This window comes from Chenopodium album, chromosome 4, assembly GCF_948465745.1.
Source record: "Chenopodium album chromosome 4, dcCheAlbu1.1, whole genome shotgun sequence".
In the NCBI taxonomy this organism is placed as follows: domain Eukaryota; kingdom Viridiplantae; phylum Streptophyta; class Magnoliopsida; order Caryophyllales; family Amaranthaceae; genus Chenopodium; species Chenopodium album.
In genome coordinates this window covers 60,414,867-60,486,955 of record NC_137837.1, presented here as the reverse complement: position 1 = coordinate 60,486,955, position 72,089 = coordinate 60,414,867, and the positions used below count along the sequence as shown (strand labels likewise).

At 33.4% G+C, this 72,089-nt stretch overlaps 3 protein-coding genes, 1 long non-coding RNA gene and 1 pseudogene across 6 annotated transcripts; 2 read left to right on the top strand and 3 right to left on the bottom strand.

Annotated features, from left to right (window-relative positions):
- Positions 1-31,386: 31,386 nt before the first annotated feature.
- Positions 31,387-35,789, bottom strand: LOC145627977 (protein FAR-RED IMPAIRED RESPONSE 1-like). The gene is made up of 7 exons (XM_081680316.1): positions 35,627-35,789; positions 34,014-34,171; positions 33,459-33,721; positions 33,274-33,365; positions 33,040-33,161; positions 32,810-32,956; positions 31,387-31,653 (listed from the first exon to the last, which is right to left on the bottom strand). The coding sequence occupies exons 1-7, from the start codon at positions 35,787-35,789 to the stop codon at positions 31,387-31,389; spliced, it is 1,212 nt and encodes a 403-aa protein (XP_081536442.1).
- A 1,163-nt stretch (positions 35,790-36,952) lies between these two features.
- Positions 36,953-46,752, bottom strand: LOC145627976 (cytochrome P450 CYP72A219-like; annotated as a pseudogene).
- A 5,514-nt stretch (positions 46,753-52,266) lies between these two features.
- LOC145627044 (uncharacterized) lies at positions 52,267-55,110 on the bottom strand. Of its 2 annotated transcripts, none has more exons than XR_014111290.1 (3): positions 54,961-55,110; positions 53,613-53,759; positions 52,267-53,255 (listed from the first exon to the last, which is right to left on the bottom strand). It is a non-coding gene; the product is annotated as an uncharacterized LOC145627044 (long non-coding RNA). The 2 variants fall into 2 exon arrangements; XR_014111289.1 differs by having other exon boundaries at positions 53,583-53,759; positions 54,961-55,109.
- Positions 55,111-57,934: 2,824 nt separating this feature from the next.
- LOC145627975 (uncharacterized) lies at positions 57,935-60,317 on the top strand. The gene is made up of 5 exons (XM_081680315.1): positions 57,935-58,229; positions 58,373-58,922; positions 59,012-59,279; positions 59,550-60,013; positions 60,104-60,317. Exons 1-5 carry the CDS (start codon positions 57,935-57,937, stop codon positions 60,315-60,317), a joined length of 1,791 nt encoding a protein of 596 aa, XP_081536441.1.
- A 403-nt stretch (positions 60,318-60,720) lies between these two features.
- On the top strand, positions 60,721-63,636 carry LOC145627043 (uncharacterized). 2 transcript variants are annotated; one of them, XM_081679447.1, is made up of 3 exons: positions 60,721-60,890; positions 60,980-61,106; positions 62,979-63,551. In XM_081679447.1, exons 1-3 carry the CDS (start codon positions 60,804-60,806, stop codon positions 63,287-63,289), a joined length of 525 nt encoding a protein of 174 aa, XP_081535573.1. In that variant the 5' UTR covers positions 60,721-60,803; the 3' UTR covers positions 63,290-63,551. The 2 variants fall into 2 exon arrangements, with proteins under 2 accessions (XP_081535573.1, XP_081535574.1); XM_081679448.1 differs by lacking the exon at positions 62,979-63,551 and adding an exon at positions 63,602-63,636 and having other exon boundaries at positions 60,727-60,890.
- Positions 63,637-72,089: the final 8,453 nt, after the last annotated feature.

Sequence of the window (72,089 nt, the reverse complement as noted above, 5' to 3'; positions counted from 1 at the left end):
CTAACATGAATATTTAGAAAAGACAATAAAAGGCATCACAGGAATCACAATTGTCATATTTGATATTATAACCTTTGCCCTAAACATGATACTAAGAAGATCAAAATACCCTAACATGACACTAGGAATCATAATAACAATCTAGACATGACTTCTATATCATAATATCAATAAACAAATTAAAGCACTTACTTGGATGCCTCGTACCTCTTTCTAATAACAAAATACACGCGTTAGTAATTTCCAGGAAAATATAAAACAATTAAATTAAATAATTGAAATAGAGATTTGGGACCAAACCCTCAAAAATTAAAACCTTTCACGTCTAGGGCGAAGGCAACTTCGAACAATGTTAGGTGTGTCTAGATCTTGTGAATGCGGAATTTTGTATAAGAAAAGCTAGTTTAGAATAAGAGAGAGAAAGTAAATAATCAAGAATTTCTTGATGAAAGTTGGTAGAGAAAAATTGAGAATTGATTATTCAAAATAGAGGTTTTTAGGAGTCTATTTATAGAGAAAATCAACCGGATATGATAAAAAACGAATCAGAGTTTCAAAAAGAATAAAACACGACTGTAGCGCCAAACGCGCGCCTATCGCCAGACGACAGATCTGTCGCCAGACGCCAGTCGCCAGGTGACAGAGCTGTTGTATGGCGCTGCAATTAATTTTTCACGCGTTCTTTTATTTTGATAAATTAAATTTAAGCGTACGAGAGGGTAAAACTGTATTTTCCTTAAAAACACTTCTTTTATTCCAATTAAAACTCTTAAAAGTCAATTAAAGTCAATTTATCAATGCTAATTAAATTAGGATTCAAAAGAACCTTCTAGAAGAATCTAGAAGACTATAATCAATCCTAGTCGCATTGCGAATGATAAATTAATAATAGGCCCTCCTCTAGATCATTAGGCCGCAAATAAATATCAAACCGGGCCCAGTTTAGTAATTTTGCCATAACTTCCTCATTATTCATCGGAATTGGGCTTATAATATATCGTTGGAAAGCTCTCTTTGAACCCAATCCAACTACACCATTATAGGACCCTTTACATGGACCAAAACAAACTGGATTGGCTGTTTTCTTAAAATAGGTTTTCAGAAACAGAGAGAAAGAAAAGAAATAAAACTAGCCGCAACACTAGACATTCCACACTTTCACTTCATTCGATTATGATTCGACGTGAAAGGTGAAAGTGCAGCTGGTACTCAAGAAGGGGGGGGGGTTGAATTGAGTACAGGGCAGTGTTAGGAATTATTGGATTTTCTTCTATTTATGTAGGGGGACCAGGTGATTAACTGGTCCTGCAGCGGAAACAGAAAATACAATAAATAATCAACACAAAGATTTAACGAGGTTCAGCTCAACTCTGAGCCTACGTCCTCCACTACCCTAATTACTTTTATTAATCAACTCTGAAAAACAAAAGCAATTACAAATGATCACACTCGTGATCCCCACACCTAACTCTAGGTGTCACTTCGCACTTGAACTCACAAGCACTTGCACTCACACTCGTAAATGCTACCCAATCACTAACCTCTTAGTGATTCAATACAAACCCTTTGTTTCCCTCTAAATGCTTCCACTCAAAGCTTACAAGAGATAATTACAAAACAATTCTTACTGTGTGCATAAATAGTTTGTAAGAAATGAACTAACTATTTCCCTTAGAGTGTATTTCGAGCTTTCAAAGATAGAGAATTTTTTTCAGAAAAGCTCACTCGAAATTCTGATCGAGTTTATGCTTTTATAAGGTTGGGAGATAAAATCTTTCGTGATCTTTTCAGATCATAACTTAGGTAAATAGAATATCTTTTATTTTGTAAATAAGAGACATTCTAAGATATTATTCTACTTTCCATAAATGGGTAGAATAATATATTCTAAGTTATATGCGAAATAATTCATCTCCAACTTTGCATAAACTGAATCAATTAGTTTAGTAAATATTCTCTAAGGATAGGAAATATATATTCTAGAAAATATTTACTGAACTAATGTCCAGGTTCATGAAACAAGCTACGAAGCAGCTGTTTCCTGACCTGTTAATGTCCTAGGGATCAGGTCAACTTTTCCTGATCTCTACAACACTAAATACTCTAAGTAAGGGATACAAATAGCTCACGTACAAACATCCATGCACACTTAACATTATAAAGACTACAAAGATCAACTATCCTAATCTAAGAGACTTCATAATCTTCAAGTCTTGACGGCCTTCCTTGATAGAACATTCTGATACAGATTTCTTGAATGCTTTGATTCAAAAGGACTTCATATTGCCTCAAGTACTTGGGATAGCTATTCCTGTTCAAAATGTCAGTTGATATAATATAAAACCAACAAGAACCAGCTAGTCAGCTGTTTGTCATCACTCAAAACCTTAAGTGACTCAACAAATTCCCCCTTTTTGATGATGACAAACACTTTGAAGTTTCCTGCACCTGCACGTTAGAGAGAAACAGCAAAGTAAAGAAAGTTCTAATCTACACTTAAGAAGACAAGACTTTCTATTAGACTTTCTACACAAGGGATATCTTGTGTAAAAGACTTATGACACTGATGACTGACCAGGATAGCCATCTTTATTTAAAAGAAACAACTTGTTTTTGGTTTTTTTGTAAAAAGACACTGAAACAGTTAGTTAATCTAACTGTTCCCTCTATTTTAACTTGTTTTTGTGATTATCTGACTCAAAGAAATAAAAGACTCAATCTAATTGTCTAACAAGGCCTTTTCAGAAACTTCAACCTGCTTTTCCCCCTTTTGGCATCATTAAAAAGCATTCAAAAAATAGAATTGCACACCAAAATATCGCAAGTAAGCCAAAAATCAGTAGTTTCAACCACTGATCAATCTCAATGCTGCAGGTTAGCACAAACAGGTTATTCAATCACATAAAACTGAAAAAGCTTAAAACTGTTCAGGATTACACACCAGAAAGTTAGAAACATAATAGAAACCACACTGCATTAAAAACAGTCTAGCAGTGTGGGGGAACAGCAAATATTATGGCAGTTAATGGAAGGGGAGGGGGAGACTGAAGTGATCATTCATCATCATCTTCATCCTCTTCTTCACCCTCTGGGTTGATCTCCTCCTCGAAGTCAGACCCTTCCTCATCTGTCTTTTCTTCTTCCTTCTTCTCCTTTTCTTCTGTTTCCTCTTTCTCTTCTTCTTCTTCCTCATTAGATTCATTTTCTTCTTCCTTAGAGCCTTCTCCTTCTTCAGCATCAGGACCCTTCTCACTGGAGGATTCCTCATCATCCGTCTCAATGATCCTACAGTGTGCAGGGTCAAACTTCATCCCAGACTCTGGGGGCAACAGGTGATCAATCACCCTGCAAATAGTGAGGAATTTCCTGTTGTTCATAAGCTTATCAAGCTTCCTTTCTTCTTCAGCCTGCACTAGACTGGCAGCCAACTTTATTATCCTCTCATCCTGCCTTTCCAACTTGGCAAGAAGCATTGCCACATCCTCAGGAGTGATTTCCTCCTGGTTCCCTTCATCCCTTGGGCTACTTTCTTGACCTACAAAAGTCAGCCTCTTTCCAGAGTAGTCAATCTTCTTCTGAGTGAGTATTTTCTTGGAGAACAACTGAAGACTCACCACCTCACCAGAAAAAGAAAACTTGGGATTCTGTTCCTTGATGATTTTGCAGATAAAGGAACCATAGGGCAGGGAGTTGTGGGATGAAGCATGGCAGTACAGCATGTGCTCCATCATTAGAGCTGGCAGATTTACCTTAACTTTTTTCATGATCAGATAGATCAGGACCATGTCCATGATCCTAACAGTACCTCTGCCTTGACCCTTGGGCAGAAAGACCTTCAAACACATGGAGTGCAGAACCAACATAATTGCCTCCCTAAAGTCACTAGGGGAACCAGCTTCTTCCTTCTTTCCAAACAAAAACTGAGTAACTACCTCAGGTGTTACTCCTCCCATTAGGGGCCACCCATCACTGCTATATCTACCAAAACCATCTCTAGGTATACCCAGCAACTCAGATAAAAAAGACTCAGAAACATGTACAACACTACCAGAAACAGTTGATACCACAGACATATCAATGTTTTGCTTCAGATTAACAAAGAACTTACGAACAGGACCAACAAAAGCATCATTTAAATCATTAAACAGAGACATCCATCCTTGGAACTCAAGAAGTTCCTTAACTTGACTTAAAGCAGGAATATCAAAATATTCATTCTCAACACCACAACCAGATAACACAGTCCTAGAACTTAAAGAAGTTGCACCAGTACTGGGGGTAACAGGTTGTTTACCTTTAGCAGCCTTGGAGATACGGGAAACAGATGATGTTGCTTTCCTTTTCTCTCCTCTCTTAGTCTCAGATGGTGTAGTCTCCTTCTCATCTGAGCCCTTAATGACCTTTGAAGCAGCCCTAGTCTGCCTTTTCCTTATAGAACCAGTAGTGGTACCAGCAACCACCTTGGTCACCACTACATCTAGATCCTCCTCCATCTTCTTGTCCTCCTTCTCCTCATCCAATCCTTCATCAGCCACTTCCTCTAACTGTTTTTCAAGTTTCTTGGCTATCTTTTTATCAGGTTCCCCCTCAGATGGTGATTTGGGGTTTGAAGAAACGGTTTCAGTTATTTGAGTGAGGGTTTCGATGGATTTTTCTTTTGGGGCCTTTTTGGATTTGGATTTTTTGTGGAGATGGGGTTAAAGTTTTAGTCTTTGATTGTGAAACAGGTTTTTCCTTCAAGACATTCTCTTTTGAAGGAGTTTGTCTCAAGGGAACAGCCTTGATGGGTTCAGTTTCAGAGGGGTTGATTTCTGGTGTTGCTTGGGAAGGTGTCTGCTCAGAGACGTTCATAAGAACATCCTTGATTGTTTCTTGAGATTTTGAAGAGGGGGAACTAGCCAAACTTCCTTTGGAACCTCCTTTCCTTCCTCCTTTCCTTCCAGTTCCAGCCTTTCTCACCATTGTTGCTAGTCTAAGCTTCGAAGAATTGATCTTGTGTAGAGAGAGAAGTTGAGAATTTTTGATGAATGATGAATAATCACGGAGCAAGGAAAGGGAAGCAAATATATAGCAAGAGAAATTATAGAGACAATTTAAAATCAGAGAATCAGAAGATATTTGGAAGTTATTTTGATTTGGAAATAACTTCCATAAATGAACAACTGGCCATAATTGCAACTGTCAGATCAAATTGCCGTCAGAGGAAAATAACTGCCATATTTGAAAGATTTTAAAATCAAATAGGAATAAAAAAAAATATTTTCTCACGGTTTAATTTGAAATTAATTTCAAAATTAATCCGTTCGTATTTGCTGCTGTTTCCTCTACTGGTAGGGTTACTGAAACAGTTGCTTATCTGTTCAATATGACCTTCAATCCTGAAAGTGATTAGCTACAATATTGCTCACATAGAGATAAGCAATTAACATTGAGATAATAGACAGATTGCAAAGGTATGATGCACGCACACATTTAAAGAATACTTAATTAGCCAATCATTTGGGGAAAACAGCTGAGAGAGGTCTCTTAGTTTGACCTAGTCAGACCTAACATGACTCTAAACTTGCAGAAAGACTCTTTACCCAATGGCTTAGTGAAGATATCTGCAATTTGTTCTTCACTGTTGCAAAAACTCAGCTCTACAAGACCTTTCTCAACATTATCTCTTAGGAAATGATGTCTTATCTCAATATGCTTTGTCCTGGAATGCTGCACAGGATTCTTAGAAATGTTAATAGCACTTGTATTATCACATAAAATAGGTACATTTTCATAGAAAATACCAAAATCTTTCAACTGGTTCCTTATCCACAACAGCTGGGAGCAGCAAGCTGCAGCAGCTATGTATTCAGATTCTGCTGTAGATAAAGCAACAGAATTTTGTTTCTTTGATCCCCATGAAATCAAGCAGGGACCTAAGAAATGTGCCATACCAGATGTGCTCTTTCTGTCTACTAGGAATCCAGCATAATCTGCATCTGTGTATCCTAATAGTTCAATTGAACCACCTTTGGGGTACCACAAGTACAGATCATCTGTTCCTACTAAGTATCTAAGTATTCTCTTGACAGCCTTTAGGTGAGATTCTTTGGGATTGCTTTGAAAACGTGCACACAATCCCACAGAAAACACTATATCTGGCCTACTAGCTGTCAAGTAGAGAAGAGAACCAATCATACCTCTAAACAGTGTAGCTTCCACACTCTCTCCTTTATCATCACTGTCTAGCTTCGCATTTGTAGGTATTGGAGTTGCATATGATTTGCTGTCTTGCAATCCATACTTCTTGATTAGTTCCTTTATATACTTCTGTTGATGTATCATGATCCCATCAACTGTTTGCTTGATCTGCAATCCTAGGAAGAATCCTAGTTCTCCCATCATGCTCATCTCAAATTCACTTTGCATCAGATCTGCAAACTCACTACACAAAATTTGATTAGTAGCACCAAATATTATATCATCTACATATATCTGTACTACAATCAAATCAAAATTCCTGGTTTTGATAAAGAGGGTCTTATCAACCGTTCCCCTTCTATAGTCATGTTCCATCAGAAAGTTGGACAGCCTTTCATACCAAGCTCTAGGAGCTTGTTTAAGACCATAGAGTGCCTTGTCCAGCTTATATACATGATTTGGGAATTGACTATCAGCAAAGCCAGGGGGCTGCTCAACATATACTTCTTCTTTCAAATAACCATTAAGAAATGCTGTCTTAACATCCATTTGAAAGAGCTTAATGTTCTTATGAGCAGCAAAGGCAATCAAGATCCTTATTGCCTCAAGTCTAGCTACTGGGGCAAAGGTTTCATCATAATCAATGCCTTCTTGCTGATTATAACCTTGCACGACCAGTCTAGCTTTGTTTCTGACTATAGTACCCAGATCATCCAATTTGTTTCTGAAGACCCACCTGGTACCTATGACTGACCTGTTCTCAGGTCTTGGCTCAAGATGCCACACTTTATTTCTTTCAAATTGATTTAATTCATCTTGCATAGCCAAAACCCAATCAGGATCTTTTAAAGCCATCTTGTAGTCAGTTGGTTCTATATTAGATAAAAATGAGAAAAATGCACAAAAGTTTTCATAAACAGCTCTCCTAGTCTGAATACCTCTACTGATATCACTCAGAATTTGTTCAGTAGGATGAGAAGATTTATATTTAAAAATGCTAGACCTAGGTGCATTCTCATTTAATCCATCAGAACCATCATGCATCCCTGGTTCATTTGTGCCATCGAATTGGTTTTGCACAGATGGACCAGTATGCTGAGATGTTCCCCCTACCTCCCTTACCTGGGTGGAAAACTTGTCCTGAAAGTTTTCTGTTCCCCCTGAGGTGTTGCTTTCTCCATTTACTTGGGGGCCTTCATCTCCATCCTCATGAGTATCTACTTGTTGAGGATCTCCTTCATTGTGACCAAGTCCTTCACCAGCAGCATCTGGTGAACCAGTAGGTGAACCTGGTTCTTCTAAGGAAACAGCAGTTGATTCTCCTGTAAAATACAAAAGTCCTATCTCATCTAAGTCATCAACCTGCACATTCTCACAACACATATTAAATTCATCAAAGACTACATGAACACTTTCTTCAACACACAAAGTTTTCTTATTGAATACTTTATATGCCTTACTGTGAGAAGAATAACCAAGGAAAACAGCTTCATCACTTCTTGGATCAAATTTATCCAAGCTGTTCTTACCATTATTATGCACATAACACTTACAACCAAAGGTTCTGAAGTATGCTATGTTTGGTTTCCTTCCTCTAAGTAGTTCATATGGAGTCTTCTTCATTTGAGGCCTTAACATCAACCTATTTAACATGTGACAAGCTGTATTTACAGCTTCTGCCCAAAAAGACTTGGGGAGACAACTCTCAATGAGCATTGTTCTTGCCATTTCTTCCAAAGTCCTGTTCTTCCTCTCAACTACTCCATTTTGTTGAGGAGTTCTTGGGGCAAAGAAATTGTGAGAAACTCCATGTTCCCTGCAGAACTCTATGAAGCTAGAGTTATCAAACTCTGATCCATGATCAGATCTTATGGCAGCCAGTTGATGATTGATCTTGTTCTGAACCTGCTTTACTAACACAATGAACTCATCAAAAGTTTCATCTTTAGAAGACAGAAATAGAGCCCATGTGTATCTGGAATAATCATCAACAATGACACACACATATCTAGAACCGTTTCTACTTTGGACTCTCATGGGTCCACATAAATCAATATGAATAAGTTCTAGAGGTCTGCTGGTACTGATAGTTTTCTTTGGCTTAAAAAAGGATTTGACCTGTTTCCCTTTAGCACATTCTTCACAAACTCTATCTGCTTCAAACTTGATGTTAGGCAGGCCTATCACCAATTCTTGAGACCTGAGTTTGTTAAGAAGTCTAAAGCTGACATGTCCCATCCTTTTATGCCAAAGCCACTGGTCCCTATCAGAAACAGCACTCAAACAGATGGACTTGTTCTCAGGGATTTGGTTTAAATAAGTAATGTAAACGTTTTCATGTCTGAATCCCTGGCAGACAAGTTCATTTGTTTGCAAATTCACTATGTGACAAAGGTTGTCTTTGAACTCAACTTTATTACCTTTATCACATAATTGTGAAATACTCAAGAGATTATGTTGTAAACCATCAACATAATATACATCACTAATAGCATGGGAAAGTGACTTACCAACCTTACCAATTCCAAGAATGGTACCTTTGCTGTTATCACCAAAAGTCACCTTTCCCCCTTCATGAGCTGTAAGTGAGAGAAACTGTTTCCTATCCCCTGACATGTGTCTTGAGCAGCCACTGTCCAAATACCAGTAGGTATTGTCTCTCACTTCAGCCTGCACAGGAAATTCAAACATTAGCTTTAGGAACCCAAATCTTTTTGGGTCCCTTTCCAACAACAGATTCAAGCAAGTCTTTTCTAACCCAAATCTGCTTAACATTTTTCTTATTTTTATCCAATCTACTTTTCCTGTCTTTACACTCATATTTCTTATGGCCATTCTTGCCACAATGATAGCATACATGCATGTCTTTTGCTAAGACATACTTACCTTTTTTATATTCCTGTAACCATGTAGTATCTCTGGAAGACCAGTTCCTCCTGTTCCCCTTCCCAGTATAACCAAGTCCCCTTCTACCACTGTTTCTAGCAGTTAAAGTTAACTGGTTCAATGAGTTCTGGGATTGGAGGACTTTATCCATTCTCTTCTTAAATTCTATGAACTCTCTGTCCTTTAAGTTCATTTTCTCATGCAGGGATAAATTCTGGTCAACAACTATCTCAAAGTCAAGCTTAGCTCTTTCAAGCTCAGCTTGCAATTTTGAAATATTTGAATCATGCAAAACTACAGAATCACATGAATTAGTCTTTCTAAGCTGGGCTAACTCAACCTGCAGGCTACAAATTTTAGCTTCACATTCATCATGCATATTACTAGAAACAGTTTCAGAACCAGTACTTTTGCTGTTCTTAACTAGGACATATGCTTTATATAGTTCCTCTACATCATCAACTAACAAGTTGAATCCTTCTAACAGTTTAGACCTATTTAGAGCACTTGCCCTAGATTTTATACTATCAAAGTCATACAAGTCATCACCACTATAATCAAGCACATTAATGACACAACTTGTAAACTGTTTCTCACATTCATCATCACTGTCATCACACAAACCCATATCAGATTTTATTCTCTGAATTTCAAGTTTGCTTTGATCTAAAGCAATCTCTAGTTCAGCTACTTCCTGCTTCAAGTTAGCACAGACACTTTCCAACAGATCACAACTTGAATTAGCAATATCGTATTCTTTAGACTTTTCTTTAAACTTTCTCTTAAAATCATGATAAGCAATTCCAAGTTCTAAACATTGATCTAAAGCACTACTAGCACATTCCATCAAGTTTTCTCTATCATAAAAGAGCATATCCTTTTTGATCTGATCAATGTTTACCTGATGTTGATCCAAGGGGTGCTTCTTTGCCATGAGGCAGTGGACATCTGAGCTGGTTCCTCTGCTGTTCCTGGTACCTTCTTCTGAACTTTGATTCAGTATTGCTGTCATACATACATCTGACTGACTTGAATCATCTCCCTCTTCATCACTGTCTGTATCTCCCCAGACAGCAGCAACCATGGCCTTTTTGTAGGCCATCTTGTCTGCTTCCTTGGACTGGTTGTCCTTCCATTGAGGACAATTCTTCACAAGGTGTCCCTTCTCACCACACTTAAAGCATCCTGTTGCAGAGAAGTTGTTAGATTTTTTATTTGATGCATTATTAAACTTACCCTTGATGAATTTTCCCTTCTGGTTTCTGAAACTTCTTTCAAACCTTCTAGCCATCATTCCTATCTCATCATCCTCATCTTCGACTGTTCCCTTTAGTGCAATTCCTTTTGCTGGTACCTTCTCTGACTTAGATCCAACCAGCATTTCATGGGTCATGAGGGAACCTATCAACTGTTCAACTGATAGAATTGAAAGATCCTTTGCTTCATAAATGGCTGTAACCTTGGGAGTCCATTCACCTGTCAAACTTCTCAAAATCTTTCTAACAAGATCTTCATCAGTAAAGCTTTTACCAAGAGATTTTAAATCATTTACAATAGTCATGAATCTACCAAAACAAGTATTAATATCTTCATCCTTAAACATATTAAAAGATTCATATTTTGACATAAGTAAATCAATTTTAGACCTCTTTACCTCACTGGTACCCTCAAAGGCAAGTTCAAGGGTATCCCAGATCTCCTTGGCAGTGGTGCATGCTGAGATCCTGTTTGTCTCATTCTCAGCAATAGCCTGTTGCAGTATTGACATAGCCTTAGCATTTTTCTCCAGCTTTTTGTAATCAGTGGAGATGTATTCATCTTCAGTCTTTGGGACTAGCTTCCCTTCTGGATCAGACTTCTCAATGGTCAAGGGACCATTCTTAACAACCAACCAGCATTCATAATCAATGCCAATGATGATGTTCTTGATTCTGTTCTTCCACCATGCATAGTTCTTCCCATTGAACTTTGGTGTCTTGTTGTCATATCCCATAGCATTCATTTCCTGAGTACTCATGATCTACTTCTCTAGGTGTTACTCTTACAAGAAGCCGAGGCTCTGATACCAATTGAAAGTGCAGCTAGTACTCAAGAAGGGGGGGGTTGAATTGAGTACAGGGCAGTGTTAGGAATTATTGGATTTTCTTCTATTTATGTAGGGGGACCAGGTGATTAACTGGTCCTGCAGCGGAAACAGAAAATACAATAAATAATCAACACAAAGATTTAACGAGGTTCAGCTCAACTCTGAGCCTACGTCCTCCACTACCCTAATTACTTTTATTAATCAACTCTGAAAAACAAAAGCAATTACAAATGATCACACTCGTGATCCCCACACCTAACTCTAGGTGTCACTTCGCACTTGAACTCACAAGCACTTGCACTCACACTCGTAAATGCTACCCAATCACTAACCTCTTAGTGATTCAATACAAACCCTTTGTTTCCCTCTAAATGCTTCCACTCAAAGCTTACAAGAGATAATTACAAAACAATTCTTACTGTGTGCATAAATAGTTTGTAAGAAATGAACTAACTATTTCCCTTAGAGTGTATTTCGAGCTTTCAAAGATAGAGAATTTTTTTCAGAAAAGCTCACTCGAAATTCTGATCGAGTTTATGCTTTTATAAGGTTGGGAGATAAAATCTTTCGTGATCTTTTCAGATCATAACTTAGGTAAATAGAATATCTTTTATTTTGTAAATAAGAGACATTCTAAGATATTATTCTACTTTCCATAAATGGGTAGAATAATATATTCTAAGTTATATGCGAAATAATTCATCTCCAACTTTGCATAAACTGAATCAATTAGTTTAGTAAATATTCTCTAAGGATAGGAAATATATATTCTAGAAAATATTTACTGAACTAATGTCCAGGTTCATGAAACAAGCTACGAAGCAGCTGTTTCCTGACCTGTTAATGTCCTAGGGATCAGGTCAACTTTTCCTGATCTCTACAACACTAAATACTCTAAGTAAGGGATACAAATAGCTCACGTACAAACATCCATGCACACTTAACATTATAAAGACTACAAAGATCAACTATCCTAATCTAAGAGACTTCATAATCTTCAAGTCTTGACGGCCTTCCTTGATAGAACATTCTGATACAGATTTCTTGAATGCTTTGATTCAAAAGGACTTCATATTGCCTCAAGTACTTGGGATAGCTATTCCTGTTCAAAATGTCAGTTGATATAATATAAAACCAACAAGAACCAGCTAGTCAGCTGTTTGTCATCACTCAAAACCTTAAGTGACTCAACAAAAGGTACTCATCACTGGGTTTGGTTTTTGGGAGACACAAATGGGTGTCTACAGGGTGCGACCGTAATAAAAATGCATTCATACATGATCATATCAAGGGATCTCCAATGTTCATCCCTATCCATTTAGAGCTAGAATTGAAGCCTTGATCCCTACATTATTAGCTCACCTAGCCTAAGAGTCACCATCATTTGACTCTTCTCACTATACTTCCACACACTTAGCCTTGATGCCTTACCTTAGTGTCACTTTAAGACATATCACTGATACATGACCAAATAATCCTTCTCTTAGGAACCCTTTGGCATGAAATCTTAACACAACGTTGAAACACGCTTTACCATATCAAAATCACTCATAAATAAACATCATTGTATAACAAAGTATGAAGTGCTTAGCCTCCGCGCCTATACTTTCATCATTAAGTCATCAACTAGGATAGTCTAGGATGCTATAATCCTTTCACCATAAGATACAACGATCAATGCATACACTTGACTAAGCTCATTCTACATGCACTGCAAACACTTCACTTCTTCCTTTTTGCATCTTTCTTTTTCAGGAGAAAGTCGGTACCCTCCATAAGAATGACCGAAATTTTTTTCTTTTTCTACATTTTCGAGTCGCACGAGCACAATCACAATACAACGCACACACGAATCATGTACACATTGAGTCATGTCGTGTCATCACATCGAGTTAAGTATACAAACGCGAGTCATGCACATTGAGTTATTTCGTGTCCAAAAACATTGAGTCAACCAATCACAAGAGTCAAGCACACCAAACCTTAGGTAAACCCTAAAAACATGAGCAAAGTCCTATAGTCCAAAATATAGATGCAGTTACACTAAGTCTCCAACTTTACAAAAAAAAAAAAATTAAGGCAAAAGGACGTAAACAACTTCGCAAATTTACTTGGGTCAAACGGTCATATTGATTGATTGGGTTCCTTGGTACTCAAGTTAGCCCCTGTAAGCAAATTGACATTATTAGTATTCGGCTCGATTACAATCACAATCAGTTATCGACTTGACGACGATCATATCACTTAGCTTAAGCGCCTAAACATTGGCTCATTACAAGCACCAAGTCATTAGTTCAAAAGCAAGTACATCACCTATAAGACAATTTTTCGAGACTAGATTGTCATCTCATACTGACAATATTTCCAAGAGTGGATTATCGCACAGCTTCATCAACGATAATTTTACCAAGATTGGATTGTCACCTCTGGCAATATTTCCATGCGTGGATTGTCGTACTCTTTCTCTGTTTGGCAAAATTTTCCAAGTTTGGATTGTCATATGTTCATAGAAACCTTGGCAATTTTTCCGAGATTGGATTGTCGCATAAAAGTGGCAAAATTCCAAGGTGGATTGCTTTCAAGAGTTATATTCCAAGACGTGGATTGTCAATCGTAGCAAGGTTCTTATGACAGATTGTTACGAACCATTGAAAACTTTTCCTAAAATTGGATTTTGGCATTATTTCCGAGATACAAATTTTCGCTTCATCGTGGCAACAATTCCTAGGATGGATTGTTACGTTGCATTGACAACTTTCCTTAAATCAGATTTTCGTTCATCATTCAAGAGTTGTGTTAGCAACTATTACTAATGAAGAGAGGATTCTCATCATCCCCAAAATATCAAAGTACAACAAAATAAAAGCAACAGCGCAACAAGAATTACAACGAAGCACCAGCAAACTGGGGATCAACAAGCAGTGATCTTTGATAACTTTCTTAAGAAGGTTATCACAGAAAAAATAGGAGATTGCTACAAGCAGAGTGATCTTCGACGATGTTCTCTAAGATGTGGAAGATCGTCATATAAAGCTGAAGATTGCTACAAGCAGAGTTATCTTCAACAATAAAAAATATGAGGATGACTACAAGCAGAGTTATATTCGATCATGTTCACTAGGATGTGGAAGATGGTCACAAAACGGCAGAAGAGTGCTATAAGCGAAGAAATCTTCGATGGTGTTCCCTAAGATGTGGAAGACTGTCACAGCGAAAATCAAAGACAGTTACAATTAGAACGGTCTTCAGGCGATGTCCCCTATCTCGTTGAGGTTTTCACAACAAAATTGCAACAACAAAAGCGGTTACCCCAAAGGCGGGTACTCGACGGTGCAAGATACGCGTTTCTTAACTCTTTTATCTATTTAACTAACACTAGTTTGCAGGTATCGACGTTACAAGAATGATTTATGATCACAGAACGTTCTGAATCATTCTCCGTCCCTATCGCTACTTTGACTTTTGTTTTCGAAACATGCGTTTCTCAAAACTCAGTCAAAGTGGGAGCTTCTGTAGACACCTAATTGTGTCTGCCCAAAACTAAAATCAATGATGAATATCTTACACGTCAATGATTATCGAGCAAGGTGATATGTGAAAGATTCTCATGATTCCTCTGTTTTTAATAAAACAAAAATACTTCTTTCTGTTTTCAAAAATCATTCATTTCGTACCCTATTTATGAAAAATGTGCAGCCTAGTTTAGTTTGGTCTATGATAAGGGTCTAATAATGGTGTAGCTAGATGGGGCTTGAAAAGAATTTTCCAATGATATAAATTAAGCCCAATTCCGATGAATAATGAGGAAGTTATGGTCAGAATACTAAATTGGGCTCAAACCGGATTTTACCTACGACCTAATGATCATGTGGAGGGTCCAAAGGTTTAATCCCATTGCTAGGAAATTACTATAATACAAAAGATAATATTTAGGAGATAAATAACTTCCTAAAATATATTATACGATATATCTCATTACCCCCCCCTCCCTCCCTCAAGTTAGAGCATGCAGATTCGAAATGCCCAACTTGGAAAGAAGATGATCAAATTGTAATTTGCCAAGCGCCTTGGTGAAAATATAAGCGAGTTGTGCCCTTCTGAAAACATGAGAAGGAGAAATTAATCCATCCTTAATTGCATCCTGAATGAAGTGACTATCAACCTATATGTGCTTCGTTCGTTCATGGAAAACTAGATTCTTTGCAATGTGTAAAGGTGACTCAATATCACAAAACAATTTGATTGCCTTTGGATGTTGAACACTCAAGCTTAAAAATAAGGCCTTTAGCCACTGAAGCTCACAAGAAACGCCTGACATGGAACTGCATTTGGCCTAGCTGAAGAAAGAGAAACCGTCGGTTGCTTCTTCATTTTTCAAGAAATCGGAGATTTTCCAAGAAACACCAGCCGTCTAGATAGTGAACGTCGAGTAAGCGAACATGGAGCCCAATCAGAATCACACCAACCCTACAAAGTCAAGTCACAATCAAAGCTCAAGAGAATACCCTGGCCCGGAGTGCCTTTCAATTATCGTACTACCCTCAAGGCAGCATCCCAATAATCAATACGAGGTTTGTGCATAAATTGAGACAAAATGTGAACTGAATAAGCCAAATAAGGACTATTGATCACAAGATAAATCAAGCGCCCTAGCTACTAGCCTGCGATATGCCTCTGGATCAGATAGAAGAGCGCCACTAGCCGTGCTTAGTTTGTGGTTTTGTTATATCGAAATCCACTAGGCTTTGCAGCTAATAAACCGACCCAAAAATGATATCCGACGTATATTTATGTTGGCATAAAAACAAGACCGTAGAGCTACGAGCTAATTTGATGCCCAAAAAAATGTTCAAAAGACCTAGGTCCTTCATCTTGAAAGAATAACTGAGATATGCTTTAAAAACAGTAAAAGTGGCGAAATTATTCCCAAAAATAATGAGATCATCAACATAAACCAAGACAGTTATTTAAATGCCAGCCTTAGTATATGTAAATAATGAACAATCAGAATAAGATTGTAGAAAGTCATACGGTTTCAAGGCCAAAGTAAGCTTTGCAAAACAATGTATCTAGGAGCTTGTTTAAAGTCGTACAACAACTTGTGCAATCTGCAAACCAAATTCGGCTCTGAGCTTTCAAATTCGGGTCTGAGCTTTCAAATCCGGTTGGAAGTTTCATGTGGACCTCTTAACCGATATCACCATGTAAGAATACGTTATGAACATCCTGATGCAACTCCCAACTTTTAGAAGCTGCAATAGCAAGAATAGTACGAACTGTTGTCATTTTTGCCATCGAAGGCGCTCTACATCACCATTTGACAAAAACTTTGGTCTTGTAGACCCATTGACTGCCTAGAGCTCTCTTCCTAGGAGGAAGACGCTCTGAGGTTCATGCCCCATTATCTTCCTGAGCCCGAATTTCTTCATGCATAGACTTTTGTCACCCATCATACTTCATAACTTCTCTGAAAGACGTCAGATCCTTAGTTTGAACCACAGCTGCAATAAATTTTCGATAAATTATATAAAAGGGTTACAATTTATATAATGTGCCAAGAGATACGGAGTACCTAGAGACTGATTGGAAGGAAATTGACTCTTAATAACAACCATGTGTGTAATAAAGTCACAGAGCAAAACCGAGGGATATTTATCTCGAAAACCACAACCCAACTCACGGGCTGCCTGATGTGCCGTAGGATCTGCTTGGGAAGTGCCCTGCTTGGACTGATGGTGTTGGTCCGTGGCAGTAGCTGGAACCGAGGTCTGCTGTTTGGACTGTAGTGGACGGGCAGTAGCAGCCTCGCCTAGCTGCTGCTGGTCCGTGGCAGTAGCTAGAGCAGGGGACTCCGCAGCCCCCTTGCGGTCAGTAGAAATATGCCACGGGGTGGTTGCGGAGTGGGCTTATTCCCAACCTTCCAATGTATTATCCATGCCCTCATTTTTAGTCTTTCATTCTCAATATATCCCAAGTCAAAATCAGCAAAATCAACAAGAATATTATCCTCCGTATCACTAAAATTAGCCTCGATATTAACTTCATCCAAGCTGACAAAAGGGAACATTTCTTCTACAAATTTCACATCACGAGAGATAAAAAATTCCTTTGTTTCAAGATCCTAAATCTTCCATCCTTTCTTCCCTAAAGGATACCCCACAAATACACATTTACGACTCCTACTAGGGAACTTATCGCCCCTAGTCCTTTGATTGTGAGCAAAACATAAGCAACCAAAGGTACGAATAGCATCAAAGGAGGGTGGTTTATTGAAGAGAATTTCAAACGGAGTTTTATTGAGTAAAATAGGTGTAGGAGTTCTATTGATCAAATGAGCTGCGGCTATAACACACTCTCCCAAAAATAAATGGGTAATTTGGCTTGAAATCTCAAGGCTTTAACGATATTAAGAATGTGTTTGTGTTTTCTCTCAACCCTCACGTTTTGTTGAGGAGTCTCTACACACGAGGTTTGGAAGAGAATACAGGTTGTAGCAAAGTAGTTATTCAAACAATTAAATTCGGTTCCATTATCGCTTTGCACAATTGTAATTTGTTGATTAAATTGTCTATCAACCATAGCGACAAACAACATAATTATTTGAAACATTTCTGTCTTATAAATCAACAAATAAATCCAAACGGTTCTTGAATAATCATCAACAATAGTAAAAAAAACTAACGAGCCCCACATGACGAAACATATCTATGTGGACCCCATAAATCACAATATATTTTTTCAAAAATTCTAGAAGCTTTATTGTCACTTAAAGGAAATTTGTGTCTATGATGTTGAGCACGAAAACACACTTCACATCCCTTTATTAAACTACTTTTATTGCTAATTTGAGAAAGCAACTTAACTACTTTCTCCGAGGGATGCCCCATTCTTCTATGCCAAATATCAACATCTGACGTTGCTTCAACCATAGACACACGTTGCACCACATCCAGTTTTCTAAGATAATAGAGTCTGTCTCGCCTAAGACCCATTCCAATCAGCTCCTTCAGTCGGTCCTGTAAAGCACACATATGTGAATTAAATTGTACAACAACATTTAATTGATCATTGAGTTGAGAGACGAAAATTAAATAGAAATTCAAATTAGGAACAAAAATAACTCCAGAGATAGTGATTTTATGGGACAAGCAGATAGATCCGACGAAAGTTGCTGGCACATTGTCACCATTAGGCAAGCCAATGAGACATTCAATGCTATAAGTATCAAATAACCAAGTATTATTTCCGGTGACATGATGCGTTGCTCCGGTATCAATAATCCAACTAGTATCATTGAACTTACCACTTAAATGATTTTCACGAATATTAGAATTACCCAAAAAGCCTGAAATAGCCTTCAAATGTTTGATGGACAAGACCTGCCCTGAGGAAGCAGGATATTCGTCCAAAGCTGCATTTTCCCAAGCCACCCTCGACCATTGCGGGGTGTCTAGCCTTCGGGATAACCCACAATTTCGAAGCACTTTGTAGGATCGTGGCCTTTTTTTTATAGTGTGGGCATGGAGATTTAAACCAACAACTAGAGAATTCATGTCCCTTCTTTTTACAATTAGTGCATATCTTGACACCACTCGCATCGGTAGAGGAAGAACGCACAACAAAGCCAAGAGTCTTAGCTAGTTGCTTCTCCTCGGGCTCTTGCTTGATTGTCCGCACCCTTTCTTCTTGAGTCATGAGTTGATAAGCCCTATCTAGGCTTGGCAAAGGGTCTTACAAGAGTAGGTTAGTACGCAGGGAAGAATAATAACCACTATACAAGCCCATTAAAAAATCATGGAGCTTGGTCTGCTCTTGTCTCTCTTCATGTAATTGACCCACCGTGCACTTTGTGCAATAGTCACACAAACTTAAGGGTTCTTGGTGGTCGAGTTCCTGCCATAGAGCATGTAACTTTCCATAATAAATCGAGATATACATGGTTTTGGTTTGCTCGCAATTGGCTAGGAAAGTCCGAATCTGCTGCACCCTAGGACAATTAGTTTGTGCGAATCTCTTCTTGATATGATCCCAAAAGGGTTTCACCTCACCAAATTAAGAAAGAGAGGACTTAACCTTGTCATCAATGGTGTTTGTTATGCAGGAAATAAGCATAGCATTAAGAGTCGTCCAATCAGACTTTGTACATGGGGTAGCTGGTGCAGTAATGGTGGCGTCCCGAAAGTCGAATTTCCGCCTTGCTTCGAGGGCAGTTTGTGTAACTGCTGCCCATTCCTCATAATTATTGCCTTTGAGACAAGTGGGAGTGAAAAAATCCCCGGGTCTATCTTAGGTTCGATCTTAGGTGGTGGCGGTGGTGGGTATCATCACTTGTCATGGTCGTTTATGGGTGTTAAAAGAATTTCAACCTGCTCGTGATACCATGCCAAATTAGATAGAAAATACAATTAAATAGCTTGATTTCTCATTAACCATGGCACACCACATATAATAGTTACAACTTCCTTAACCAAGAATCAAAAGATATCCTAGAATATTAGGAAATTAACTATAATACAAAAGATAATATTTAGGAGATAAATACCTTCCTAAAATATATTATACGATATATCTCATTACCATTTGACCAAACACAAATTTTTGTATGTGGCTGGCCACATGGTGTGGCCAGCACATATAACGGGCCCATTGCATTATGGCCCAATATATTACGGACTTCAATCAAAAAAATAACGGACCCAATTCTTTCTCCGTTATTTTAGAATATCAACCGTTTTATTTGAATTCTTTTCTTATTTTTTTTCTAAAAAACCGCCATTATTACTGAGTACTAGTCTTTTCAATCGAACCGCCATTACTACCTATTTTTATTTTTTCTCTCCTAATTTTCTTAGTTTTTTCTTTCTCTTTCATTCTGTGTTTGTTATCTCTCTAAATTTCTCTTTGTTCTCTCTTTAAATTCTCTAAATTTTTCTATATTTTCGCAATTGTTTCAAATGGTGAAATTGAAGATTATTCATCCTAAGGGAAAGAAAGGATCGACTTCTTGTAAAGTCGTCGATGAACCAAGTACTTTGAAATTCTAACTTTTATCTTTTCATGAATTTTGAATTATTTTTTGATTTGTGAATTTTGATTCAATTATTGATCATTCTTTCGTTTTTTTCGTCATATTTTTCGTCTGTTTCTTCCTAATTTTCATTTGTTTCGTCATCTATTTCCGTTGTTTTGTCCTCTGTTTCAATTGATTCGTCTTAATTTTTAATTGTTTCATCCTATGTTTTAATTTTTTTGAAGAGTTACTTGTTTATTTTGTTGTTTTTTAAATGTTACTTGTTTGTTTCTTAGGGTTTTTGTTATTATTTTTGCAATTGTTAGGTTTAATCTTTGTTTCGCTGTTTCAAAATCTTTATTTTGTGTTGTTTTGTTCCTATAATGAGTTAATTTAAACTCTTATTTGATTTTAGTAGTTTTAGCGTTACTTTTTACTGTTATATATCTTATGCTTAATTGTTACTGTTATACTATTTTAAGTGTTACTTGTATGTATTTCATTTTTTATTTTGTTTAGTTTAGTGTCTCTTATGTATTATTGATTATGTATAATAGGGCTTGATTGATTGTATTTAGTTTACTGATTTAATTTATTTGTTGAATCAACAGAGAAAGTGAATGTTACACAGGATGAGTCTAGTGAAGAATTCATGGAGGATGAGCCAACTGGAGAAGTCAAAGGGGGTAAAGTAATTAAAAAAAAGGGCGAGATATATCCTTGATGAAGATGAAATTGAAGAAGATGTTCTTTCTAAGGATATGAAGTCTTCTAAGGGTGCTGATGATTTGAATAATAAAGATAAGAATAATGTTGATTTGAATGCTGAGAATTCTAATGCTGATAATGTGAATACTGCAAAAGATGTCACTGCTGAGGCGGTTGTTCAATCTTCTGATAATGTTAATATCATGGATGAATATAAACCTGATGTTGATGTTAAACCAAAAGTTGCGAATACACAAGCACGCAGAGATCGAAAACCTGCTGCAAATTCTAGTCAAGTTGTTGAAGTTATAAAACTTGAAGAGGGGTATGATTACTTATATATGTACTACTTATTTTATTGTTATGGTGTTACTTGTTTTAGTGATTAAGGTGGGATTGATTTGTATGTTACTTGTTATTGTGTTACTTGTTATGGTGTTACTTGTTTATGGTGTTAGTATGGAGTTACGGTATTACTTGTTATCTTGTTATGGTGTTACTTGTTATCTTGTTATGGTGTTACTTGTTATTGTTATATGAAAGGGTTTATTCTTTGATGTATTAGTTTTTTTTTATGTTTTTTATACTAGAGGTTAAGAAAATTTCTTATATTAGAGTAATTGTCAAGGACTTAATTTTGATTATACTTAAAGTAAGGACTTAATTTTGATTATACCAGGGGTTAAGATGATAACTTATATGACAGTACTTGTTAAGCATAAAATTTTGTTATGACAGTACTTGTTAAGCACAAAATTTTGTTAAAGTTTGTAGATGTTACTTGTTTTGGTGTTACTTGTTTGGTATCCTTTGTTATAGATTTCTTGTTTGATTAAGGTATGAATGATTTGGATAAGGTGGGAATGATTTGGATAATACTTGTTTTTGTGTTACTTGTTATTGTATTACTTGTTTATGATGTTACTTGTTTATGGTGTTACTTGTTTATGGTTATGGTGTTACTTGTTATGTTGGTAATTAATATTGTGTTATTGTGTGTTACTTTTTATGTTGTTATTGTGTTACTAGTTATTGTTTTATGTTGCTGCTTGTTATGGACTTACTTGTTTTGGTGATTAAGTGTTTTCTTACACTTTATTTTTATTATTTTCTTTTAGGGATGATGAAATTGTTTTACGTAGTAGACCTGCTAAGGTTATGGAATTATTTAAGAAATTAAGTGATGATCAACTTAAATCTATAAAAGCTATTGGTTTTGGGAGTTTACAATTCATTAAGTTGAATTACTTTCCAACCGAAATGGTACGTTGGCTCTGCAGTTCATTTGATTCTGATAATTGCAAGTTTGATTTACCTTCTGGGAAGAGTTTTCAGCTAGCAGCAACTGATGTTCGTGATGTTTTTATGATTCCTATGGGAGTAACATCTGTTCCTCTTTCATTGAAAAGGAAGAATTCTGATTTGAAGACAAATTGGAGGAAATTATATGGAACAAAGTCTTTAGATATATCAGTTCCCCTTTTGTGGAATAAGATGATAAATGACGAGGAGATGCTAAAAGGCAATGATGAGTTTAAAAAATGCTTTGTTATGTATGTAATGGTTACATTACTTGCTCCAACATCTAATCGATCAGCTGACTTCAAATTGGTTTTAGCTTTGGAGGATGTTAAGCTTATCATGAACTTCAACTGGTGTCAGTATGTTTTAGATGATTTGTGTGATAAGTTGGCTAGTTGTTCTCGTACACAAAAATATGTGCCAGGATGCATTCTGTTGCTTCAAATATGTTATTTTCTTAGGATTCAAGTGGAAGGGTTTTCTGTTGATAAGTCATTGCCTTTGATCAAGCATTGGGATGATGAAACTTTTAAAGATAGGTTGGCGAAGGAAATGGGACATTATGGTAATGGAAGTTTAGATGAGGATACATTTCTTGTGACTGATGTTGGTATTGCTGATGAGTCAGCAAAGTTGGATTTGAAGGAAAGAAAGACTGTGGTTTCTTCTGTTGCTAAGAAGAAAGATGAGAAAACAGAAGAAAAAAAAAAGAAGGGGAAAAAGAAAGAGACTATTGTTAGTGTAGACAAAAAAGTTGACAAGAAAAAAGAAAAAAAAGAAGATAAGAAAAAGAGTGTTAGTCAGAAAAAGAAGAAAGAAGAAAAAAAAGGAAGAGAATAAAAAAGAAGTGAAGGGAAAAAATACAGAAGTTGTGCCTTAAAAAAGAAAAATGTAGAAAAAAAGGAAACAAAAAAAATAGTAGAGGTAGAGGAAAAGGAAGAACAGAAGGAACAGCAAAAACAAAAAAAGAGAAAGCGTTTCTTAAGGAAGGCTGATTTTTATATTGGTCATGATAAGGAACAAATGGATGATGCAAAATATGATTGAGAAAATTTTTGAGAAATACAAACCTTCTGATGGGGCGGAGGATGAAAATGAGGCTGATAATGTACTGAAAAGAATACGTTTCACTTCAAAGGCTAATGACTTTGAAATTGAAAAAATAATTGAGAAATATAAGGCTTCAGAAGATGTTCAAGATGATCGATCTGAAGATAATGAAGATAATGAAGCTGTTGGTGGAGGTAATTAAGAAGTGAGAGGTGATATTGGTCAAATTCTTGATATTGCTGGTTCTTCTCGTCTGGTAATATTTCAAGTTCCTTCTGAAATTCAGACAAATGAAGAAATTTGTCAAATTGCAAAAAATGTGAGTTTTTTTTATTTCTTTCTGTTTTTATTTTTACTTATATATATATTTTTTTTTATTTTGGTATTACTTGTTAATTTATTTTTTTATTTTGGTGTTACTTGTTATAGGTTACTTGTTAATTTATTTATTTTTTTTTATTTTGGTGTTACTTGTTATATGTTACTTTTTAATTTGTTGTTTATATTTTTATTTTGGTGTTACTTAGATTATGGGTTACTTGTTTGTATTTTTGAAATTTCTTTTTTTTTTTGTGATATTGTGTTTTTTTGTTTTTATGGGTTACTTGTTTTGTTGTTATTTGTTATGGATTACTTGTTATAGGTTAGTTGTTAATTTGTTGTATATATTTTTTATTTTGTTGTTACTTGGATTATGGGTTACTTGTATATATTTTTTTTATTTTGGTGTTACTTGTTAATTTATTTTTTTATTTTGGTGTTACTTGTTATATGTTACTTTTTAATTTGTTGTATATATTTTTTATTTTGGTGTTACTTGGATTATGGGTTACTTGTTTGTCTTTTTGTAAATTTTTTTTTTGTGATATTTTGTGTTTTTTTTATGGGTTACTTGTTTTGTTTTTACGGTTACTTGTTTTGTTTTTCTGAATTATTTGTTATGAGTTACTTGTTATATAATTTGGTTTTGTTTTGGTTTTACTAGTTATGAGTTACTTGTTATGAGTTACTTGTATTACTTGTTATGAATTATTTGTTATGAGTTACTTGTATTACTTGTCATGAGTTACTTGTATTACTTGTCATGAGTTACTTGTTATGAGTTACTTGTATTTATTTATTGTTTTGAATTCATGAGTTACTTGTTATAAGTTACTTGTATCTATTACTTGTTTTGAATTGTTATGAGTTACTTGTATTACTTGTCATGAGTTACTTGTTATAAGTTACTTGTATTTATTACTTGTTTTGAATTGTTATGAGTTACTTGTATTACTTGTCATGAGTTACTTTTACTTGAGTTACTTGCTATGAGTTACTTGTATTGGTTTATTTTTTCTTAGAATGGGTCACTTTGTTGACTATTTATACATTCTGTGTTTTGTGTTACTTATTATTGATTACTTGTTTCATCTTTTGTTTTTTTACTTGTTTTCCTGTTACTTGTTTGGTGATACTTGTATGGTTTATTTGTTATGAATTACTTGTTTATGTATTAATTTGTTAAAGTGATTTATGTGTAGGATGTGGAAAAGAATTATATGTTGATGCAGAGAGACATGAAATTGATGTCTTATCAATTTGAGCTGTATATTGAATCAATGAAGCGGCAATGCAAACCTTTTGAAGTGCCTGTTCAACAACTTGAAAAGGATAAATCTCCTATGTTATCACAATTAGATCTAATATACAATGATCAATCTTTCTGGGATCAAATTGATAAGATTGTGAAACAGAATATTGAAATGAAGAAAGTTGTGGATGAAATGTCTTTATTTAATCTCTTTTCTTGCACTGATCCTGTAAATGGATCACTTGCAAATCAGTTATCTCTTGGCGGTTTTCAGACCATTATTCAAAATGTTGATATTCAGTCAGTTTCAACTGAAGAAAATCCTATGTTTGATGATTTCCTTGGTGCTTCTCGTGCAAGAAAAGTTGTTGAAGATATTGTTCAATCTATTAATTTAGATGAAATTAATGATAATGCCTCCATAGATGATAAACAAGAAGAAACATTTGTTGCTGTTAAAGGAACATCTGCTGCTGATGTAAAACTTAGAGTTCTTTCAGAGGTTTCTGAATTATCATCTGCTTCTGCTGAAAAAAAATCTGTTCTTGCCAAGGTTCAAGTTGGTGAACCTTCAAATTTTCAAGTTGCTTTTGATATTGGAGCTCCTGTTAATTCTGCTTCAAATGCGAAAGTAGTTGCACAGTCGAATTTTGCTTCTGATCTTGGAGGTCCTATTACTGATTGTACTTTTGATGATGTAGCTCCCGTTAATTCTGATGTAGCTTCTGTTAATTCTGATTCAAATGCGAAAGCTATTGTTGTCTATAGTCCTGTGATCTCAACTCAGGATTTGGCAACTAGCCAAGGTAATTTTGAAGTTAAATCAAGTCAAGACATTGATTTGTTTGCTAGCCAAGACAATGTCCAAGTTTCAGAAACTCAAGACATTTTTCAAAGTTTAGAAACTCTGGCTACCCTTTCTAGTCAAGAAATAGCTCCTACTGAGATAAATCCAACTAAAATAGTTTTGTCAAGACAGTGATTCAAACCTTCAAGCACAGAACATATTTTGGATGAAGGAGTTATTGACATTGATAATATTCTTCAAAATGTTGAAGTTCCAAAAGAAGTTGTTCAGCTTTCAACTCAACAATGGCTTGATGAACTTAGAGAATTGAAGAGAAATGATATTCCTGTTGCAGACAGAGAGTTATCTAAGAAGGATGGTACTTCTTCCAAACAGGCTGTGGATGGTACTTTTTCTCAACAACCTGTTGATCCCTCATTCAAACAGCCTGTTGATACCTCATCCAAACAAGTTGTTGATACTTTGAAAAAGGCATCTAATTCTAAAAAGAAGAACTCTCAAAAAAGAATTTCGAGAAAAAGATTTCTCAAAAAAAGGATTCTACTCAGGTAAAAGGAAAAAAAAAGAGAAAGAAAAGAAGTGTTGACATCATTTGTGGCTGGTTGCACTCCTGAAGAATCTTATCAGATTCTTAGGAAAAAATGGGATGATGCTGGGATGCCTGATGGTGAGGAGAACATAAATTCTGATGATACTGTTGTACAGTCTGCTGAATTAATTAGCTGTGATATTAACTGTGGTGCATATGGTGGTTATAAATTACATTTAATCTCAAAATTTATGAGGCTAAACTGTAAGAGAGTATCAAGAATGAGGAGTTTACGGCTGATGGTTGCTGATTACTGTTTTCTTAAGAAATATTCAGAAGTTTCTGATTCGTAAGTTTATGTATTTTTTTATTATTTATATAAGTGTTACTTGTAAATTGTTACTTTTTATTTATGTTCCTTGTATATTTATTTTTATGTGTTACTTGTTACTTGTTACTTTTTAACATATGTTTAGTTTACTAGTTGTGTGGGTTTACTTGTTATATTGTTACTTGTATCATTAATCTGTGGGGTTACTTGTTATATTTTGCTGGTTAAATGGTGTGTCTTGGTTTGTTGTTGAGTGGAGTTATTTGTTTATATTTGTTTCTTTTTTTATTGAGTTACTTATTTATATTTATTACTTATATTTTATGTTATTTGTTTATTATATGGTGTTATTTGTTTCAGAAGTTATTTGTTTCAATAGTTATGAATCTTATATATCTGTTACTTTTTATATTGTTACTTGTTTCATTAATGGTGTTACTTGTTTTATTCTTGAGTTGAGTTACTTGTTTATATTTGTTGCTTTTTTTTGTTGAGTTACCTATTTTGTGTTACTTGTTTATTATTTTATGTTACTTGTTTATTATATGGTATTACGTGTTTAAGTAGTTACTTGTTTTTCTTTTATTTAATTTTATGTACTCTATTGTTTATTTATGTTACTTATTGTTTGAAATTTTTTTTGTTTATGCTTAAACAGGGAACTCCTAGTTTATTTTAATAAGTTCTACAGTTTGCCTTGAGAAGAATTTTTAACATTGTTTCCGAAGGAAATGATATCAAGCCGAATTTTGGATTGTTTTTTTATCAACTGAATTATGTTGAGGTTAATAAACAAAATAATGACAATCCAAGACTCTTTTTTGGTGGTTAATATATGGTAATTTATTACTATTGTTTTCTAATTTTCAATAATTAATTATTTTGGTTTCTATTAATATTGTTTATACAATTTTTTTTATATTTATTGTACAGTGGCCTCTTTTGTGCTGTTTATATAATGGAGAAGGCTACGTATATGAGAATGAAGTATTTGGAGCATGGGATATGTGGATTGAATCTGTTAACTGTTGTGAATTATTTGATGTTGTGTTGGTATGTGTGTTTTTCACTATGTTATTATTTCTATTTCTTAAAGTATTTTTAATATTGGGTTACTTGATAAAAAAACTGATACTTTTTTAATTTTTTTTTTAGATATTCATACCCATTTATTATGGAAAGCACTACTCTACTGTTGTCATAAATTTCATTACTGTTGACTATCTGGATAATCGAACTTATTCTATGCAAGTGGAAGTTGATGATAATGTCAAATCAAAAAAAGAAGAAGTTGCAAATAAAGGAAAAGCTACAAAAAAATTCAAAATTTCAACAAATTTTGATGAATTTCACACAGAATATTACACTCTCACTTGGTACATAGTAAGTATACAATATTGGATTTTTTTAGCAGTTTTTGTTGTTTCTAAATTATATTGGTTACTTATATTCTGTACTCAGTTTATTTATTTTATTTTATTTGGTACTCAATTACTTAAATTTTTTGTTATATGTTACTTGTTTTGTTTTGCTGTTACTAGGTCTTATGGGTTACTTCTTTTGTTTTGCTGTTATTTGGTTTACTTGTTTCATTATTTTACTTATATTGTTTATTTGTTTTGTTATAAAAAGTATAACTTGATTTATTTCTTCTTGTTAATAATATTTTTTTTATGTTACTTACTATTTTAATTGATGTTACTTGTTTTCATATTACTTGTTATATAATTTGGTTTGGTTTTACTAGTTATGAGTTACTTTTTATAAGTTACTTGTTATAAATTATTTGTTATGAGTTACTTGTTATGAGTTACTTGTTATATAATTTGGTTTTGGTTTGGTTTTACTAGTTATGAGTTACTTGTATTACTTGTCATGAGTTACTTGTTATGAGTTACTTGTTTTGAGTTACTTGTATTACTTGTCATGAGTTACTTGTTATAAGTTACTTGTTTTGAGTTACTTGTATTACTTGTCGTGAGTTACTTGTTATAAGTTACTTGTATTTATTAATTGTTTTGAATTCATGAGTTACTTGTTATAAGTTACTTGTATTTATTACTTGTTTTGAATTGTTTTGAGTTACTTGTATTACTTGTCATGAGTTACTTGTTATGAGTTACTTGTTATAAGTTACTTGTATTACTTGTCATGAGTTACTTGTTATAAGTTACTTGTTTTAGTTACTTGTATTACTTGTCATGAGTTACTTGTTATACGTTACTTGTATTTATTAATTGTTTTGAATTCATGAGTTACTTGTTATAAGTTACTTGTATTTATTACTTGTTTTGAATTGTTTTGAGTTACTTGTTATGAGTTACTTGTATTACTTGTCATGAATTACTTGTTATAAGTTACTTGTATTTATTAATTGTTTTGAATTTCCTACTTTTTTTGTTATTTGTCTAATTTAAATTTTTTTTTGTTACTTGTAATTACCGGAGTAACTTGTATTGAATATTTCTATGTGTTTTTTTGTATCTACAAGATTCTTTTAGATGCTGAATAACTAGAGTTACTTGTAACTGGTAATGTTTTTTTTTTTTTTCAAAGAATGTATATGTCAAAATATTTGGTTCTAAAAGGCCATGATAATGGAGAAGCTGTCAAAGATTTTAACATTCGTATGATTCCGCTTGATTCTCAAAAGTGTGCTGTGGAGACATATGATTGTGGAGTATTTTGTTTGTATCATAGTGCAACATATGAAGGGAAAGCCTTTAGATGTAAAAGTTTGACTGTGGTATAAAATTTATATTTTTGTTTTTCATTTAATTTTTATTGTTATTTTTATGTTACTTAATATTGTTTTTTTAATATATATTATTTTATAGGCACTAGAAAGACGGCGTTTTAGGGCAGAAATATGTGCCTCTCTTGTATTGTGCAACTTGAATTTAAGAAGAGAAGAAGTTTTGTCAAATGTGAATGATTTTGGTGAGAAGAATGAAGAGATTTATGCTTAAGTCATACTTAATGAAAAAATAGAACAGGCAAAAAATATGGTTGAGCAGGCAAAAAAAACAGCTAAGAAGGCTAGTTTGTCAAAAAGTAAAAAAAGAAATTTAGGGATGAAGAAAAAGAGTAACCAAGGAAAAAAATTATTTTCTGAAGCAGAACAAGATCAAGTAGCTGATAAAGAAAAGGCAATTAGGGAAGAAGAAGAATTTTTTATTGCTGCAACTGTTGCTGCAGAGAAAATGGCAGAAGAGGCTAAGAAAAAGAAGATAGCTGATTCTTCTAAGCATGCTGCTCAAATGCATTCTTCAAGGAATAAGTAAGGAATTTAGTAAATAAATTCAATTAGGAAAATTTAGTAAAGTTTGTATTTACATTTTTATATATACACTACTGTCTTTTTTTTATTATTATTATTTTTAATTGAACTGGTTTGATTTTATTTCTATTAGAAATGCATTTTTATATGAATTTGGTTTCAGTTTGGTTACTTGTGTGAATTTTAAGTTTTATGTATAATATTATTTCTTTTATTTATTGTGTTATTTGTATTATATAACTTACTTGAATGAGATGTGTTACTTGTATGATATAAGTTAGTTTTATGACTTAGGTTACTTGCAAAAGTCTGTTACTTGTATTTATTAGGTTACTTGTTATATGTAATATAAATAATAGGAAGTTACTTGAATTGTTAATCGTTTGGTTATTTGTATGACTTTGATTACTTGGTTACTTGTATGAATTTGATTACTTGTATAATAGGATAGTTACTTTTAACCTAATAAAAGTGTTACTTATATGAATAAAAGAAGGGTTAAGAGGGTTACTTGTTACAAATGAAAAATAGCAGGGTTACTTTTTATACATATGATACATACTACAAGTGTTACTTATATGGATAATAGGAGGGTTACTTGTTATAAATAAATAATAGTAGGGTTACTTGTTATACATATTATACATATGATACATACTACAAGTGTTACTTATATGGATAATAGGAGGGTTACTTGTTATAAATAAATAATAGTAGGGTTACTTGTTATACATATTTACATAATAAGAGAGTTACTTATTATATATATATGATTTTACTTCTAAGTTGTTACTTGTTATAAATAAATAATGGTAGTGTTACTTGTTATACATATTATACATAATAGGAGATATTATATATATATATGATTTTACTTCTAAGTTGTTACTTGTTATAAATAAATAATGGTAGTGTTACTTGTTATACATATTATACATAATAGGAGAGGTACTAATTATATATATATGATTTTACTTCTAAGTTGTTACTTGTTATTTTATGTTATTAAAGTAAGTATCAGGAAATAATATAAAATGTCTATAAGTATCAGACAATAATATAAAATGTCTATTAGGCAATAATATAAAAAGTCTATAAGTATCAGACAATAATATAAAATGTCTATAATATAAAATGTCTATAATATAAAAATGTCTATAATATAAAATGTCTATAATATAAAATGTCTATAATATAAAAATTTAAAATATTACACTAAAATAACTTTGGGTTTTGAACTGGAGTTATTGTTCCAAATTCTCTAGTATTTCCTTTTGCTTGCATTGCCTTTGTTTTTTTTTTTTTTTTGCTTTTGGTTGTTTGCCTTTTTCAAAGTGCCCTTTTCTTCTTTTGCTTCTTCCTTTTGTGTTTGCTTTTTCTGGATCCATGACTGCAGGGATATCTTCTTCATTTTGCTGAACCGGGGAAGTCTCATGATGATCAGTTGAAGTATTTTGTGGATCACTTGTAGCTTCTTGTTGATCAGATAAATTTTCTTTGTCTTTGCTTTTTTCCAATTCCTTTATAAATTCATCTGCCTTGTCTTGAATTATTTTGAAATGTGCTTCTACGAAGTTCCTTGTCTCTTTGTGCTCTTGACATTTGATTAGTAGGTTGTAGCTTTTTCTTGCCATTGTGTGACGTCAAGGCATTAATCTGTTTAATTGAGATCCATTTTCTGCAACATCTTCATCCTTTTTTTTCCAGACATGTGCTTTTGCAATTTTAGTCCATCTTGGTGAAATGTATAAGAGAAGAATCCTTGTTACATTATGATGATGCAAGATCTTTACACAATGATAACACAGCCAACCAAGCTCTTCAAAATTCTTGCATGAACATGCTATTTTATTTTCAGCTGCATTATATGTAACCTTCTGCCAGCTACTACCATCATACTCAATTTGCACCTGATAAAAGTAAAAATCTCCCACCGTAGCATGAAGATAGGTTATGCATCCAATTGAGTACATGAATTCAGTTTTAAAATATCTGAAAATGGTTTGAGTATATATCTCTGAAGCATGTCTAAGTAGACCAATAAAAGGAATACTTGAAGTTGGGTTGGAGTTTGAACATTTAAAATCTGCATCTGACTCATTCTTTCTCCATCTCTTCACTGTTTGATTGAATATTTTGAAGAAATCTGTCAAACTTGTGTTTTTGTTAGCCTTAAACCCAACTGCATTATTTTCACTTTCGCTTCTTTGTGATGATAGTATACCAGCAGAAAAAAAAGTTTTTACTTAATGCAGTACACCATTTTTCTCTCAATTCATACAACCTTTTGAACCATTTATTGTTTTCAAGTTTGTATTTGACAATCATTCCTTCCCAGCATGTCTGTAATTTCATGAATTTCTTGTTAATAATATGTAACAATGATTTTTACTAAATAATATGAATTACTAGTTAATTAAAGGTTACATATAATGGTTAAATGTATTAAGATATTAATGGTTACTTGTATTTACATGTTGTTATTATATGTGTTACATGTTAATATATTGTTGTTACTTGTATTTACATGTTGTTATTATATGTGTTACTTGTTAATATATAATATTTGTTTGTTTTAATATAAAGAGATTACTTGTTAATATATGGAGGTTACTTTTAAAATAGAGATTACTTGTTAATATAAAGAGGTTACTTGTAAAATATGTCTTACTTGTTTATATAAAGAGTTTACTTGTTAATATAAAGAGGTTACTTGTTAATATAAAGAAATTACTTGTTTATATAAAGAGGTTACTTGTAAAATATGTGTTACTTGTTTATATAAAGAGGTTACTTGTTAATATAAAGAGGTTACTTGTTGATATAAAGAGGTTACTTGTAAAATATGTGTTACTTGTTTATATAAAGAGTTTACTTGTTTATATAAAGAAGTTACTTGTATATTATGTATTACTTGTTTATATAAAGAGGTTACTTGTTAATATAAGAATGTTACTTGTTCATATAAAAAGTTTATCTGTTCATATAAAGAGGTTATTAGTATCATATTTGTTACTTGTTAATTTAAAAAATTACTTGTATTAGAAAGATACTTATAGGGGTTACCTGAAATTCATCCTCTGTCACACATCCAGAAAGACATTTGTTGAATGCATCTTTGAATGATGTATCTCTTTTTAATGCTCCAAATCTTGATACAGCATTCTTTATTAGATGCCAAATACATAATTTGTGTCTTGAGTGAGAAAACACCTACAAGAGTGAAATATATTATTATTGTATCTTAAAATTCAAGAGATAATTTTATTGAAATTATATTTTAGTTCAGAGATTACATTTTCAATTGCTTTAGACATTGCCAAGTCTTGATCTGTGAATATTGAAGCAGGTTCACTACCACCCATTGATTTTTTAAAAGTGTCTAAAACCCACTCAAATGTTTCAATTTTCTCATCAGCTATAAAAGCACAGCCAAACATTACATTTAACCAATGATTATTGACACCAACAATAGGAGCACAAATAAGATTGTATTTGTTTGTTCTATATGTGGTATCAAACACCACAACATCTCCATAAATCTGAATCTTCCTTCATTTCAGAATCTCTCCAAAAGATAGCATTCAGTTTGTTTTCATTTTCACCTCCTCCTAACTTAAACCTGAAAAAGAAATTTTAAGAGTTACTATCAATATTAATATACAGTAGTTACTGATAATTAAAAGTGTAGTTACTTGTTACTTTTATAATTTACCTGAAAAAGAAATCTTTATCTTCTGCTTGTCTTTTGTATAATATATCTATAACAGTTTGTGCGTCACCTCCTTGAATTTCTTTCATCTTCTTCCTTGAAATGTAATTGTAGTGATCTGTCATAGTGTGACCTACAAGTTCTTCTCCACCAGCTTCATTACTTATTAATCTAAATGCATCAGCTGTTCTTAATCCACTATCTGCCATTAAATCAATGACTTTTGCCTTGTCTTCTATTATCTTTCTTTCTGATTTATGTAAATGCTGTCATACACTTCTTGTCAACTCATGGTTATGTGCTATAACATGTTGTTCAACTACAAACATTCCTTCTCTGTTTTTTTTAGCTCTAATGAATGCATTACAGCCAGTTCTTGTTTCAGGGACTTGATGTGTTCTTTGTTTCTCGTTTTCCTTTGGAGAAGGGGGTGTTCTTTTAACTTTTTTTAATACATCTGAATCCTTGTTTAGAACAAACAAAATCCTTTCCTTTGATTTCTCTGTGTTGTCCTTGTGTGTATCTTATTGTTGAATGTCTTATAATAAATCCTACAACCATAGCATGAAGCCTATATTGTTCATATATTTCATTCAAAGTTGAGGCTGTAAAACCTAATAGACTTCCTGCATAATCTTCTATTTGTACTTCTGCTTGATTAGCACTTTCTTCTGTCAATGTACTATGACTCATATCTGTAGTACTTGTATTGACTTCTGCAAATTATAAATTTAAGTTAGAATTATACAGCTTGTAAGTATAATTGCTATAATTTCAGTATTTATTTGTAAGGTGTCATTCCATATCATACCAATAACTATTTAAGCGTTACTTGTTATAGTACAATTACTTGTAACCCTTTATTATTTAGGGGTTACTTGTTAAAGTATAGTTACTTTTAACCGTTAAATATTCAAGGGTTACTTGTTAAAATAAAGTAACATGTAACCCTCAATTATTTACGGGTTACTTGTTAAAATAAAGTAACATGTAACCCTCAATTATTTAGGGGTTACTTGTTAAAATTAAGTAACATGTAACCCTTAAATATTTAGGGGTTACTTGTTAAAATAAAGTAACATGTAACCCTTAAATATTTAGGGGTTACTTGTTAAAATTAAGTAACATGTAACCCTCAATTATTTACGGGTTATTTGTTAAAATAAAGTAACTTGTTAAAATAAAGTAACATGTAACCCTTAAATATTTAGGTGTTACTTGTTAAAGTACAGTTTGTAACCCTTAAATATTTAGGGGTTACTTGTTAAAATAAAGTAACATGTAACCCTTAAATATTTAGGGGTTACTTGTTAAAATAAAGTAACGTGTAACCCTTAAATAATTAGGGGTTACTTGTTAAAGTTAAGTAACATGTAACCCTCTATTATTTACGGGTTACTTGTTAAAATAAAGTAACATGTAACCTTTAAATATTTAAGTGTTACTTGTTAAAGTACAGTTACCTGTAACCCTTAAATATTTAGGGGTTACTTGTTAAATTATAGTTACCTGTAACCCTTAAATATTTAGGTGTTACTTGTTAAATTACAGTTACATGTAACCCTTAATTATTTAGTGGTTACTTGTTATAATACAGTTACGTGTGACCCTTAAATATTTAGGGGTTACTTGTTAAAATTAAGTAACATGTAACCCTTAAATTTTTAGGGGTTACTTGTTAAAATTAAGTAACATGTAGCCCTCAATTATTTACAGGTTACTTGTTAAAATAAAGTAACATGTAACCTTTAAATATTTAGGGGTTACTTGTTAAAGTACAGTTACCTATAACCCTTAAATATTTAGGGGTTACTTGTTAAATTACAGTTACCTGTAACCCTTAAATATTTAGCTGTTACTTGTTAAAGTACAGTTACATGTAACCCTTAATTATTTAGTGGTTACTGGTTATAGTACAGTTACGTGTATCCCTTAAATATTTAGGGGTTATTTGTTAAAATAAAGTAACATGTAACTCTTAAGTATTTAGGGGTTACTTGTTATAGTACAGTTACCTGTAACCCATAATTATTTAGTGGTTGCTTGTTATAGTACAGTAACCTATAACTCTTATATTAGGTAACCCTTATATTTAGGGGTTACTTGTTAAAGTACAGTTACAAATCGCAAAATATAGATTTAGTTAGATTTACAAATCGCTCAAATTTTACCTTGTAAGTCATTGTTGACATCATTTTTGTCGTATATGTGTTCATCTTCCAGATATAATACCTGATTACTGGTTTGGATTTTGAGATTCAATAATGAATCTTCAATTTCTTCAATCTCTGATGATTTTTGTGAATCAGGTAATTGATCGAATTCTTCTGTCATAGTTTTTTTTTTTAAAATTTCTGAAACAATAATTGTTTGAGTGTTAGCTTGATTTTCGCATAAGTTTTCTCGTTGTTATCGCCTTTATGAACGCCGCAATAATTGTGGTTTTCTGGGTTTTAGGGTGTAGGGATTTGTGCGTGTGTTTTTATAGTTTCATTTTCATTAGCACGTGCTTTACAATCCCGTTATACGTGCGTCTCCTCCGTTATTTTTTATGAGTTGGCAGCAGGCCATGGCCTGCTGCACCAAAAAGGCGTCGTTGACCAAATTGGTAAATAAAAGAAACCTTTGTGACAATTTGGTAAAAAAAAATAACTACGACGACAATATGGTAAAAAACGCTAACTCCAAGCAACAATTTGGTAAAAAAAAATAGTCTCATGCGACCTTTAGACCCAAATATCTAGTAAATTTTTTTCCGACAAAGTCTTTAAATTTCCTAATTCAATTTGTTATTGTATTTTTTAACTTATTTTTTCCATTTTAAAATTTAAATTAACATGTCATCTCCTTTTATTTTGCTAATCCCGATTTCAAAAAAAAAAAAAAAAAATCACCCCATTTACAAAAAACGATAATAAGAGGGTTATAAAAATTAATGTTTAAACAATAATTTTTCTTCAAATTGTTAATATCGAAAAAGGGGTTGGAGATTTAAGTAAGAAAAACCACGAAAAATGAACTAAATTAAGCGTTTGTGAGTAGTTTGTCGGAAATTTTTTTATACTTGGGGCTAATTGTTGTCTGAGATGATTCGTTTTTTCCAATGTTGCTTGGGGTTAGCTTTTTTTTTTTTTAATTACCAAATTATCGCTGGAGCTATATTATTTACCAAATTGTCGCTAGAGGTCTTTTTTATTATGTATTTACCAATTTGTTTAATTGGTGGAAAAGTTATATAGATTTTACCGTGGGTACAAATGTAAATTTACACAAAAAATTTAGTAAAATATGAAAGTTTTGGCTTGGTTTATTATACATAATATGTAACATCCATTTTTGAAAAATCTTACTCATAATATGAAATGAAAGGAATACATAAAATTTATTGATATTTGACTTGGAAAGAATTCATAATTATTAATTATCAACCTTGTTTCAAAACATCACAAGGATACATATTAGTAGTACAGTTGTAGAAGTAATTTTCCAATAACCTCCTATAGTCGATGAAATATTATCGGAGCACCAAACTAAGGTCGTAGAGTTGCAATTGATGAAGGTGCATGAGCGTACAGTGGTGAAAGGTTAAAACAGAAGCGTTGCAAAATTAATGCTAATGCCAATTTAGCTTCCATCATGGCGAAATTAGACTCGATGCATATTCTTGGCCCCCAACCAAATGAGAAAAATGACATGTTTCCTTCGCTCGCCTTACAAATTCCTTCACTAAATCTCTCAGGCTTGAACTCCTTGGCATCAGGTCCCCAATACTTTTCGTCTTGATGTAGGAGGAGTATTGGAAGATTGACTAACACTCCTTTGGGAAAGAAGACTTCTCCGACTTTGATGTCTTCTTTGACTGTGCGTGTTAACTCAGTCACGGGAGGGTATAATCTAAGAACCTCTTGCAGAATCATGTTTACCTATAAATTAAAGCCCAATCAAAAATTAAATTAAATGATTGTATTAATATTAGCAATAATGTATATACTCCAAAAATTAATAGTGAAATCTTTCTTGATGGCAAAATTAATAGACTTGAGTAATAAAAGGGAAAATATGCTATACAAATTCTTCAAAATTTTATAACATTTGTAATTGTACTAGGGTGATGAATTTATATAACACATAAGTCTCATATTTGAATATCTATACACTTTATATGTCACACTAAATTAAAATCAAAATCATACCATATTAATTACTAAAAATGTAAATTTGTTTTATTTTATACTTCATCACTAAATTTAGATTACACACACATAAACAAACACATAAAATAATAGTTTTTTTTATATTTTTAAATAAAAAGACAAAATATACACAAAAACATATAGACTAGACTAACCCAAATCATCATAACCGGATTAGACTACACCAAATCTTGCACAATTTAGAACTACGTACTTATTTCAAATAAACAAAACATGTCTCTATTTGAACAGTACATTTGGAAGATTAAAAGTTGTATATGAATTTAGTATAGTATAACTCAATTTTATATTAAAAACCATAAGGCCATTCAATAAAACTAAAAAAAAAGTTTGTCTTCCATAAAAAAATTTCAGTTCTTGGAGACTATCATATATAATTTTCTAATGTTTTAAAATGTATGTGGATGAATTGAAGGAAATCATATAGTAAAAATTTGAGGATACCATTTGTAAAAATATATACTTCCTCTGTTTTTTTATACTTACAACACACCTTTTATCACACTTATCAATGAGGGGACTAAATTAGGTAAACGAATGAATTAAGGTATGAAATTTAAACCGTAGCAACTTATCTTTTTCTTCTTATAGGTGTTAAAATTTAGTAAATTAATTTATCCGTTTACCTAGTCTAATAGCTTCCTTAACATGTGTGTCAAAGGGGTGTGTTGCAACTAAATAAAAACGGAGGAGGTATATAACTTTTGCATGCACTTACTGTTTTTAGATGATTTAATTGATGATAATCTGGTTTTTCATTTCCAAATGTTTTTAGAACCTCTTCTCGTGCTCTTGCTTGCCACTCTTGATGTTTTCCAAGTAAAATTAGTGTCCATACGAGTAATGTGGAAGTAGTCTCTTGGCCTGCTAAGTAGAATATCTTGCATTCATCAATCACTTCTTTAAGATCCAACTTAGTCAAATTTTTCTTCTTACTTCCATTTTGAATATCTTGAAAACTTGAGTTTAGTAATAAACCCAACAAATCATCCTTAGAATTTTCTCCTATCTCCATCGCTTTATTTCTATTGTCAATAATATCTTTCAGTAGAATGCGGATTTGTTTGTCAATCTCTGTCATCCTCTTATGAGCCCTAATTGGGACAAACCTGAATTCAAACAAGTGACACGAGGAAGTTAGTTGACATTCACATGCTATATGAAAAATGAACACAATAGCTTTCATGCTTTTTTAGGCACTTTACTTGTTTTGTGAAATTTCACACACATGCTCATGAGAAAAATTCCCACGAACAAATTCTTGTAGATGAGTAGGGAACTAATTTTCGTTTCATAGGCTCAATTAGATCATTAGCCATTTAGCCTCATACTTTTATATTTTAATTAAAAGAAATTTAAATTTTAATATGATCATGTTAGTTTCACCTTTAAAATTATAGTTGCTATTAATAAATAAAAATATAAGTTTCAGTTGGTAAACATAAGTTCCGCTCTAAAAGTAAAATTATTTTTACACTACACTCAATAATCTTTTAAAACATAAAAGCAAAGAACTCTATAAAATCAAGTTAAAAAGAAGTTTTATCTATAGAGTATATATAAAAATCAAGCTAATAAGAGATTATATAGCCTATCTAGTTTCATATCTTTAATATGTATAATTCTATAATGGTATACTTCTGATGGTTTTTTTTTAGTGGTTGAAACACTTCTCTTTTCACACTTGCCAATGCATGTTTTCAATCGTTTATATTTTTATTACCAATATGTAAAAATTTTAAACATTTGGTATTAATATTGTGTTAATTAATACGAATCTAACAACATTCCACATGAATATATTTTTACTTAAACATAAATCGTTAAAGCTAGACAAAGTGAAACAAGTGAATAATGTAAAAGTCAAACTGTTGCAACTATAAAAAAAAATAGAGGAACTATCTTCTTGACATATTATAGCAAAAGTTTTCATTGTATTGTTTATGATTGATTATTCATGTGGTAAAAAACTTTAGAAATAATAACTTTTTGTAACGAAACAGTCTCTTGCTCACTAATTAAGTCAAGTAAGAACAAACAAAAATATTTGATTAATACGAAATATAGGATTACCTTAATCCAGGGATATAAACAGAATTAATAAGTGGCTCGGCAACCATAATTTGCTCATTTATGAATTCAAATATTTTTTCTCCTTCTTCAAAACTACTTCCAAACGCAGCTCTTGAAATGACATCTGCAGATAGCTTATGCAAATGTGACCAAACATCTATCTCACAAGACCTCGTTTTTTACGCCTGTTCTTCCCATTCTTGGATCATGTGATATGAACTTGTCAAAAATTCAGGAAGCATAAACTACAATCCAATTATACCGGGTTACAACATAGCCAATAATTTAAATATAATATTAAATTATCAATTTCATATTTATGACACATAAAATATTCATTTCTTGCAAATAGAATAAGTCTTATGTAAGACGGTTGTACATTAATTTTATTGTAAGACGATCAGTTTGAGACAGGGCCGGCTAAGAGCCTATGCAAGCATACCTTAGCACAGGGCCCCGAAATCTTGAGGGCCCAATCCCACTTGGAGCCCAGCTATTAAAAAAAAAACAGTAATTAATTCTTACGTTATTAAAAAAACAATATTGAAATTTTCAATTTGATACTCCCTCCCATTGGTCCACCTTTCTCTCTAATTCAATGCTTAGTTATGAGTATGGAGTAGTATTTTCTTAATCCTTGAATTGCTTCTAATAGATTTTTTTTTTTATTCATTTAAGTTATATGTATCACATAAATCAAAATTCTCTAATTTGGATTACTCATTGTTTACTCGGTTAGATATCAAAATTCATTCAAGGAGGAAAATCAATCATATTACTCCTAATTTTTTATTAGGAAATATGGAAATAAATAATCCCACATTCTTGCGTGGTCTGACAATAATAATCTCACCTTTTGATTATTAGGAGGTAATTCCACCTTTGCATGTTATTGTCTTTTAATGGACTTTAATATGTTGGTGATCGATTTTTGTAGGTCATATGTCATGTGTCAATTTGTTATTAGGTTCATTTTATGTTTTAAAAAAAAACAAAAAATAAATAAATAAAAACACACAAAACAAAATTTAAAAAAAAGAAAAAAAAAAACCCTGCCACCAACCAAAAAACCTAGCCACCGTGATACCCTATCCCCTATCCCAGCCAACACCAAAAACCGGCCGGTCGCCCTCCTTAACCTCCGAAAACGGCCGACCAACACCTACCCACTAGGGAAACGATGGATTTTTCGCGACGGGGTCGGGTTTTGAAGGTGTTTAAGCAGCCTTTTCGGGGCAGAGATGGAGATAATCGAGGTGATCAGGAAAGTTGGGTTGGGTTATCGAGGCTGGGATGGAGGTTACGTGGGGTTTCAGTGGTTTTTCGGCGTTTAGAGGTGGTTTTCGGTGGGTAAGTGGGGTTATCAGGGTGATGGCTGTCATGGTTATGGTGGTTTAGGGAGTGGGATTTGGTGAAGGGGTGGTTACGGGGATGATTTTGGTTGGCGGGATGGATTTTTGTATTTAGGGGTTTCGCCCAACCGTTTTCGGATGGTTAGGGTGACGGTGGGCCAATTTTCGTTTTCACGGTGGGTGGGCGGTGGTTGGTGCATGTGCGGTGGGTGGTGGGTTTTATTTTATTTTATTTTTAATTTTTTTTTGTTTTTACCAATTATTGTATGAAACATGGCTTAAAAAAAACATTTTAACCACTTTAACAAGATGTATGTTAAAAGGTTTATTAACAGAAGATAGCATACCAAGGTGCGATTGCCTTGTGATAATCAAAACATGGGATTGTTATTGTTAGACCACACAAAGGTGGAATTAATTATTTCCATTTTCCCTTTCTATTATTTATTTTAAGGAAGGATATTACTTTTCTATGTGGTTTACTGCTTTTTCCCTCCTAATACTAAATAATGTAATTTCATGTTTTTGTGATTTGCTTTAGTGTATTGTTAGACTCTGTTCACTTCACCTTAAAAAAAAAAAATATACAGTAAAAATAAATTCATATCACTAAAATTAATTTCCGTTCGGTAAAAATAAGTTCAGTTCAACAAAAATAATTCTAGTTCAGTTAAAATGATTTCAATTCAGTAAAATTAAGTAAACTTAAAGAAGAAATATAATAGAAATTCAGTAAATAATTTCAGTGCAGCAAAATTAATTTCCGATCAGTAAAATTAATTTCAGTTCAGTAAAAATAATTTTAATTCAGCAAAAATAAGGTGAAGTGAACGGGGTCTAACATTTTTTTAATGGAAGTAAAAGAAATCGGTTACATGTTAGATGTGACTGCATTAGAGGCATTGGGGTTTTTAATATTTGGAATTTGAACAATTGCTTATGTTTGTAATTTGTTGATTTGTGTATTCTAGGTGCAGTGCACTATTTATTTAATTAGTTTTGTTTATTTGTTTATTTTGCTTCGATTCAATGTTTTATTTTTATTTCTTTTTAATTTTTTTGTAAAAATTTTATATTGTAGTTTTACTTACAGTGTTTATTGTAAAAGAGTTCAAATGACACCTTTTTTATTAGGGCCCCAATTTATAGAATTAGACTATGGCTTGAAAATTCTTAATACGGCCCTGGTTGATGGGGTAACTTTATCTATTTGTATGGTAAATTTAACCCCTTAAAGAAATACTTTTAATTTATCGTTGGTTTGAATTTTGTTTGAATTAGTAATTTCTTATAAATTCTTGATTATATACTGTAAAGGCCAAATGATTAATATAATACATTATAAGTTTATTATAATATAAAATTTATTATTACAAAAAATAATAACTTTTGTAGTATAAAGGATAATTTTAAATATTTTTAAGATAACTTTAACACGTCTTAGAATAAATTACCGTAAATCAGCCTTTTTGTAGAGTTTGTGTATTTTTAATGTTAAATTAAAGGGGTTTTTGTCAAAAACTACCTAATAAAACCCATATTTTGTGAAAAACTACCTAATAAAAAAAATATTGTAATAAATTACCTAATAAAGGTAAAATGTTATAAAAAAAACTACCTAGGTAAAATTTTGTAAAATACTGCAGATACCGAATTTTAAACGATGATCGACCTAAAAACACTTCCAAAACCACCGCTTTCATTCCCAAACTAACACAACTTGCTTAAAATTGTCTCCACCACATCTAAACCACCTTTCAACCCCAAAAGCACCACCTCTAACCCTAAAAACCACCATCCCGAAGCACTAGTCTACCCTCACCAACTCGGAATATCCTCCAACCACCCCGAAAATAACCTTACTACCTTAAAAACCAACCTCACGATTGTTTTAGGGGTGTTTTAAGGTGGACCAACATCCTAAAATTAAGTCAACAGTGGAATTTCGGTCAAAGGTAGTATATTACAACATTTTATCTTTTATTAGGTAGTTTCTTACAACATTTTTTTTATTAGGTAGTTTCTCACAAAATTTAGGCTTTATTAGGTAGTTTCTCACAAAATTTCCTAAAAAAAATGACAAAATGGAAGCTACATTAAAAAAAAAAGTACTACCTTCAGGAGTGCATCTAAGTACATGGCTGCAATGCATTTATAAAGTATTTATGAGGACAAAAATGAAAATTTGACTAGCTTTGGAAAAAAGCTGACTCTACAGTGGTATATTATAATATACCATTAGTCTATTATGTATCATTATGCACATATAATGTACCATTAAAAATAAAGTTGTCTTAAGAATACTTTTTGTGTAATATTATGCATGTAGTGGTACTTTTTATCATATTTTGGGTTGAATTTATTCCTCCAAAATACTTACCACTTGTCACCTATTATGCGTTTAGTGGTATATTTTTCCATCCTATATGTTTGTTAACAAATATCAACTTTACGCTAAGGGTTAACCTACCTTTAGCTTGTCAATGTGAAAAGCTGGATTGAGTAGCTTCCTTCGCTTGGCCCACACATGACCCTCTACTTGAACCAAACCAGTGGCGAGCTGCTTAAAAAAAGGATTTGATTTCTTCTGAAACTCGTTTATCTTCATAAAAACTTCTCTCATCAACTCTGGTTCCGACATTAATACCAAGGGCATTGGACCATTCCACATAAAACATTTTTTACTTGTACATAAATAGTTATTTACATATCAAATTAATTGTTACACTTTTTCCTCCAAACAATAAACATAAAATAAAATAAAATTAATTGTTACACTTTACTTTATCCCATGTTATATTGGGTAGATAACATCGCTAAACTTTATTTTTCTACAAAATTTCACCTAATGTAATACTGTAATTTCCTCTTTTGTTTTTTTCCTTATTTTTTTTAATACAATACTTCGTATAAGTTATACATCATATTTCAATTTTAAATCATTTCTTGTAAATTGCTATATGAACCTCCAATGTAACCATTATTTATACTTCGTATATAAAACAGAGAAAGGATCGAACTTGCCTAATGTTCTACAATAAAAGTACTACTCACTCATCAATTACAAATTTAACAATTATTAAACTTTTGTTTTTTTTAACTCCAATGGGTTTTCCGCTGCCGGTCTCGATTTTGGATAAAGGATGAGGGTTATATTAGGCCAGTGATAGCTAGTGTAATACTTTGTCACGTCGCTTGACATGAGCTATAATAATTGAGAGTAGTACTAATGAGTGATCTCCTAAGAAATCCTCATGCTGGTTCATATAGCCAACTGTAATGACCGATTCAAAATTTTATAAATGGGGGTCCAAAATAAACTTCCAACTTAATCATCCCAACATACGGAGTACAAAAATTACAAATCGTTTTTAATAACACAAAACAAATAATAGGGTTTGTACTCATGAAAGATCCATGATTATTTATAAGGGAAAACAAAGCAACGCATTATTTTTTAAAAAAATACACTTGTTCTTGTCGATTTTCATTTCATGGAAATGCAATATTTGTCTCTATGAAAGAAACCAAACAATCGTTTAAAAATGATCACCTATATTGTTTCGTAACTTATAAAATTTCTCTTTCTACACTTGTGGTTGCCACAAGAATAATAATCACCAACTTGATTAGCAAATAAACTTGTTGGTATATTTGAATATTTGATACTTCTTTGTTTCAGACTTTGAGGTGAAAGAGAAATTAGACAATTGTATGGATGTTTGAGACTTTGAGTTGGAGAGAGAAAATTAGAAAGTGGTGAAATAGGTTTTGTTAAATAAAAAGAATTTCATTTCTTTCCCCTAATTGCTCACCTCACGTGAGTGATCAAGGATTGAAAAATAAAAAATAAAAAAATTAAAGAGCTGTCATCACATGAAGAAGCAGGAAGATAGGAAATAAAGAAGTAGTTGTATTTGTCAGCTTATGAGATAAATATATTTGGAATGGGTCCAAATTTTTAGCCTTTTATTTTTTAAAACTAAATTGGGCCTAAAGATTTGTATTTTTTTTTTCCACAAAATGGGGATATAGGTGCTCCCTATGCGGGCTTAATAGCTCTACCATTGGCCAACTCCACTTTTAAAATTAAGGAGTTCAAGCATAATGACTTATCATATAGACTAGCTAGATTCACTAGAGGTATTATCAATTCGAATATCTGGGTTAGGTTTAGTGAGGTCGAATCAGGTATATTTTAATTTAAGTCATGCTGAACTATTGTGTTTATACATATCAAAATATGAATTTAATTTTTTAGATTAAAGGCCAAGTCGGTTTGGACACCTTTAATGCGACAAACTTTGTCATAAAATTTCCTAAACTTTTCTTTAAATGCTTGTCTTGATCTAGTGACTAGTCTTGTCCCTGAACTTATCATAAACCACATTGCATGTCACAATAGTCGACACATAAAGGAGGAGGACCTATCATCCCCTATCAAGTCGCCTTGAATGTGACGCATTGTTTGTCAGAATTGTATGACAAATTTTAAAATAAAAATTTAGATTACTCCGTATTAATTACAAAATTGTATGTCAAAAATTTCAATCATGGATTTGCATAAATCCTGTAAATCATAGACAAACTGTTTTAACGCTGATAATTCAATTATAAATTAGAGTATAAGGGCTTGTTTGGTTGACATGATAAAACATGGGAATTGAAACTTCCTAGGATTTGCAAATTTTGTATGTTGTTTGGTTGGCAAACATTTGGTGATATGGGAGAAGTGGAACTTCCTACGAATTTTGAGTTCCCACAAAATGTAGGAATTACCTTACCTAACCCCCCTAGGTAAATAGAAATTCCCTTGGGAACTTCTCTTATTGTTAACCAAACAATTTTTGGAAAAATCCCATGAATATGATTATAGGAATTAAATTCCCATATATTTGCAATTCATGGGAAATTCTAATTCCCTTGTAAACCAAACGACACCTAAGTTGATCTATTTTATAAAACAATTGCATGCTTTTTTTTTTCCTACTCATTTTAAATACAAAAAACGATTGCATGCATGGATGTACACATGATAAGTCTATACTTGGAAATAAATTCAAGATTTTTCCACAAAAAGGGTTTATATTATTATGGAATATCCTTCGTTTTCTTGTGTGTCAATTAATGTTTTTTTTTTTTTTTTTTTTTTAATAAGTTTTTTATGCATGTAATTGAATTTAAATAACCTTTAAACAAGTTTTATAAAATTTTAATTGATTACTACAAATTGAAACGAATCTAGTAAAAATCCACTATACTAATCAACAAATTTCATATTGCATGCAATGAAAACTTTTGAAGATCCCAAAGAGGAACAACAATGAGATGTAGTAAAACACTAGTAGTGTCAACACAAGTATGTAGTTATGTACCGTAGGTATTGACAGTGTGATGAAAGAACGGAAGAACACGCGAAAGATGATCATTTGATAAATATGGCATAGCAGGCTTCGATCTAGCCTCAATCAACATCCTTTCTTTGTCTTTGGTATCTCCATGGAGTAGCCTATAAGAGTTACCTTGGAAACCTTGTTTTCTAAGACATCTTTCTAATCTTCTAGGCTTCAACCATACCCACTCCAATATATTCCACAACAAATTCACCAACACAACACATACTAAAGAAAATACTACAAACAATCCTTTTGCTTCCATATCTGTTTCCCAGTCAAGTAATTACCCCTGTTCAAAATTAGTAATCACGCTGAGAGTACACTACACACACAAATTGAACTAGTGATATAACGAAGTAGTATAAGGACGAAATAAAGTATTAATTTTTGTTTGGCTTTGTGATAAGAGAATAGATATTATATGAAAATACAACACAAATACTACTATCTCATACGTACAAGAAAAGAAGGGATTTTGTCTAGCTATGAATATTTGGTCGACTTGTGTGCTACAAATTATTCTTTTTAGTATCTATTTAGCGAACAAGTTATACCATACATCATACATGCACCACAGCACGAGATTGTGCTTTGTTGCTTGCCATATGTTACAATGGGCCTAATTTCTTATATTAATTATATATTTACGTAGCAGCTTTGAAGATGTAGAATATTGTTATGAAAATGAAAAGGAATTGAAAATAAACCTCCAATAATTAGTGAATTAGATACCAATTCAATTTGATTTTTTCGACACATAGTATTGGATGATGTTATCATTAATGAGACGGCTCTCACCTTTGCATATTCTTTTACCCAAACAATCTCCTTCAAATAAGTGAAATAAATCATCACATTCTCAATCAACAATAATCTAAACCATTTGATAAGGTTGATATCGAAACTCCTCCATAGTTGTTGCTAGGAGTGTACAAAAAAACGATAACCAGAAACCGGACCTGAATTTGATCGGACCGTAAAATTCAAGTTCAATTCGTTGGCGGTCCGTGCAAACCGGTCCAATTCGGTCCCGATCAAACCTGGTTCATGTCTAGACCGGTTCACCCCTAGCTAGGCCTCATAGGGGTGTACATAAAATATCCGAACCGGAAACTGGACCTTAATCGGACCGGAAGATTCAAGTCCACTGTTGGTTTGCGTAAACCAATCCAATCCGATTCCGGTCCAACCCGGTTCAGGTTTAGTCTGGTCCGGATCTGGATCAGTTTACACCGCTAGTTGTTGCGAGTTTGACTCGGTAAACTCATCTTCATGGTTTTTGTTTTGTTTTTTTTTTCGGCTCCTACAAAACAGTCTAAGAAGGATGATATGATCAACTGGTTAGATGACATGGTTAATTGTCTGCACGATACTAGTAAGTACTTGGATGATATTTTTAAGTGTTTAACCATAGTTTGAGTTTTAACCAAAGAACATTCAATAAGGTCATAATTGGGATAAATTTCTTAATTAGGGATATTTGTATAAACAAAAAATGAGGGGTTACCATTTCAGCGCAACACTTTTACAGGTAGGGCTACTATAGAGAATTGTTTTTGTTTTTTTTTTAGTCTAAATAAAACCTCATGAAATAAAAGTTAAATTCCTAACTTAGTAAAGATAATCTGAATTCATTTATTAAATTTTATGCATACTTAAAAGTAAAAATCTAGTCCGTTCCAAGGCTGGTTTTAAAGGATTTTAGATCATAATTGAGTGGATCAAAATCTAGAAAAAATTTTCTCCCTTCGTATTTTGCTCCAGTATTATTTTACAGCCGTATTTTATTACTTACTCTATTTTTTTTTTTGGAAACTTTTAATAATATTTTATTATTTTCCACCTCATTGATGGTCCTCTCAAATCATATTTTAATTTTTTTTAATATTCTCTCTCTTCCCTTCTTTTACTCACTTTTACATTTTTTTTTAATTTTTTTTTAATTTTTCAATCAACTTCACTTCTATCAAATCTTATTACTTTTCATTAATTTTTTCTAAAACTTGCTCTTGGAGACATAGAGCAAGTAATAGAATTTCTTTACCAAGAAACTGGGCTGAAATATTTGGTCTAGTTTGGTCATTTATCAATCTGCTCGGGCCAATTTTTGAACACTCCTAAACTACATGTGATGTGGTGAATTAGTCGATCTAAAATTAATTTCTTTTTTTTTAAAAATTATTAATTTCAACAAAAAAGGAAAATTTTTTAAATTACCACCTAGAAATATATCCATTTTCTAAATAACCACCCGTTTAATTTTTTATTTTATTTTACCACCGCTTAAACTAAAAAACTACTCAGATTATCACCAATTTCAAAATTCCGGTGGATTTTTCTTATGTGGGCCCCACCCAACGACTCTTAGTGGTGACAGGAAGAAGATGATCAGTAGTAGTGGAAATTCAGACAGGAAGATCTTGGTTTTTTTTAGTTGTTTTCTTTTTGTTTAAGGTTATCTTGTACTCAATAAACTGGTTTAAGAGGAGGTGGAGTGAAGACATGACTGATTATAATGCTTAGACATAGCCGTTACTAGCCATCGGGTGGGTCATCATAACAGAATTTCACCGGAATTTTGATATGGGTGGTACTCAGAGTAGTTTTTTAATTGAAGGGGTGGTAAAATAAAATAAAAAATTAAACGGGTGATTATTTTGAAAATGGAAACATTTTGAGTGTTAATTTAAAAATTTTCCACAAAAAAATTACTCCTAATGTTTTGGAAGTTAGAATGACAAATGCTTGTGTACATACATTTAGGCTCTATTTTTTTCACCGTATTTTTGTTGAACTGAAATTATTTTGACTTAATTGAAATTATTTTTGTCGAAAAAAATTAATTTTGTTGAGCTATTAAATATATTTTTACTGATTATCTATTATATTTGTTCTTTAAAGTTAGTAATTTTTACTGAATTGAAATTATGTTTACATGACTCAAATTATCTTTATTAAGCTAAAACTATTTTTTACTTAATATTACTTTTTTTTGTAGGTGAAGTGAACAGTTGCTTACTACGGAGTACTTCGTATGAAGCGAACACATAAAATTACAAGATGCAATCCTTCTACTATACATAACAAGAAGTATTGTCTTTGTTTATAAAAGATGCATCACTTTGATGTTTTATAGTAGTATATTCTAACTTTGACTATTTTTATATACTAATAATTAAAAAAAATACAATGATAAGTGTTGTTATTTTTGTTGTTATTGGATTAATCTAAATGAACATTTTCAAATTACCAAATTTTTATAAATTTAATAATATGTAATTAAATATGCAAATGGTCATGTAAAATAAATTTATAAAAAATGTAAAAAGTAAAACTAAAATAACAATATGAGACATATATCGGATCATTTATGTGTGTATGGTTGAGCTTATAACCTTGTTTGTTTCAAGTTTTTTGTTTCTTTCATTATTTTATCTTGAATCTTGTTTATTTTTTTGCATGTTTTTTTTATGTTATTCAATAGCATCTATTTTTAAAAATTGTATATGCATGTAGGCTTGTAGCATACTAGCATAAGGGAAAAAAGGGTTTGTCTAATTATGTCAAAGGTAGTTATTTGGGGTGTTTTTGTCCCTCGGGCAAGTTACAGCTCAAAGACTAATCCGGCGCGGTTTGTACCTACAAAACACGGAGACTCCGGTTGGTAGGAGCTCCGCCTCCGACGATCAAGTTAGATCGTGCAGGAGACTGTAATGAGTGCGGATCAGAAAAGTAAAAGTAAAATCTTCTCGGATTCCGATATCCGGTGTTTTCTCTGATGTGAGAGAATGTAGGGTAAGCTGTAATAAATTGTAGCTTTCCCTAAAATTGGAGAAATCTCCCTATTTATAGGGTCATTTGGCAAATGTGCCCCTTATTAGGTCACTCTGACCTAATTCTAATGGGCTCCACCGAATTACGGATTTCTCAGGATTTGGGCCCTGAAGGCCGCCTTTTTCCCCAAATTCTAGGAACGCCATGTGTCGCATGGGGATTGGTCCAATTTGGACTAATAATCTTGGGCTAACATGTGTCGCCACCTGGTTGGCCCACGTGACTTGGGCAAAAATTACCCAAATGTTTCCCCCTCACAGATGTGACATGGCACGCCACATGGCATCTATGACACTGGTTGTTTTTAACTGTGAATTTTAACTTTTTACATTCCGGGGAAATTACAAAAATGCTCTTGTACTTACCTCCCCTATAAATACAGGTTTTACCCCTCTCTTTTTAGACGTTTCAAAAAAGCTTTTAGAGAGAGAAAGTCAAAGAGTTATAGAGAGAGAAGCTTTGACCACCGTTTGTGTTAAACACAAACTTCTTTTCACCCGCCTGCCTAGCCGGTTAAGTAATCGCTTGTGTTATATATAGCAAGATCACCTTCAAATCCCCTGTTGCAGCCGGTCAACGCTTAACCCCTTTCAAAGTCAGATTTAAAGGTATTGTTTCAACCATATTCAGCTCATTCTTACTTGTTCCCACTACAACAATTCACCACTTGTGCCACGAATTATGCCACGGGAATTCTAAATTGGTGGCATAATTTGATCTTGCCACGGGAAAAATTAAATTCAATAATAAACTTGATATGACAACAAATATTATGCCACGGGAAAAATGATGTTCTTGGCTAACTGAAACTAGTGCCACGACTATATGTTTTTCCCGTGGCAAATAAACACTTATGCCACACGTATTTATATTCCTGTGGCAAATAGACAGTGATGCCACGACAATATTATTCTCGTGGCAAACAAACACTTGTGTCACAGGTATTTTATTCAATGTGACAATCATTATAACACTTGTGCCACATCAAAATTTATTTATGTGGCAAACATATGTTAATATAAACCGACCATATTTATTTTAAAGAAAATAAACTTAGTCTAATGATAGGAATCTTACGACAAAATTTCTTTTATTATGGTTAAATTTACAATTAGTTTCAAACATGAAATACAAATTAATATGTAAAACAAAAAAAATTACAAATTCTTTCAAATAAAATTGTTGGTTATGCACTATTATAAATTTTTAACAATATGACATTTACCCAAATAATATTCAAATACATTTGTTTAAAAAATGTTGTGTCTTATAATTATTTATTATTTAAAAAAAAACAATGTAGTGTAAAATTGCCAAAAAATATTTTGTTTTGCATTTTATTATTATTAATTTTTGTTTTTTTTTTAATTTGTATTTTTAGAACATTAGCTTAGTCTTGTCAAATTGATGAATATATTTGATATTAAAAGTCTTATGTTACAATAATTCTGAACAAGTAGAGCACTACCAATGCAAAATACACTAGTACACTTGCTACAGTTTTATTCAAGCCTTTTGCTCTGGTTTTGAACCGCAAAACTAGGAGTAACACATAGGAACATGTATTTGCTACAATTCAAAATCATAGCATTTTTTACCTAATTGCTACGGTTTTATAAAAAAACATATCCTTTTCTTATTATATGATGCGATTTTAATGTGCAAATAGTAAACCAAAAGAATTATTTTTTTTTTTGTTAGCATTTTTAAAGCTTAATTAATGTTGAGATTATATCTTCCTTGGGTCCTATTTTCTTCAATGTATTCTCAATCCAGAACCTCTTACATGTACATGAAGAAATAAAGTAATGAGAATCCAGGTCAGATTTATATCAAGTCAATAAAACATGGTCCATTCCTTTTTCTTTTTTCTTTTTCTTTTTCTTTTTTTTCCTTTTTTTTATAAAACCCATAAAGGGGGGCTAATTAGATATATCAAGAAGAGCTACATCAAGAATACGAGAGGGAATTACATCAAACCACATTCATTAACCCACTTGCCTATGATGAAACCGGGTCAATTCATGAGCAACCCTATTCCCACCTCGTTTCACATAAGACCAATAAACAATAACAAAGTTAGTGCAAAATAACAAAACATCCCCTAAAATTAAAGAAAATTCACTATAGCCAATCTCTTCGCTTTTCAAAGCTTGGAAGACTTGCAAACAATCACCCTCAACTAGGGCACCCATATTCGCAGCCAGCTGCAGCCCCCATCACACGGCTTTTGCTTCAGCCACCTTCACGTCCCACTTCTCACTGCCCTGCTAGACCCCTGTAGCCATAACTTCACCAAAACCATCCCTGATCACTACCCCAAACCACACCCAAAGTCACCTACAAAGGCAGCATCAACATTAACCTTTAAGAGTCCTGCATATGTTGTCCAATCGACAACAGCCTTCCCTGAACTAACAGCAGCAGCACATCAAAAACCAGGCTTGGAATTTCCAGTCTTTATAGCATAGCTCAGCACTTCCCCATAGTCCCTACACTCCCCCTCCATGATCTGAGAGTTCCTAGCACCATAAATAGCCCAACAAATGGCTATAAAGTTTGCTACATCACACTCATCCATATTCAAAAAACAGGATTCCTTAATCCGTCTTCCCTTCTCACCTAATACAATAAATCAAAATAACAAAATCAGAAACAAAGAATTGAAAAAATCGAATCCAAAACACAAAAGGGGTAAATTACGAAGAAGATTCTGGATACAAGTAGCCCTAATGATGATCTACGTGCACATAGGAGTAACCTTAACTTCGCCACCATAGTAGCTATCTTCAGTGAGTTCTCTCCTGAAAACTTTATTTAGTTCAGCGTAAATGACACCATCAGCACCGAACTTCTGGTTCTTGCTCATCTGAGTAGCCATTATAGCAGAAACCAACTTGTTTTCTTAAAAGACCTAACAATATAGCACTCCTGAAATGAACCAACCATGAAATTCAGAATTGAATTTCAGAACTAATTTCAGATCACAATCTCTCAACTGATTTCAGAACACCGTCTCAAAACTAAATTAGAAATAATTATCAGGACTTATTTCAGAGCTGAATTTCAAAACTGATTTCAGAACTGAAATTTAGTACTGATTTCACAACTAAAAAACAGAACTGATATCTTGAAATGAATTTCAGAACTATAATTCAGATCTGATTTCAGAGTGGACAATCAGAACTGATGTTTAGAATTGATAAGCTACAGAATTTTGAAACATATATAACTGCATCTTAGGCTGAATTAAAATACCAATGTTCCAGCTTATTGCCTCATAATAACCTGATGAATTCATCATATTTCACCTTCTTCGGGAACAATTTCTTCACTGCCTTCAGGTAAGCTAGGGCATTGTTGGTCATTTATCTCTATGGTGTAGGTGCACTAGCCCCGCCACCTCCAACCATTTGAGGCTGCCCCATGATTCAACTGCCAAAATTCAGCTTTTAATTTATGATTTACAATAGAACTACAACACAACTAAGATTTTGGTATGGTTTTTCTATTTGTAGGTATAAATTTGTAGGATATTTAAGCAATAAAGAAACACTAGCCATAACAATTCACTTGATTAATAATTCAATTAACTTTATGAACATCATCATCTCTCAGCTTTTAATTTATGATTCGAATCAAGTACAACAAGCACACAATAGTGCGACAACAAGTGGTCAGCAGCAATTTTAGCACAAAAACAGGAGGGGATGAAATAGCAGGGTAGCAACAGAGGGAAATATTAGGGAAGCAACAACATAACGACTGCATTCTACTATCAAATAAATTGAGTATTAGGGGGCAAAGAATGGAACAGGGTATTAAGCTAGTTCCAGACAGCAGAATGCAACTCAAGGTAAGGCGAGCCATAGAAAAGGTCTAGAGTCCATTCAGTCATAGCATAGTGACATACATCTGAGACAGATCAAATAAAAAAGTTTGGTACATTTCACCCTAACCAACAGGGGGATACTCATTATCCAAAACATTCAAATGTAGCATGTAGAGTAGACTCAATACCATTCCCACAGTCACACACACCGTGTCAGAGAGAAAATGCATGTAATGTAGCCTTTCTCAAACTGCTTAGAAGCCCGTACAGGCCCTCCAAAGTGTCTAAGCTAATTTCTATTATGTGTCCATTTTTCCATTTATCATCCACAAGAAGGGAAAAATAAAACCTTTTACAAAAATATTTACAGATATTATATGTCTAGTATAAACAATACTAATACTACAGAAATGCATATTTTTCCCAAGGAAATGCATATCCTGTTAACTTCACTAATTCAACACAATTTCCAATTACCACATCGTGGTTCAATCAATGTATAGGTCTCTTATATGATATGCTACTGCACAACTCTCACTAGAACTTTTATTGATGGTTAAAATGTTGATTTGAAACCCATTGAATTCGAGTTACATTATGAAATCAGCTAATTGACGGATGATGATAGATTGAAAACAAATTTCACAACCCATTGAAACCTGAAATGATATTTAATATCACACATATATGTATATTAAAATTTTTTTTTTTTAAAAAAAAAACCAATAAATAACGTTAATTGATTTACATAAACATTATTTAGGAGAGAAATTAAATTTCATATATAGGAGAGAAGGAACTTACCTGAGAATTTGAGATTTCCCACTTGAGTCTAGAAGAGAGTAGTTGGGTTACAAGCTTGAAATTGGTAGAGAATAGAGGATGGGGTAAAGAACTGGCTTTCCCAAAAAAAAAAAATTTTAAAAAAAATAGAGTGAAGGATGAAGAACGCAGGTTGAGGAATTGAAGCTGTTAGTGTTTAAGTGTTTTACACCCTTTTTCTTAATGTTTTTTGTTTTTAATTTTGTTTTTGATTTTTTAAAATTTTTTATTATAGATTAGTTATATTGAGTATTGATTTGGAGGGAGTTTTACCGCCTAATGTTGATGAGTTTTACTTTAGGGGTAGAATTTCACACAAAATTTTCAACCAAGTTAAACTCTTTACTGATTATGGAGGTAAATTTCCCTCCTACATTTTACTTGTAGCTTTGTAAAATTAATTTTATTTTTTATATTTTATTTTTTTTGATTTTTTATTGATTAGATCTTTATTTACAAAATTATAATTTTATATTCGAATTGCTCACTGAATAGATATAAGATAGTATGATATGAGACAACGATCATAACATGGAGATTTTGCTTACGAATGATTCGATTTGATTCAATTATTACGTATTTAGTAGATCTAAATCTTTTTTAGATGTCGTATAACCTTTATTTATGAACCATTTTATATACTCCCTCCGTGTTTTTTTAAGTGACACACTTTCCTTAAACAATTGTTTTTTTTTTAAGTGACACACTTCCTCTTTTAGAAATTCCTTACATTTTAATAATATATTTTCACCCCACTATCTCTTACTTTATCATTTCTCATTCCTTTCATGGTCTGCATTTCCTCTCACAGTCTTTTACTTTATCATTTTTCACTCCTCCAACCTACCCCACTAACATCTTATTTTATTAAAGTCAATAAAATCTCCTAAAATTACGTGTCGGTCAAATTGTGTCACTTAAAAAAAACACGGAGGGAGTATATAAAAAAAAGATAGTGTACAACAAACATAGCATTCGATACACATGAATATATCTAAATGTTTTATTTTATAAATATTAGTATAATCTGAAATAATTTAGTGCTCTATAATAGATATGAGCATAGTTTCAAAATTACATTACAATGATTATACAAGTACCTATATATATAAATTAAGCTAGACAGGAGACTATACTATTATATGAAATAATTAGAATGGGGTTGTTAAAACATGGATTAACAATAACCTAATATTACTCTAACAATATTGTTAATCAATTTTATAGGATTATTAAAATAGTATTGGATCGAGGAACTCTATTAGTAAAGTTAAATTACTCTTTAACTCTTTCTTAGACTAAGGGCTTGTTCACATTTACTGAACTGAAGCGAGCTTAACTGAACTGAACTAAACTGAACTGATTGGAGCTGAACTTAACTAAACTAAACTGAGCTAAAATGAATATTTTTTTAAGAATGAAGGAAATTTGGAGCTGAACTGAACTAAACTGATTATAGCTGAACTGAATTGAACTAAACTGATTGGAGCTGAAACGAATTGAATTAAAATTAAGCTGAAATGATATTCACACAATATTTTTTTTTTTTTTTTTTTTTGTAACTAGATTATTAAATGTAAGAAAACATAATTAATTGTGTACTTATTAGATTATTAAATGTAAGAAAACATAATTAATTGTGTACTTATTGTCGGAAGTTAACACAATTAATATTTTATCAATAATTCAATTTCAGTTATTACTTTTATATTTCGAGGATACTTATTATTGGGTTATTTATTCAAGGGTTATCAGTTAGGGGTTAGTTATTCATGAGTTACTCGGTTGGTTATAAGTTACTTAATAGTAGTAACCCTTAACCGACCAAGTAACCCCTTAAATAAGTAACTCTTGAATAAGTAATATCGTTTTTTTTTTTATTATTATTAATAAGCACCTTTATAATATATGCAGTTTTTACTTTTTGCTAGAGGAACAATATATACTACATTTTATAATATATATATATATATATATATATATATATATATATATATATATATTTATACCACTTTTGATTTTTAATTAGTTGTAACTTTGAGGCATTATTAGTGAGATATAAATTATTCCGAAGTTGCAACTAATAAAAATCGAAGGTAGTATAATTAATGTAATAACTAGTTATTACATTATGAATAATCATACCTGTGTAATAAAAAAAATAGAATTAACCACTTCAAATTAAATAAAAAAAAAAAAGACAAATAAAAAAACACAAAAAAGATTAAAAAAAGGATATAAGGTCATTATGTTATATTGATACTTATATAAAGTACCACTTAATCTTAATTAACAAATAATGTTAATTCACCCTATTAAAAAAAAAAAAAAAGAAGTTAGTTCACCGATAAGGTAGCTAATTACCCCAAACAAAAAAATCTCACAAACACTAATCCCTAACTGATAACCCTTGAATAAATAACCCCTAACTGTAATGTAGCTAATGCATGTAATGTAGCCTTTCTCAAACTGCTTAGAAGCCCTTACAGGCCCTCCTAAAGTGTTACGCTATTTCCCACTAACTTCGAGGTTGCAAAGGCTATTCATGTCGTCCAAAACAGCAAATGAGATGAGGTGACACTCTGATAAACGAGAAGATGACGAATTACTTAGACACCCAGCAGATAGTGAAGCTTGGAAGCATTTAGATAAAGAATATCCTACTTTTTCTGCAGAGACTCGTAACGTTAGGTTAGGTTTAGCAAGTGATGAATTCAATCCATTTGGCGGGCTTAGAAGTGACTATAGTCTATGGCCAGTAGTGGTTGTTGTGTACAATCTCCCTCCATGGATGTAAATGAAACAACCTTACACAATACTATCTTTGTTAATTCCAGGGAAAAGTTGACCAGGAAATAACATTGATGTGTATTTGCAACCATTAATCGAGGAGTTAAAAGAATTGTGGGAAACTGGAGCTCAGACTTATGATGCTTCAATGAATGAGTACTTTAAAATGCGTGCTTCATTGTTATGGACCATAAATGATTTTCCTGCGTATGCAAACTTATCTGGGTGGTCTACCAAAGGCTATAAAGCATGTCCTCATTGTATGAAAGAAACTAGCTCTGCTCGGCTACCAAATCAGGGGAAATGTTGTTACATGGACAATCGTCAATTTCTACCTACCGATCATAAATGGAGAGATAATAAATCCTTTAACAGGAAAGTAGAAAGAAGAGGTCCTCCTAGGAAATTATCTTCCAATGAGATTTTAGAACAACTAAAGGACCTTGAAGGCATGAAATTTGGTAAAACAATGAAATTGCCAAAGAGGGATGATAATTGGAAGAAGAAAAGCATTTTTTTTAATTGCCGTATTGGATTCGTCACAATCTTGATGTCATGCATATTGAAAAAAATGTGCTTGACAATATTCTTGGTACATTGCTAGATATTGATGGGAAGTCAAAAGACAATCTAAAGGCTAGACATGATTTAAAGCATTTGAAGGTTATGAAACATCTTGCTCCTACATTAAGAGATGGAAAGTGGCATATTCCTCCGGCACTATACACCTTGTCTAAGGCACAAAAGGAAAAAGTGTGTAAGTTTTTTGAGAATTTAAAGGTTCCCGATGGATATTCTTCTAACATTTCTAAATGCATAAACCTCGATAAGCGTAAAATTTATGGTCTAAAGACCCATGATTGTCATGTGCTTATGGAACAACTATTTCCACTTGCAATTCGTGGTGTGTCCATACCCAAAGTGTACGATGTGATAGTGAAGTTGAGTACATTTTTCAAGGACTTGTGTTCAAAGACATTGAAAGTGAAAGATTTGGAAAATCTTGAACGTGAAATTGTAGTCACCTTGTGTGAAATGGAGAAAATATTTCTTCCATCTTTTTTCACCATCATGGTCCACATGTGTCTTCACCTAGCTACGGAAGCTAAAATTGGTGGACCAGTACAATATCGTTGGATGTATCCGATAGAAAGGTACTTATGCATTTCAAATTTGATTTAATAATTTTTATTAACTAAGTCAACTTTTTTTTTTCTTTAGTAAAAATTTGTTATTTTTGTAGGCTCTTACGTAGATTTAAATGCTATGTTCGCAATAAAAGTAGGCCAGAGGGTTCCATCGCGAAAGGTTACATCATTGAGGAGTGCATGTACTTTTGTTCAAAATACTTGAATGAAATCGAGACAAAATTTAATCAACCTGAGAGGAATGATGATGCGGAAAATGATGACTACAAGGGTCTATCAATTTTTGCATCGTCTGGTGTTCCTTTAGGGAAGGCTAAATGTAGGTCTCTTAGTGAAGAAGAGTTAACACAAGTTCGAGAATATGTACTTAAGAATTGTGATGAAGCACAAACTTATTTAGAGTATGATATTTTTCTTTTCTATTTATAAAAAGCTTCAAGTATACTTTCCCATGATTATTTTATAACAACTATTCTTTTGAATTTCAGTGAATATGAAGAGTCCACATCAAACAAAAATTTAGTTGATTGGTTTCGTGACCGAGTATTTTTTAAAATCAACTGTAGTTATTTTTTAATTACAAGTGTAGTACTAGTCTAAGTTTTATTTAGCTAATATTCTATTTATTGTTAGGTCTTCGATTTGCCTAATGATTGCAATGACCAAGTGGTGAAAGATTTGAAAACATTGGCTTTAGGTCCTTTGAATGGTGTCCAATGCTTCAATGGGATTCTTGCAAATGGATTCAGATTCCACACAAAGAATACAGAAATGAAAAGGGTACACCAAAATAGTGGTGTTACAGTCAAAGGCATTGCTAGGAATATGGAAAAAGATTACTACGGGATTCTCACTAACATACTTGAGATACAATATTTAGATGGAAAGCGTGTGGTTTTGTTTAATTGTGATTGGTGGGATATCAATAGGGTAGGAAGAGGTGTCAAAGTTGACAAACATGGCAATGTGAGTGTCAATAGTCTTTGTTCATTGTGTACCAAAGAACCCTTTGTGCTCATGTCTCAAGCTCAACAAGTCTTCTATGTTAGTGACGGACTTGATCCCGATTGGCTTGTTGTTGTGAAGACCCATCCAAGGCATCACTATAATGTTGTATAAAAGGAAGGGACTGAAAGTGAAGAAGATGCATTGTAACAACTACAATCTGAAGGTGCTCATATCTCAAGCTCAAGTAATTTGCAAGAGACTCATGATCCATTCATTGAAATAATAGATGATATTGGTGAAATGATCGTAGATGCTACCAAGGAAAATCAACCCAAAGATCTAAATGATATGGACTTACAAACATTAGATGACGACGATTTGCTAGAGGATGATGATGAGGATGACAGTGAGAGTGACCAAGAGAGCGACGATGATGATATTGATATTGCTTAATTTTTTTTTCTTTTTGTTTTTTTTAGCATGAATTGTATGTGTTGATACATATATTCATGGATTCCTGAAAAACCTTTGTAGTTATAATTACTTATTTTTTCACACTTTGCATTCGTGTTTTTATTGGCTTATTTGAATAGATATATGTCAGGATGCTTTTGTTTTATGCACAGTTATTGGTAAATGGCTTGTAGTATTTGATAGTAATTGTACACCATGTGTATAGTAGCTGGCAGCAGCTTTGCATTAGGGATGCAGTGGATGGTAGTAGATTAGATTAGGCAGTCAATGTGCATTACAATTGTCTAACCCTATTTGTTTTTTACTTTGTAAATGCAGATGAATGAGTATGAAAGAAAGAGGCCTCTTACAATAGCAACCAACAAAAACAGACTTAAGTCGTTGGGCATAAAAAGAATCGCATCTTCTTTGACAAGCTTGGTTGAAGGGATAAAAAAAAAAAAAAAGGAAAAAAAAATTGCTGGCATGGAAGATGATGAATATGTTCCCACTAATGATGAGCTTGAGGTTCGGGAACGTGAAATAGAACCTCAAATCAGGTTTACAAGAAAGGTATAATATGAACTAATAAGTATGATTTATTTAGTTTTTTAACCAACCTCTATAGTTCTGGTAATTTTTGGTTAATTAATTTTTATCAGGCTAACATTAGACATTTGAGAGAAGGAAACAAAAAAGGCAATTTCATTCCACCAAACTCAATGGCAAAGTTTCTAAAGACGAACAAGAAAGCACAAAACACAATGGCCATGGATATCTTAGAAAAAGGTACTTCATTATTCTTGATTTTGGTTTCTAGCTTATTACTGTCAGTTTGATCTTATTAGGTACCTTAGTTACCTAATAGCTACTACATTTGTCAAAATTTTAGTCAAAATTTTTTGTTTTTGACATTTGTAGGATTTTGTTCTTAGGTGAAACCGTGAAATGATGGACTATTGTTTCATTTATATGGTCACTTGTTAATATTGTAGTATAATTTAGCTTTCGTGTCGTTGTTTGTTGATAACACATAGCTTGATTAAGTTTGTATGGCATATCTTCTGCTAGTCTATACAGTTTGCATACTTTGTTGTTGTTGTTTTCTGCCACTAATTTATTTTGTTTCATGTAATTATTCTTAGTTATATCACCATTAGATTAAATACATATCTGCCCACCAATTTGCATTTTTGAGTGATAAAAATACTGCTCTATATCTCCCCTAACCTTCCCTTGACCATTTTGTTAGTCCATATGTATTAAATACTAATATCCATGTACATATGAAAACATTAGTTTTGGTATGCAATGTAATTACTTTTACGTAAAAAAAAAAGTTATTCAGCTAATGAAATAAGTGTTTAGTATAGGAAAGTTGGGTAACCTCATCATTCTATAAGTATTCATACTCCAACTAATGTTGTACGGTTCAAATTTATTTTGTCAAATTCCTTGTTCTTATCATCTTCTATGAATAAATTATTGGTAGTTTTGATATTCCTCAATAGTATATGCTACATGGCATGAAAGAAAGTCAAACTCCCAATATATATGATTTCATGCTTGATGTTCAATGATAAATTTTCTCAGTGTTATATTGGAGGGTTGTTGCGAGTAGGTGTAGCAGTATATCACATACAAAATTTCATTCCAGATTGGATTATGATGATGGCTTACTTATTGTTAAAGTTTTAACTCCATATCTCTATATGCATGCTAAAAGATTGGCTTACTTATTGCTAATAGCTACTACATTTGTCTTCTTTCCCAAATGCCAAAATAGAGCTTCTGAAAAGTGGTTTTGCTCTGATTAGTTGTCCCCTGCTGCTGTTTGTTGTTGGTGTCTGTCTTGTGGGTTGCTTGGTGTGCTTGTGCCCATTTGTTGCTGTTGTTTGCGCCTTTGGTATGTATGCAAGATAGGTGGCCTTGGTCTTGGTTGATTCATTACACATGTCAAAAAGCGGGCTGCCAAACCTTCAGCTAGATCATAACACCAACCATTTAACCATCTAAGTTTTCAATTTTAATTTTTTTTTTTATTTTTGAGTATATTTCATGTAATATGAGTGAACTAGATAGGTGCTTTTTGGTTACATTGAACAAAATCAGATTATCAATTTCACGCATATTGAACAAAATTGCAACCCTTATTATTCAACAATGATACCAAATGTGATCAGCAGAGCTGCTGGCAGGAGCACCCGCAGGCTGGCTGCGGTAAGTGTTGTCCACCGCAAGCTGGCTGCGGACTGCACTGTTCCCAGCAGACGCAGCAGCCCCTGTGGTGCCCGTGGCAGCATTGGCAGCCTATGTGACCTCTAAAATAGCCTCTAAATCCTCCAAAAAATCCAAATCAACACCCACATTATCCCCCGGAGCTTGCACTATAGTTTCGTATACCTCATCCCCGTTGACCCATTCCATTACACATAGCTGTATTTTTATTAAAGCAAACAATAAATCAGTTAATAAAGCAAACAATAAATCAGTTATAGGTTTTGTGATGAATTAGTAAAATTTTAATTAACCAGACTCATGAGAAAGTTTGTGGATGTTATAGATTCAATATCATCACTAAGAGAGTTTCAGAAACAATCAAAACCAATCCTTTCTTATCACTTCAGTAAAGACTTGTTTTTATTCTATACATGTAAACAGAAAACGATGAAGAAATTGGAGAAACAAGGGAGAATAATAACACCGCTGAGGGGGGCTATGATGAGGAAGGACGACAGATTGGTCAACCACTTGAACTTGAAGATGCATCTTTGGATACTGTACCATTGAACGACAAGGAACTCATGACTGTACCAAAGAATGAGGACCTTAACATTTCGTCAGGTTTGACTTTATTATCCCTTAAAACATATATATATGACAATATGCTTCAAGTCATGTCAATTAACTACCCAGTGAGCTTATGCTTGATACAGGTGCTGCTAAAAAAACAGAGGAACGGTATATTGTAGAAAGCTTACCCTGTTACCTCTTGGGGAAAAACTGAATGTGGAGTTTGACGATGATGGTGTGGCTATTGGTGATAATGCTTCATTATTTTCTTTCTTCTTGGGTCAACAAGTTCGAAATAAAGCTGTATGTTCTGTACAAGTTAAATGTTGGGACGATTATAAATCTGAAACATTAGACCATTTGTGGGCTTGCATCACGGTAATATGTTATCATAATAAACATGTTTATGGGGTTTTTCTTTCTCTTATTAAAAATTAAACATTGTCAACTTGATGTATGAGCAATAATTAATTTATCTTTGTCTTTTGCAGGAGAAGTGGTCATTTGATGACCCTGAAAATAGGCGAGAGTGTGTTATGAAACATGCACAAAGTTTACTCAGAGGTGCTAGGAGCAAATTGAAATCAAAGTACTTTAATGATAAAAACTTGAAAACAAAAGAAGAACGTCTCAAAAATAAGCCTAGTCATCTGACTAAAGTGGAATGGAAGTTCTTGGTTGACTATTGGAGTGAAGAGGCGGTTATGGTAAAATACACAGACAGTATATCTTTATTCTTATATAATTAACGTATATTATTGATTAAATCCTTTTTACTGTAGGAGAAGAGCAAAAAAGCAAGTAAAAGTAGGGCACATCAAAAGATGCCTCACTATAATGGCACTAAAAGCTTCGGTCGCACTAGACAAGAAATAGTATGTAACAACTACTCTTTCTAATTTTCACTTTTAATTCTGTGACTCGCTGTATGTGTGAACATGGTGGAAGGAGGTGGCTCATTACACCCCCCCTCCCTGCCTGCACACCAGCCCCAACCCCCTCCTGCCACCCTCTCCCCTCCTGCCAGTTGCCTGCACATACATGCATATGTACCCTCCCTATTTGCACACCAACCCCCCTTCCCTGGATTGCAAACGTACACTAATTAGGAGTGTAATTTGATTCTAAAAACTCTGTAATGTTTATAGAGGAAGAAGAATGGCGGGAAGTGTTCTCGAGTTGATGTATTGGTTGCAACTCGTACAAGAAAATCTGAGAAGGCTGTGAATGCATTAAATTTGGCAAATAACACCCATGCAATAGTAAGTTTATGAATTTTATGTTTGTTATTTTTCATTTAACATTTACCATCTTATCTTCTAATTGAAGGAACAAAGAGAGCAATGTCTTAATGAGAAAACAGATGAGCAAATTATTCAGGATGTGCTTGGCAAAGATACACTTGGGTATTTGAAAGCTTATGGACCTGGTAGAAGTATTACGCAACATTTTAAAGTAAAGCCCTCTCGAATGGATCTTACTCAAGAGGTGAATGAAGTTAAAAAGAAAGCAGATCAAGCAATTGAAGATGAAAGAAAAGAAGCTAAAAATGCTAGAATAGAAGCAGAACAAGCTAAATTAGAAGCTGAACATGCCAAAAAAGAGGCAGAAGCTGTTAAGAATGACGTGAACAGAAAAATTGCTGAGAACAATGCAGTTTGGGAGAAAAAGTTTAGTCAACTTCTGGATTTTCTTGGAGTAGGAAGTTCATCAGATACTGATGATTTAGGAAGTGAAGGTTTAAAAGAATGAAGTAAGTAATGCTATCTTCACCTGTTATGCATTATAAATGTTTTTTTATATTCAATACGATTGTTGACATTTTTTAAAGCTAAAGAATCTTGACCTCTTACGATTGGCTTATAAGCCTTCCTAAAACCTAAAATTTTCTCTTAAAACCTAATATATTTTTGAAACATGTTTTATTTTCTTAGAACCTGCTGTATTATTTTGTAAATGTTGTATTCATCAAAAACTTATTTGGAAACCTGTTAATCAACCTTAGTACCAGGTTTTTTATTTTATTTTATTTTTTTTAATCCATGACATATCAAATCTAATAACAACAAGTTAACTTACTTATAGAGACTTGCTTTACCAAAATACATAACTTGAAGATAAACTAAAAAATAAACAAATAGAAGGCACTGGACATAACAAGCAATTAAGCTATCCTAAGTAATATAATTGATTCTCACAAATATTAGCATTGTGATAAATTGAAGATTTATAACTTAAAATAAGGTATAAATCTGCTTTCAATCCTAATTGTAAATTCACAAAATCATTATTTATATTTTCTTAGTTTTAAACTGTGCAGTCCTAATTGATTCTCACCAATCTTATTACTGTGGATCAGCAGAACTGAGGGAACAGGCAGCCTTGGGTCTTGGAGAGTTGATTGATGTAACTAGTGAGCCAGCACTAAAGGCATTTGTTATACCAATAACAGGGTATGTTATCCTGATGGCAATATATACATGCATTCTCATAGTTATCTATACTTCAAATGTTTGATGATATTTCTTTGAAAGATAAGCCTTTAGATCATCAGATGTCTGTCTCGTTCTCATGGGTTGTTGTGCTGGTTCATTCGCACTTATTTGAGCATGTCACTTTTCCTGTGAAATACACCTCTTGAATTGTACTAATCTCTAATCGAGCGTCTGAAGGTTGAATTTGTCTTGCACATTATATTGTTTTAGTTTTGCATTTCCCCTCTCTCAAGTATGTTTGTTTGTGTTTGTGTTTGTGTGCCTGTGCGTATGATGCAGAGCTTAGACATAATTTGATTCTAGCTCCTTTAATCTCTTATATTTTATTTTGATGCACAGGTGTAACTCTAATACAAAATCAATCCTAACCAAATTTTATTCTTACTGCAGGCCTTTTTTTTAATTTTGAAAACATATCTTTTTTTTTGGTGCTCTTTTTGAAAACATATTAACTTGATCATTTATCTATTTATTTATTGTAAGTGAGAAGGAACAGAGCACAGACATATTGTCACATTGTACATATAGAGTATATATTGTTCTTTAGCAAAACGATTTGAGTGTTTTTTTTTTTTTTAGTAAGAGTGAGCTAGTGATGAGACAATGAGACAATTGATTTCTAATATGTTTGTATGTATGGGTGTCAAATTCAAGTATGTTTGAATGTATGGGATTCCAAGACATTAATATTACTTTTTTTTTAATGTTATATAATATATATCTATTTCAAGAATGAAAAATATTACATATTTGAGAAATACTCCATCTCTAATATTCGGTTATGCGTATACCATAAATGCTGCAACAAATTAAAGCTTATGCTTATTAAAATAAGTAGCCACGATAGTCATTAGTGTCAAAAGATATTATTTGTCACGGTAGTAATGTGGCAATGGATTTATTTACCACGGTATTATTTGTGGCAAATAAATAATTAGCTACCGTATATTGCGACGACAAAGTTTATTAGCCACGGTAATATTTGTGGCAAAGAAGATTACTAGTCACGGTAATGTTTGTGGCAACCAAGTTAATTAGCCACGGTAGAATTTGTGGCGAAGAACTTTTAGCCACATTAATATTCGTGGCAATTGAATTTGTTTGCCACGTACATACCCGTGGCATAAAAATCGAAATTTGCCACGACATCCATTTTCCCGTGGCAAATTTCCTAGCCACGGCCTCTTGTGTCACGGGAGTAAATTTCAAAATTCTCGTGGCTACACTACATTGCCACGAGAATTTTAAACTTGTGCCACGATTTTACTCGTGGCACAAAGATGAATTTGTTGTAGTGTCCATTTGTATACTTTGATTCAATAAATGAACTCATAACCAACACACGGCACGACCTAGGTCAGTAGTAAGCCATTCTCTTGGTACGGCCGAGTTTAGGACTGGGGGTGCCGGCTCTGGGTGCATGGAGCAATTTTGTACATCCCCCAAACCGACCGTCTCTGTTTCTGTGCAGGACACAATAGCTAGAACCAAACAAACAGCCATCAGACGGCGAAAGAGAGACAATACATTGGAGGTACCGTCTAATGAAGTAACCAGGTTGAGGGGGAAGACATGCAAGTCGACTCGGGGGAATACTCCCGAAAATGGAGATGGGGAGGAAACCATGTCTGTCTCAGGGTCAGACGGTGAAGAGATTTCCAAGGAAAGAGACGGGGGAAACAACGCCTCAGGGTGTAGCTCTTAGGATAGTATTGACAATGATCATCTTCCTCCGCTTGAGAACAGCGAGAAAAAAGAACAAAAAAACTGGAAAGAGAAGAACAACCCGGCTAAGATCCATGTGTCAGCCAAAAAAAGAGCTGCAATGGAGAAGGGTTTAGACGATTTTAAGCTTAAGTGACATCTAGGTGACGCCTGAATTAGTAACTATTGCTTGGGAGGACGAACAAGTGAATGCCAATCGGTACTTTGGCTGTTATGAGGCGGAGTTCCTAGCCGACCTCCTCTTCCCTCTTCATGATGCAACTAAAGCCATCCTTCAAGGATATGGCTTGGGTGTATGGCAGTTGACTCCAAATTCTTTGGTAAACATTTTGGGGTATATAGCCGCCTGCGAATGGCAAGGGCTCCACCCCGGCTTGGAGGCTTTTGCACACACGCATTACCTTAGTTAAAACCTAGGCAGATGGAGAGTGTGGTACACTCTTACCACATACCCTAAGTACCAAATGACCTTAGACAAGCTGTCTAAGTGGGATAACTGGAAAGAGCGCTTCTATTTGGTGTTTTTATTCAAGGATAGAGAGAACCGTGTGTAGAGGCGGTATAATAGGAAGCCGAACCTTCTAGGTCAAAAGTGTAAATTCCTGCCATTCCGAACAAGGACTAAGAGAGAATTATAGAGGCGTGATTCTTTAAACATACAACCGACTACCTTTCAACCGGGGAAACAATAAGTGTCCCCAAAAATTTGATACCTAGGCATGTATGGATGAGAGATGAGGTGTTTTTGTTGGGTTTCGGTGAGTCCGACCCACCGCGGAAGGAAACCTGAGCCAAGACCACACTCACAATAATTATAACCATAAAGCATAATTAAATTAAACACAAGATTAGGTAAGAGATTAATATCTTTGTCGCGTGTTTCGCTAACTTAATTGAGCTCTTACTTTGAAAGCTCTTAGACCCGCTCATACGAGGACCTCCAACGAAGTCCACCCGTAACCCGAGCACCAAAAACAGTCTATTGCTTAGGAGTTAGCTAAGACCGACCTAAACCCGAGTAATTAATTGTGTTCAAGGGTTTTGACAATGGTGATGCCTTTTTCAACACTTACTCAAGTGTTTATCCCATTAACCCATGTTGGGTATTTATAGGGAAATGCAAGAGTGAGAAAAGCTGACCCATCAATGTGGGAGATTTAATTTTTCCATTTTATTTTAAATCAAAAATAAAATTAATAATCAAGCTACTAATAAATCAACAAGTGACATGCTCACAAGAGAGGTTAGGTGAGGACCATTTGGATAAGGGGGTACCAAACTTGCTCCCCACTCCCTCTCCCATAGCCGGCTAACATAACACCAAAACACCAATTAGTTTGCGTCACGTGGCAGCCCCACACTTGGGCACCAAGGCACCCAAGGTGGGCTTCCATTGCCACTTGTAGACACCTAAAGATGTCTCCCCAAAACCAAACCCGATGATGAACAACCTTTCACCGCCATTATTGGTCGGGTTGAGTATTTAATATTTGAAGTGCTTAAATCCATGTTTCCATTCAATATATTTCATAAACCAATCCATTTCCTAGCTCATTTCCCTAAACCATAACTTATTTTCCTCTTTTCATGCTCACATAATAAAACCGAGAGAAACTGATTTTATGGAATAATAATTTTGATCCAATTATTAATTTGTTGGATAGGCCTTGAAATAAGTTTTCCAACCATATATCATAAGCCCAATTTCGATTTAAAACGAAAAAGATATGAGCAAATCACTAAACTTGACCTAAAACCGAAACTCTTCTACTAAAACGGCCATATCTTAAAATCTACAAATAATTTTGAACTATTTCTAATTGGGTTAGAAATTAGACTTGATAATATTTCCAATGATATATTTTACGATTTATTACGAGTTGCGGATCAAAAGTTATCATGATTTTAAAAACGCGTAAAAAAAGGATTTACCGCGTACAGTGTACAAGCACCGTGTCACGGCGCCCGATGACGTGGCACGATGCCTGGCCTCGTGACACGGTAATTTAAAACTTGTCACGGTGCTATTTTTCCATGTTTTTTTGCGTGACAATCCACTGTGGCACGGTACCTGTTGCCATGTCACGGTATTTCTCACCGTGTCACGGTGCTTTTTTCGTGTATTTTCCGCGTTTTCTCACGCACTTTTTTACCGTGACACGGTGTACTATACCGTGCCATGGTGGAAAATTTTGTTTCACGGTATGTGTGTCGTGTCACGGAATTTTCTTGTGATTTCTCCGCGTAAACCTTCACGTGTTTTATCTTTTGTAGCCTATTTTCTGTCTCGCGTCACTCCAGTTTCTCCCGCGTCACACCAATTTCTCCCGTGTCACGGTATTGTTTTCTTTGTCGCGACAACCTTTTTTTTTAGGTTTTTATCTTTTTAGGGTTCTGTGTATTCCCCCTGCTCATTTTCCGTATAAATACCCCCTCCTTTCTACAGTTCGGGGGACCATCAAATCATTCTCTCTTCCTTTCTTTTATACCAAAAATCATTCTCTTCTCTCTCTCTCTCTCTCTCTCTCTCTCTCTCATATTCTAAGCCTTAAAATTATATTTCTAATTACACCATTCTTCCCTTAAGCACTCCAAGAAGTCCATACTTAACCCGAGGTTCCGTCCTTAAACCAAGGCGTGAAAGGTATAAATAACTGAGGGTTTGGACCAAATCAAATCTACATTTATTTGATTTAATTTCCATTTGATTTATATGTTTTATTGAACTTACTAACAATTTATTCATGATGTAGCAATTTTAAAGAACGTGTGAAATGTGAGTAATTAATTAATTTAATCACTCTTATTTTATTTTAATATTGCTAGTATAATGATTAGGTTAATTTATATTTGATTTGACTAAAGCTATCATTGTTAAATTGCTTCCAATATTAATGCTTATTTTATTTTATTGATCACCATATTCCATGTTAAAGGGAATATGTAATTGAAAATAATGCCTAATAAGATAATTTGGACAACCGGTTTAGGCTCCTTTTTAATCTTGTTGTTTAATCAAGTGATCACAAATTTTAGAATTATATGTTGCATAAATGTCAAACAAATTTAGCATAATAATTGTTTAGAGCGAATTGAATATTTGTTTGCATGCCTTTGAGATTGCATGAATCATTTTTCACTATAAGAATCGAGTAAAGGCCAATATGGGCGAATGTGACTCCATGACTCACTTCGTACCATCATCCCCGATCCTCCTTTTGTGGTTCTGAACCATATGGAGTTAGTAATCTCATGTATTATGAATGAGGTGTAACCTTCATGGGTCAATCGTTATTGCCTATCGTTGTCCCTTATTGACGGTTTCCTTTTATGATCCGTGAATAGTTTACAAGTTTCTTAAAAACTTGTTGGCGGCTCCCTACCTTATTTGTCTCTAATTGTATATGTCAATTCCCACTTCCTATGAGTATCAAGCATATTTACAACATGCTTAACGTAGGAGCACTTCAAATGACGCCTACAATTTGGCGATTTAAGTGATTGGTATTTAATTAAGATGAGTGGATGAGACTTGAAAGATTCTTGAAAAGTATTCTTGTGATTAATTTGGCATTTTTGCATATGCATAGACGTTTTAACATCGTATCTCAGGTCTGTCCCGTAGGAAAAATTTCCTTACTACCACGCCACGGTAGAGCTTGTCGTGTCACGGCGCTAGGCACCGTCACGCGATGTTTGGCACCTTGACACGGTAGATTCTCCCGTGTAGCGGCAGTCTTGAAATCCTTCCAGTGGCTTTATTTCTCTTCTCACAGTCAGCGTCCTTCGATTTTTCTAAAAAAAACATGTGTGTTCTATATACGTCTTAACCCCGGGGGATTTAGGCTCTATCAACCCAAAAACGCTCAAGGAAATAAGGGTTCATCTGAGTTTTTAAATCCACCTAAACCATGGAATCGAGTTCGATTTCATCACGAACTCGCGGAGCCGCCCGTTTGCATACACCATCAAGGGAGGCTGCCTTGCTAACGCGTCCAAACTCTTAACCATGGTACCCTTTTGACAATAAATAAAACCTGACCATAATGTAACATATAACTGGACCTTAGGTTGCGAACTATTATTTGCATTATTATGCCTACGTGTCCTATGTGTGTATATTTGGTCATTTTGATCCTAACCTTAATGATCTTTCTTTGTCTATGGTGGATTATTTTATGACTAACAATTGCCAATGGACCGTACTCACTTAGTAATTAACACAAACTCTAAAATTGAAAAAAAACTGGTAAAATCACATTAACACCTAGAACTGATTACCGTGACACGGAAAAAAACGCTGCATCACGGCAATCAGTACCGTGTCATGGCGGCCTGTACCCCACCAAGTGCATGTTTGCCGTGTCACGACAGTTGCGCCGCGACTCGGTACCCAAGTTCAAGTCTAGTCAGCCCCTATTTTGGTCTTCCGTGCTAATTTGGTCCACGTGTCAGACATTTTGGTTACTGTTCACATGTCTAGCCATACGATCGTACCATGAGTCTTATAACATCACTTAATCACTCACGAGTAAAGTATAGTCCACACGCTTTCTTTATGATCCGACTCGAGTCATGCACTATGTCATTTATGATCGTATACTAGGTTCATGCACCTTTTTTTTCATCATAATAAAAAAAATTAGTGGAGTTTATTCTCACCTGTTTTCAAATGCCTATTTTTTCCCTTCCTTTCTTATCTTAAGTAATGAGTCAAACAGTTAAGTGAATTGTTTTATTTCACAGTACTTGGTTAAAG

Bases quoted from the DNA above. Each gene is read 5' to 3' on its own strand.
- LOC145627977 (XM_081680316.1), bottom strand. From the start codon at position 35,789: ATGACAGAAGAATTCGATCAATTACCTGATTCACAAAAATCATCAGAG. The intron at 34,172-35,626 runs GTAAAATTTGAG...TATAATTTGCAG, and splicing joins TGTCAACAATGACTTACAAG to AAGTCAATACAAGTACTACA. The intron at 33,162-33,273 runs GTTGTGGTGTTT...GTGCTTTTATAG, and splicing joins AGATTCAGATTTATGGAGAT to CTGATGAGAAAATTGAAACA.
- LOC145627975 (XM_081680315.1), top strand. From the start codon at position 57,935: ATGCGTGCTTCATTGTTATGGACCATAAATGATTTTCCTGCGTATGCA. The intron at 58,923-59,011 runs GTACTTATGCAT...TTATTTTTGTAG, and splicing joins TGGATGTATCCGATAGAAAG to GCTCTTACGTAGATTTAAAT. The intron at 59,280-59,549 runs GTACTTAAGAAT...ATTTATTGTTAG, and splicing joins TAACACAAGTTCGAGAATAT to GTCTTCGATTTGCCTAATGA.
- LOC145627043 (XM_081679447.1), top strand. From the start codon at position 60,804: ATGGAAGATGATGAATATGTTCCCACTAATGATGAGCTTGAGGTTCGG. The intron at 60,891-60,979 runs GTATAATATGAA...AATTTTTATCAG, and splicing joins AAATCAGGTTTACAAGAAAG to GCTAACATTAGACATTTGAG. The intron at 61,107-62,978 runs GTACTTCATTAT...ACATGTAAACAG, and splicing joins CATGGATATCTTAGAAAAAG to AAAACGATGAAGAAATTGGA.